The 72,089-nt window shown below is 43.7% G+C and overlaps 2 protein-coding genes across 3 annotated transcripts in view; one reads left to right on the forward strand and one right to left on the reverse strand.

The window, feature by feature from the left end:
* Window positions 1-2,162: 2,162 nt before the first annotated feature.
* bms1 (BMS1 ribosome biogenesis factor) lies at window positions 2,163-27,070 on the reverse strand. 2 transcript variants are annotated; one of them, XM_079756417.1, is made up of 23 exons: window positions 27,009-27,070; window positions 25,851-26,048; window positions 25,579-25,769; window positions 24,490-24,569; window positions 21,691-21,879; window positions 21,074-21,216; window positions 20,813-20,934; window positions 19,455-19,648; window positions 18,032-18,177; window positions 17,216-17,955; window positions 17,031-17,132; window positions 16,227-16,378; window positions 15,859-15,940; window positions 14,111-14,193; window positions 8,796-8,981; window positions 6,978-7,166; window positions 6,431-6,611; window positions 5,286-5,344; window positions 5,065-5,187; window positions 4,775-4,922; window positions 4,483-4,658; window positions 3,509-3,670; window positions 2,163-2,606 (listed from the first exon to the last, which is right to left on the reverse strand). In XM_079756417.1, exons 2-23 carry the CDS (start codon window positions 26,039-26,041, stop codon window positions 2,379-2,381), a joined length of 3,867 nt encoding a protein of 1,288 aa, XP_079612543.1. In that variant the 5' UTR covers window positions 26,042-26,048; window positions 27,009-27,070; the 3' UTR covers window positions 2,163-2,378. The 2 variants fall into 2 exon arrangements, with proteins under 2 accessions (XP_079612543.1, XP_079612542.1); XM_079756416.1 differs by having other exon boundaries at window positions 25,851-26,045; window positions 27,009-27,068.
* Window positions 27,071-40,507: 13,437 nt separating this feature from the next.
* Window positions 40,508-72,089, forward strand: part of mtr (5-methyltetrahydrofolate-homocysteine methyltransferase) — a 46,037-nt gene continuing 14,455 nt past the window's right edge. Inside the window, exons 1-24 of the mRNA XM_079756369.1 lie at window positions 40,508-40,614; window positions 41,829-42,040; window positions 44,859-44,948; window positions 45,176-45,245; window positions 46,648-46,740; window positions 46,827-46,933; window positions 48,057-48,116; window positions 48,507-48,601; window positions 50,333-50,433; window positions 51,865-51,926; window positions 52,069-52,136; window positions 52,609-52,688; window positions 53,669-53,781; window positions 53,878-54,018; window positions 57,063-57,248; window positions 61,336-61,515; window positions 61,626-61,742; window positions 62,109-62,249; window positions 62,395-62,484; window positions 63,768-63,920; window positions 65,194-65,301; window positions 65,994-66,094; window positions 67,351-67,418; window positions 68,428-68,548. Coding sequence (XP_079612495.1) covers window positions 40,578-40,614; window positions 41,829-42,040; window positions 44,859-44,948; window positions 45,176-45,245; window positions 46,648-46,740; window positions 46,827-46,933; window positions 48,057-48,116; window positions 48,507-48,601; window positions 50,333-50,433; window positions 51,865-51,926; window positions 52,069-52,136; window positions 52,609-52,688; window positions 53,669-53,781; window positions 53,878-54,018; window positions 57,063-57,248; window positions 61,336-61,515; window positions 61,626-61,742; window positions 62,109-62,249; window positions 62,395-62,484; window positions 63,768-63,920; window positions 65,194-65,301; window positions 65,994-66,094; window positions 67,351-67,418; window positions 68,428-68,548 — 2,594 coding nt within the window. The 5' untranslated portion in view covers window positions 40,508-40,577. The remainder of the gene's footprint in view (window positions 40,615-41,828; window positions 42,041-44,858; window positions 44,949-45,175; window positions 45,246-46,647; window positions 46,741-46,826; window positions 46,934-48,056; window positions 48,117-48,506; window positions 48,602-50,332; window positions 50,434-51,864; window positions 51,927-52,068; window positions 52,137-52,608; window positions 52,689-53,668; window positions 53,782-53,877; window positions 54,019-57,062; window positions 57,249-61,335; window positions 61,516-61,625; window positions 61,743-62,108; window positions 62,250-62,394; window positions 62,485-63,767; window positions 63,921-65,193; window positions 65,302-65,993; window positions 66,095-67,350; window positions 67,419-68,427; window positions 68,549-72,089) is intronic.

Genomic DNA, 72,089 nt, shown 5'->3' on the forward strand with positions numbered 1-72,089 from the left:
GTACCTAAAAAACATAAAAAATAAAAACATTGTCCCCACAACCACCAAACGCGACCGCCCCCTCCCTCCTGGAGACCGGAGGCCTTGGATGCTGCTGCCTTGCCTGGCAGAGGTGTCAGTGGACATGGGAGGGCTGTCTGGACGGGCTGGACGGAGGCCCTACCGTGTGGCTGCAGCCCCATGGAGGGCTAAGAACAGCCTATGGTGAGGTAACCCTCCCCCAGTACAACAGGGCTTCCCTGGGCTCCTGAGCTGGCTGGCCGGGCCAGGCTGCAGACTGGTTTCTGTGCTGCCTCCCCCAGACTGTTGGGGGAGGACAGGGTGGCTGGCTGTCCCGTGGCATCTGCTGCTGGCCGGAGCGTCCTCAGACAGCCCTTCCCTGATGTTTCATTCACATCATTTCCTTGCTTGATATTAGTGTGTGGACAAGCGTGGACAGCCACTCCTGTGCGTTGTTTTTCAGTGTCATTGACCGAACCTCTCCATGAATGTGTGACTGCCTTGATTCAAGGTGCCTCATTGGTCACAACCAGAAAATGCACGTTCACGTCCAAATATTACATGTTAACATGCAAAGTTTGGTCATGTTAACGCAACATTTCCGAGACGATATTTGCGCTTATGACTTTCCGTACAAAACGCCAATGTTTTTTCACTTGATACCTGAAGTTCAGATGATGACAATATATTATTGCACATTGATTTAGCTACTTTGAGCGACTATATGGTGACATCTGGAAATGTTTATTAAGAGTAAAAAATTACAGACTTCTTACAAGTAGTAGGGCTTATAAAGGCTATAGGCAAACCAAGTGCTTGAACAGGAGACGCAGACAAAAGAGGACTTTGATACTTTAACCTGCACTAATTGAATGGCTCCTGCGCCATTGATACCGTCGCTTTCAGTCAGTAAAATTTCCTTTACATAGTTTAAAACATGTTTGATATTTCTAGATGTGCAAAACTTTGTTCATAAGATCAAGGTGTGATTTATGAGGTGGGTGCATAAGGCCACGTCAACACGGATACGATTTTTGTAAAAACGTGTCTTGCACGTTTCGGCCGACTGTCCAGACTGACCCGGCATTTTCGGTGCCTTCAAACACACCTTTTTGAAACCAGGCCCCAGGGCGGAAAAGAGTAAATCGGCCCCCTGCCTTTTCGTGTTAGGATTCATGTGAACCCCAGACACGCAAACGTCATCGCCCCACCCACTAGTGGGCAACGTTAGATTTCCGTCTAATTTTTTTGTTTCATTTTATTTGTATTATTTTTGTAGCTTTAAATACAGCCCCTTGGTAAATTTAATTACTAACGTTACGTTAAAAAGTATTATCTGATCAATCTACAAGGTTTAACAACTGCTGCTGTTCTTCGGTTTCTCCTCCTCGACTGTATGTTTGTATACAGCGCGAAGGCTTGATGCACATGCTCCGTCTCGTCTTATTTTTTGGGTTGAGAAACAGCGCCACATATAGGCCTGGAATATGCACTACAGCTTTTCTTTCCATCATTACGGTGAAATTCCCAATAGTATCCAGCTACAGCCGGAGAACAACAACCCAGGCGTGACAGAAGTACTCTGGTGTGACGGACGTGATTTATTTGTGAGTCTGTCAATATGCTTAATATATTGAGTAATATTCATGTTAACTCTCACTTACTTCGAAGTGAACGAACGAAGTGCAGCTAATTTTTCAAAAAGGGCACGGTATTATTTTATTCGAATTTAGCGAAAAATAAGTAAACCACAGCACGGCTTTAACATGAATATTACTCAATATTTTAAGCATATTGACAGTCTCACTTTCAATGGTTGATCTTTGGTTTCTGATAGCGGTGTGTAAAAAAGTTTAAAAAATAAACCACTTCCGTCACACCAGAGTACTTCCGTCGCGCCTGGGTTGTTGTTGTCATGACAGGGTGTTGTTCCCGGGGCTGCAGCTGGACGCTACTCGGAATTCCTGAAATGCTAAAAAGGAAAACGGGGGGGGGAGATTGTTTTCGTCCATGTGGAACGGGGCATAGTCGCCCTTCAAGAATTCCAACTACAAACAAAGGCATTAGTTTCCAAAAGTCTATTGTGGCAAATTTAAAAGGATCCATTCATCACACACCAAAAAAAAACACGCACGTTTGTTTTAAAAGGGGTTCATTTAAGATTTAAACATTTATAAAACTGCAAACTGCCCTCAGGACATATGGTATCTGGTATTTTCATTAGCATGCTAGAGTACACAGTTTTATAAATAAGTCAACAGTTGTTTTATATACAAAACAAAAAAGAAGCAATGACAACCAGCCATACCATAACATTTGTTGGGTGGCCATGTAATCAAGTCCATACCAAAGGAGAGAGAAAAGGCCGTCACGTGTTCTTATCCATCTTGTGACGCACCCTTCAGACTCGATCGCTGACTTTTGTTCTCCTGCTGGCCCATCATGCGGTAGAGTTTCTTCTTGGCCTCCTTCTGCCTCTGGACCTTCTCCCCCTCCTGCTTCTCCCTCTGCTGCAGGAAGCCCTTGTGCTTGAGCCGCTGAGCCCCGCGGGCCTTCCTGCTCTTGTAGCTGTGGACGGTGCTCAGCGCGTCCAGCAGAGCGGCCACCTGAAAGTACAACGCTGATGAAGGACCTGTGCTGCTACACGCCAAATTAGAAACAGGACCTGTGCTACTACACGCTACATTAGAAACAGGACCTGTGCTGCTACACGCTACATTAGAAACAGGACCTGTGCTACTACACGCCACATTAGAAACAGGACCTGTGCTGCTACACGCTACATTAGAAACAGGACCTGTGCTACTACACGCTACATTAGAAACAGGACCTGTGCTACTACACGCCACATTAGAAACAGGACCTGTGCTGCTACACGCTACATTAGAAACAGGACCTGTGCTACTACACGCTACATTAGAAACAGGACCTGTGCTGCTACACGCTACATTAGAAACAGGACCTGTGCTGCTACACGCTACATTAGAAACAGGACCTGTGCTACTACACGCTACATTAGAAACAGGACCTGTGCTACTACACGCTACATTAGAAACAGGACCTGTGTATTGAATCACCATTCTCCGCTATATAATAATACTTCGATTACTTGTCAGGTTTTTTATGCAGTTATTCTTCTGATCTTCCACTGTTATTTAAAGCTATTCAAAAGTAACATTTGCTGGAATTATGAATATGTCTAATGTCTAATGGATTTATTTTTCATTGCAAGTAAAAAACTCAAAGTTCTTAATAACTTCATAATCAAATAGTTACAGAATCCAACCGAAAATCTTTTGGGTGCTTATGCACCCTTTACTGGTTCCCAGCCGTTTTGGGTTAGGTCAATCAAACACTAGCAATCTGGTCTTAGCGAGTCCACCCGAAGACTTGGTCTCTGGGCAGGGACTAGTTAAAACGGGGTTTGGTTTTCCTGTAAAAACTCCACTTGTAAACCGCAGGTATTTTACAAAGTCTTAGTTTTCACACCAAACGATGAAAGGCCGACCTTTTTCTCGTGGGGCTCCCGGACCACGGTGGGCCGGAGCAGGTCGCGGGGAGTCTTGCCCTTGGCCTGGTCTTGCTTGGGCTTGCTCTTGAAGGGGAGGGCCTTCTGCAGCTGCTTGGGGATGTTCAGACGGTTGAAGTGTCTCGGGGCCCGGACGACAGGCTGCAACAACATGAAGGAGAGGACGCTTCAAAGATCAATACACCTTCTGTTTAATAGTGGCTCAATCCATAGAAAGCATTGGTGGTGCTAAAGTGAATGCTGGTAGTTTATATATCGTTTCATTTGATGCAAATTTATGATTTTATCAAACGGCAAAAGGCAAAGTATTTTTTCATTTTGCAGTATTAAATGAACTATTTATTTAATGTTTAGTACTGCCAAGACCAACAATCTAATTTCTATTCGAGACCTGACCAGAGAGATTAGCTAGGTCAATTAAACCCAAACATCTTCCGACTGGCAAGATACAAGATCATATATTGTCATATACACAATGGAAACATAGTTTGCACTGGGCAATGAAATTCTTAATTTGCAAGTTCCCTTCACACAAAATATACTTAAAATAAAGTAGATAAATAAACTAAACTACTAAAAAAATCTGTGCAAAGAGCAGAATTTACTTTAAATATAAGGTGCTGTAAACCTGAACCTTAGGTCAAGTGGGATAACGATTACGCAGTGTCAGCATGTCAGCGTCAGTGTGACGCAATACCACTAGCCACGAGGCCCAGAGATGTAGCAAGACGGCCGCAAAGCCGGGCCTACATGTCGAACATTGACATGTTGCCATGGTTTCCAGTATGGGTAGTTTCAGCTGGTGGTTGAGAGCTCTAAACGAAGCCAACCCAAATAAACACATTTAAAACGGTCTGGTCTGGCTTAAGTCCTGTCTATGTGCAGTACCAGATCACCATGAACTCGTTAACACGGTGCAGTGGGAATGGAGTGCACGTCCCAGACATCATCACCTTGTACACAGAATCGGGCTTTGGTTTGTAGTGGATGCCCAGGTCATGTTTGAGCTGTCCCACGGTCCTCATGCCGGACCAGTTCTCCTTCTGGCCCACCGGGAGGAGCAGGGAGGTGACCGGGTTGTAGAGCTGGGGGACGGCCACCGGATACCAGGTGCGCAGGAAGACGATATCTATGGGTTTCAACAACGAGAGAAAAGGGTCATTCTGTGTGCACAAGTATAAACTCGGTGTGCAAAACGAGTGATCTTTCTGTACAGTGGATTTAGGACGACGCAGGTTCCCTTACCGCTCATGAGCAGCCGGTCTTCGAACGTGGCACGGTAAGCACCTGCTGGAGTGGACAGGGCCTTCTTGATTTGACCTCTGACTCCCGACACTGTCCGCACGGAGGCCCCTTCGAACTTGGCCACTTCGAGTACGGTGTTGAACATGCCCTGGGGAGAACGCAGGCTCAGCTCAGCACACCCAGGGGTTAGGAAGAGGCTCCTTCGTGTTGTGCAGGGTACAAGGAACCCAGGAGGAAACCATTCCACAGATTGTAAAAGGACATTTTATAGCAAACAAATGGGTTCCTACTTTGATGAAGCTGGTGTTCTTGTAGATCTTGTACGGGTAGCCAATGAGCTTCAGTTTCTTCACTAAAGTCACAGACTTGTCCAGTTCTAGGACAACCCCAGTGGCAGCGATACGGAAATTGGCCTGAAAAAGGTAAGAAAGAAAAGACCATTTACCATAGTCTATCGTGTTTTTGGAGCTTCACTTAAAACCAAACGGTCAAAAGAGGGAGATGTTCTTACTTTAGTCTCTGAGACCGACTGCACAGCGAGGAAGCCTGTACCCTGGGGTGTGATGGGACCTTGAGCAGGAAGGGACAGATTGTATACTCAGGTCAGCGGATGCTTGATGCTTTTTGTGCGTTACATTTTGTCTGTGTATGTCTCTATAATAACACAAATACGTGTCCAAAAAGGGTTGTGTGTGCATCAAGGTCTGACAATTTTAAAATTCAATGGTACAGAACCGGAAGCCTACCCACCCAAAAGGCCTTCACACATTGCCTGACCGTGACCTCATGTTCAGGGGCACAATTCGGATCACACAGAAGGGTCCACCATTTACCCTAACTACTGGGGGTTTGATGTTCGATAGACAATGATACAAGTCATCAAATCCAGCAGCCTCCGGATGACGATCAACAACATTGGTACATTACAAGATGAATAATTAAGACCTGGATCTAGAACCTCGCCTGGGAGCTGACATTCTGGTTCTCTATGCAGTCTGGCCTCCAGCTCGTTTAAAATACTTTTAGTCACAAATAGCAGAAGAGAGTTTTGGTTCATAATGAAAGCAAGGAGCGAATCAATCTGAAGAATTTTAAAAACATTTGCAGAAGAAAGTAGCAATCAACAGAGCTGTCGTAAGTTTATCTGAATCACACCAAATAACGATGTTAAGAGGAATAAAAATGTGCTTTTCGTTGGAAAGATAGAAACGGAAATTGTATTTGTTGAATATGTGAACTAATCAATACTTGCATTTCTTCTGTTACATTAACACTGAGTGAAACTGGAATAGTAATTAAATCATCAAAAAGGCCCTTTTGTCCATTTCAGGCCCCGTAGAATCATGGACAAACAAGGTCCTGATACCATACAACTAAAAATATGGGTCATATTTGGAGCAAACTATAAATATGCCTTTTATTTTGTTCAGGACAAATCCTATCCATAGGAGGAAGCTGAGAAAGAAAGGCTGTTTGGCTTGGCCCCCTACATTTTTCCCAGTTCAATGACAAATTCTGCACAGTACATATTTTCCATAACATTTGCACATGTGTATGCATGCATGCATGTGTGTATTTGTATACCTTCAACACATCCCAAGGGTCTACAGCCTAGTGTGAGCCTTAGTAGCACCCGACCACTGAACCAGAACTCACCCCAGATGGAGGCGCCGCAGTGCATGTGTTGTGGCGTGTACTTGAGCATGCGGTGGCGTCCGTTGTGGTCCTCGATGTGGTACAGGGGCATGGCCTGGAAGCGGCGCCAGCCCAGCGACACGATAAGGGGGTCCCGGTTCTTCAGGATGCGGTGGTACCACCGGTGTTTCTTCAGCCGCAGCTGAACACACAACCACAGTCAGCTCCCCATTTCCTTTCATCTGTACATTCTTATTGAAATGTACACGACAGACGGCCAGGCTGAGATGTAACAAACCAAAAACTATAAAACAACACTTTCTAAGTAGAAGCATCCATTCCACGTGGCCTTAGTCCAGGACAAACATACATCTACCAAGGCACTGTGGGTACGTTGCACGACAGCATACAACAGCTTTATTGACTTTATGGCCTGCTCCTGCGCTTCCTATCTTTTGCAGAAAGCATCCCTGGTTCAGACTTCTATTTAACGTGAACATCCTTGGTTTCAGGGTTTCCAACCTAAAAGCACGTTGGGAATGATGGGTTCCTTTTCGGTTGTACCTACTTGCAAATAGCCTACGTTTCCTTCGCTGGATCCCAGGCCACCGAGAATCACGGGGTAGTGGGGGTCGAAGTTGGTCACAAACTCGCAGGGCAGAGCTGCGATCTCGAGGCGGACGTACATGCCTGGGCGGAAGCCCTCGTACTGCACGCGGGTGGCATCGTCCATGCTCTCAAACTCTGTCCGGTTCAACTGAACAACAAAACATGTTAGGAGAGAAACATTGGGGATGAATGTACAGTAAATCAGTACCCCAAACCATACCACAGATGACTGTTTAGATATAAAGTTATATACATATAGCTATTCACAGAACTATAGGGCTGTAACAAATCTCTCAGCTCACCATTCAGTTAGTATATTGGGTTGAGGATCAAAAACACTTAGCCATTAACAGGGGAAGAATTTTAGTTTCCCTCCCCGTGTTATTTTTGTGTGATTGTCCTAGTGTTTTGAATATGTTGGGCAGACTGTGGCACAATCTCCAAAAAAGCCCCACAAGATTGAGAAACGGCGTGTCCACGATGTAAGAGTAAAGGCCAATTTCAACCAGAACCGTCACGGAGGCGTCCCGGCAGTAAAACAGTCTAGATAATAAAAGAAACCATTATAGTAAATGAAGGCCAGGGGTTTTCAAATTGGGTGAATGCGAGCCTCCCCTTATATTAGATTAGGTAAGGACAGCCCTCCCCAAAAAACAAAAATCCTGTCCGCCTGACCTAACCCATACACGTCTCTGCAGTAAATGCCATCTTCTGTGTGTTCCAGGCAATGATGACTTTCAATAACTGATCAAATGTAAATATTTTTTTATATTGTATTTGAAGACATTTCATTTGCACAACTTTTCGAAAAGTGCATTCACAATTGATTCTTTGCAAAAGCAAATCATTTCCAACTTCATGCAGGCCTAATTGAGGCTACTTTTAAAAACACTGAACATCAGCAGGCCTATCCACGAGTCAACAAAACACACCCGACGGCTGTAATCGGCGCTGTGTGTCTGGGCCTTAAGCGCACATTTAAAGGAGGAAAAAAAATCAGCACAATGGAGAGCTCTCTGATCAATGAAGGACAACGGCATGTTATCAGATCGAACAGATTCACATATTTTCACCAAATTTTCTTAACGATTTCAGCCACATAAAACCTCAGATTTAAACAAACAAACTGCGCCAAATTCACGTCATTTGCGCTACGAGCGGCATGCCTCGTCTATTCTCTAATCGCAAGTCCAGTGTCGCGCGCGGACCGCGACGTTGCCAATTACATCTAGAAATCATACCTTATTTAATGGGTTATATTACTGTTGTATATATATTATGTAGGGGTTGATTATAACTCGTGAATAATATTTTATGAATCATTAATGAATCATAATTATGCACGTCTTGAGCCATCAGCCTGAACGTGTCCGATTCCAGTGGGGATGGCAGAACGGAACACAGCCGCTTCCCTGCCGTGACGCTTCTGGTGGAAATTAGCCTTAAAGCTGAGACTATCGATGCAATGGTCCTAGGCTCAAACTCTCATTACAGTGTCTAAGAACTCTATTGAAGAAATAGTAATGAACTCTCTCTACAAGTTGACGAGGCATCTGACAATAACTTTAACTTTAAGTAATTTATGTGGGAGAGATTATTTGTCAGAGGCTTTATTTTTATAATTCACTTTGCAAGGCTAGCTGTTCCTCCTGTGCCTATTGACTCATCAGTGAAGTATTTTGGTGGAATGCTTTGGGCCCAGTGTTAATGTCAACATCACCCTCTGCATCAATAGACCAGGGGTCTGACAGGAAGCAGTAGCTCTGACAGGAAGTACCTCCGCTTGTATCTGCATCTCCTCCTTCAGGTCGTCAAAGTAGGTGGCATCTCCGTCGTCGTACTCCGCGTCGAACCGCTCCTTCAGCCTGCGCTTCTTTTCCAAACGCTTGTTCTTCTTCTGCGTCTCATCGTCCACTTTGACGTCCTCCTTCGCATCATCCTCCTCCTCTTCCTCGCCATCGGCCTGACAAGTGAAAATAGACTTCTCAGGTTAATCGAGAAAATGTTAATCCAAGTTCTGCTGCATAGTTGGACAAATGTTTTTGCTTGACATATTCTAATGATGACAAACAATGAGCACGATGTGCACAGAAACAAAAGTTTTTTTAGGTAGTAGGTTTGAGGGGGTTGACAATTGCATTAAACATTATAAAGTCGGATTGTGTAAGTTTTTGAATAACTGGTAGCCAAAAATAACCTGAACCTATCAGAAGTCGATGCTTCTTGATAGTGATTAAATAATGTTGATAAAATAACATCCTCCTAACTGATAGGATACAAATCAAATGCTGGCCGGCCTGTTCCTCTTACCCCTCCCACACAGAGCTACGCTAGCTCTACTAAACTCCCATAACCCCTCCCACACAGAGCTACGCTAGCTCTACTAAACTCCCATAACCCCTCCCACACAGAGCTACGCTAGCTCTACTAAACTCCCATAACCCCTCCCACACAGAGCTACGCTAGCTCTACTAAACTCCCATAACCCCTCCCACACAGAGCTACGCTAGCTCTACTAAACTCCCATAACCCCTCCCACACAGAGCTACGCTAGCTCTACTAAACTCCCATAACCCCTCCCACACAGAGCTACGCTAGCTCTACTAAACTCCCATAACCCCTCCCACACAGAGCTACGCTAGCTCTACTAAACTCCCATAACCCCTCCCACACAGAGCTACGCTAGCTCTACTAAACTCCCATAACCCCTCACACAGAGCTACGCTAGCTCTACTAAACTCCCATAACCCCTCACACAGAGCTACGCTAGCTCTACTAAACTCCCATAACCCCTCACACAGAGCTACGCTAGCTCTACTAAACTCCCATAACCCCTCCCACACAGAGCTACGCTAGCTCTACTAAACTCCCATAACCCCTCCCTCACAGAGCTACGCTAGCTCTACTAAACTCCCATAACCCCTCCCACACAGAGCTACGCTAGCTCTACTAAACTCCCATAACCCCTCACACAGAGCTACGCTAGCTCTACTAAACTCCCATAACCCCTCACACAGAGCTACGCTAGCTCTACTAAACTCCCATAACCCCTCACACAGAGCTACGCTAGCTCTACTAAACTCCCATAACCCCTCCCTCACAGAGCTACGCTAGCTCTACTAAACTCCCATAACCCCTCCCACACAGAGCTACGCTAGCTCTACTAAACTCCCATAACCCCTCACACACAGAGCTACGCTAGCTCTACTAAACTCCCATAACCCCTCACACAGAGCTACGCTAGCTCTACTAAACTCCCATAACCCCTCACACACAGAGCTACGCTAGCTCTACTAAACTCCCATAACCCCTCCCACACAGAGCTACGCTAGCTCTACTAAACTCCCATAACCCCTCCCTCACAGAGCTACGCTAGCTCTACTAAACTCCCATAACCCCTCACACACAGAGCTACGCTAGCTCTACTAAACTCCCATAACCCCTCCCACACAGAGCTACGCTAGCTCTACTAAACTCCCATAACCCCTCCCACACAGAGCTACGCTAGCTCTACTAAACTCCCATAACCCCTCACACAGAGCTACGCTAGCTCTACTAAACTCCCATAACCCCTCCCACACAGAGCTACGCTAGCTCTACTAAACTCCCATAACCCCTCCCACACAGAGCTACGCTAGCTCTACTAAACTCCCATAACCCCTCCCACACAGAGCTACGCTAGCTCTACTAAACTCCCATAACCCCTCCCACACAGAGCTACGCTAGCTCTACTAAACTCCCATAACCCCTCCCACACAGAGCTACGCTAGCTCTACTAAACTCCCATAACCCCTCCCTCACAGAGCTACGCTAGCTCTACTAAACTCCCATAACCCCTCCCACACAGAGCTACGCTAGCTCTACTAAACTCCCATAACCCCTCACACAGAGCTACGCTAGCTCTACTAAACTCCCATAACCCCTCACACAGAGCTACGCTAGCTCTACTAAACTCCCATAACCCCTCACACAGAGCTACGCTAGCTCTACTAAACTCCCATAACCCCTCACACAGAGCTACGCTAGCTCTACTAAACTCCCATAACCCCTCACACAGAGCTACGCTAGCTCTACTAAACTCCCATAACCCCTCACACACAGAGCTACGCTAGCTCTACTAAACTCCCATAACCCCTCCCACACAGAGCTACGCTAGCTCTACTAAACTCCCATAACCCCTCACACAGAGCTACGCTAGCTCTACTAAACTCCCATAACCCCTCACACAGAGCTACGCTAGCTCTACTAAACTCCCATAACCCCTCACACAGAGCTACGCTAGCTCTACTAAACTCCCATAACCCCTCACACAGAGCTACGCTAGCTCTACTAAACTCCCATAACCCCTCACACACAGAGCTACGCTAGCTCTACTAAACTCCCATAACCCCTCCCACACAGAGCTACGCTAGCTCTACTAAACTCCCATAACCCCTCCCTCACAGAGCTACGCTAGCTCTACTAAACTCCCATAACCCCTCACACAGAGCTACGCTAGCTCTACTAAACTCCCATAACCCCTCCCTCACAGAGCTACGCTAGCTCTACTAAACTCCCATAACCCCTCCCACACAGAGCTACGCTAGCTCTACTAAACTCCCATAACCCCTCCCACACAGAGCTACGCTAGCTCTACTAAACTCCCATAACCCCTCCCACACAGAGCTACGCTAGCTCTACTAAACTCCCATAACCCCTCCCTCACAGAGCTACGCTAGCTCTACTAAACTCCCATAACCCCTCCCTCACAGAGCTACGCTAGCTCTACTAAACTCCCATAACCCCTCCCACACAGAGCTACGCTAGCTCTACTAAACTCCCATAACCCCTCCCACACAGAGCTACGCTAGCTCTACTAAACTCCCATAACCCCTCCCTCACAGAGCTACGCTAGCTCTACTAAACTCCCATAACCCCTCCCACACAGAGCTACGCTAGCTCTACTAAACTCCCATAACCCCTCCCACACAGAGCTACGCTAGCTCTACTAAACTCCCATAACCCCTCACACAGAGCTACGCTAGCTCTACTAAACTCCCATAACCCCTCACACAGAGCTACGCTAGCTCTACTAAACTCCCATAACCCCTCCCACACAGAGCTACGCTAGCTCTACTAAACTCCCATAACCCCTCCCACACAGAGCTACGCTAGCTCTACTAAACTCCCATAACCCCTCCCACACAGAGCTACGCTAGCTCTACTAAACTCCCATAACCCCTCACACAGAGCTACGCTAGCTCTACTAAACTCCCATAACCCCTCCCTCACAGAGCTACGCTAGCTCTACTAAACTCCCATAACCCCTCACACACAGAGCTACGCTAGCTCTACTAAACTCCCATAACCCCTCCCACAGAGCTACGCTAGCTCTACTAAACTCCCATAACCCCTCACACAGAGCTACGCTAGCTCTACTAAACTCCCATAACCCCTCCCACACAGAGCTACGCTAGCTCTACTAAACTCCCATAACCCCTCACACAGAGCTACGCTAGCTCTACTAAACTCCCATAACCCCTCACACAGAGCTACGCTAGCTCTACTAAACTCCCATAACCCCTCCCTCACAGAGCTACGCTAGCTCTACTAAACTCCCATAACCCCTCCCTCACAGAGCTACGCTAGCTCTACTAAACTCCCATAACCCCTCCCTCACAGAGCTACGCTAGCTCTACTAAACTCCCATAACCCCTCCCTCACAGAGCTACGCTAGCTCTACTAAACTCCCATAACCCCCCACACAGAGCTACGCTAGCTCTACTAAACTCCCATAACCCCTCCCACACAGAGCTACGCTAGCTCTACTAAACTCCCATAACCCCTCCCACAGAGCTACGCTAGCTCTACTAAACTCCCATAACCCCTCCCTCACAGAGCTACGCTAGCTCTACTAAACTCCCATAACCCCCCACACAGAGCTACGCTAGCTCTACTAAACTCCCATAACCCCTCCCTCACAGAGCTACGCTAGCTCTACTAAACTCCCATAACCCCTCCCACACAGAGCTACGCTAGCTCTACTAAACTCCCATAACCCCTCCCACACAGAGCTACGCTAGCTCTACTAAACTCCCATAACCCCTCCCACACAGAGCTACGCTAGCTCTACTAAACTCCCATAACCCCTCCCACACAGAGCTACGCTAGCTCTACTAAACTCCCATAACCCCTCCCACACAGAGCTACGCTAGCTCTACTAAACTCCCATAACCCCTCCCACACAGAGCTACGCTAGCTCTACTAAACTCCCATAACCCCTCACACAGAGCTACGCTAGCTCTACTAAACTCCCATAACCCCTCCCTCACAGAGCTACGCTAGCTCTACTAAACTCCCATAACCCCTCCCTCACAGAGCTACGCTAGCTCTACTAAACTCCCATAACCCCTCCCTCACAGAGCTACGCTAGCTCTACTAAACTCCCATAACCCCTCACACAGAGCTACGCTAGCTCTACTAAACTCCCATAACCCCTCCCACACAGAGCTACGCTAGCTCTACTAAACTCCCATAACCCCTCCCTCACAGAGCTACGCTAGCTCTACTAAACTCCCATAACCCCTCCCACACAGAGCTACGCTAGCTCTACTAAACTCCCATAACCCCTCCCACACAGAGCTACGCTAGCTCTACTAAACTCCCATAACCCCTCCCACACAGAGCTACGCTAGCTCTACTAAACTCCCATAACCCCTCCCACACAGAGCTACGCTAGCTCTACTAAACTCCCATAACCCCTCCCTCACAGAGCTACGCTAGCTCTACTAAACTCCCATAACCCCTCCCACACAGAGCTACGCTAGCTCTACTAAACTCCCATAACCCCTCCCACACAGAGCTACGCTAGCTCTACTAAACTGAAAATAGTCTAAACTTCCCACAACGCCTAAATCATGCCTTTTGAATGATCAAAAACAGGCCTGTATAAATGTATTAAATGAAAATGCTATGCTTCCAATACTTCTATGCTTAACAAATTACCCATTAACTGTTGAAACATTTAATTGACTGCATTTGAATGTATTTTGAGTGCTAATTATGTGAAACATCCTTGATATAAACATTATATATACATTGCATCAAGGGTACCTCTGGTTGAGTCTCCTGGTCTTTATCGTCTGCGTTATGGACCTCTCCTGTTTCCAAGTCTTCAAAGTCACCATAAAGATTTTCTAAAAAGAAAAGAAATAGAATGCAACATGCATGTCATTTTAACATGCTTTTTCCTTTAACACAATGAATCAAAGTCAGTGTGTCATTGATTCATCTCCTTTAATTAAATACTTTGGGTCCAGTTCTTAATAAAAAGGTTTATGTCTCTTTCATATCTAAGCAGTGGGTATTGTTAATATCCCTGATTGAATTGGACTCTAACGAGCGCCTCGTTAGACAACATGGCAGGTACTGCTAGCTAACGGGCGCCTCGTTAGACAACATGGCAGGTACTGCTAGCTAACGAGCGCCTCGTTAGACAACATGGCAGGTACTGCTAGCTAACGAGCGCCTCGTTAGACAACATGGCAGGTACTGCTAGCTAACGAGCGCCTCACTAGACAACATGGCAGGTACTGCTAGCTAACGACAGCCTCGTTAGACAACATGGCAGGTACTGCTAGCTAACGAGAGCCTCACTAGACAACATGGCAGGTACTGCTAGCTAACGAGCACCTCGTTAGACAACATGGCAGGTACTGCTAGCTAACGAGAGCCTCACTAGACAACATGGCAGGTACTGCTAGCTAACGAGCACCTCGTTAGACAACATGGCAGGTACTGCTAGCTAACGAGAGCCTCACTAGACAACATGGCAGGTACTGCTAGCTAACGAGCACCTCGTTAGACAACATGGCAGGTACTGCTAGCTAACGAGAGCCTCGTTAGACAACATGGCAGGTACTGCTAGCTAACGACAGCCTCGTTAGACAACATGGCAGGTACTGCTAGCTAACGAGAGCCTCACAAGACAACATGGCAGGTACTGTTAGCTAACGAGCGCCTCACTAGACAACATGGCAGGTACTGCTAGCTAACGAGCACCTCGTTAGACAACATGGCAGGTACTGCTAGCTAACGAGAGCCTCGTTAGACAACATGGCAGGTACTGCTAGCTAACGAGCGCCTCGTTAGACAACATGGCAGGTACTGCTAGCTAACGAGAGCCTCGTTAGACAACATGGCAGGTACTGCTAGCTAACGAGAGCCTCACAAGACAACATGGCAGGTACTGTTAGCTAACGAGCGCCTCACTAGACAACATGGCAGGTACTGCTAGCTAACGAGCACCTCTTTAGACAACATGGCAGGTACTGCCAGCTAACGAGCGCCTCGTTAGACAACATGGCAGGTACTGCTAGCTAACGGGCGCCTCGTTAGACAACATGGCAGGTACTGCTAGCTAACGAGCAGCTCGTTAGACAACATGGCAGGTACTGCTAGCTAACGAGCGCCTCACTAGACAACATGGCAGGTACTGCTAGCTAACGAGAGCCTCGTTAGACAACATGGCAGGTACTAGCATCTCGGTGTTTGTTGTTTTGAGATAATGGCTTGTACTCCAAGTTATCCATCCTCTAGCAACAACGTAGTTATGTGATGCAAAATGTGCAACGTGTTTGCATCCATTGTAAAAGGAATCTTGTGATTGGTTGATATTGGAAGGTACGCCTCAATGTGTTGAATCGGAAATCAGACCCCTTACATTTTAATCTGAATCTGCTTGATCTTAAAATGTAAAAACAACTCTAATCCTGTTAAGATGGCTTTTCCTCACCCTGACATTCACTGGCACAGTAATTGGTTTCCAGAGCATGAGTGTGGTTTCAGTGTTTGTTCCTCACCATCCTGCTTCAGCAGTGTGGCAGCATCTTGCCATTCCTCCCACTTCCCGGTCACAAAGCAGTCTGCTATGGAGTGCAGCATCTGGAAAAACGTTTAGAATGAAGAGCATTGGTTACAGTCCAATGTGCAATCTGTAGTGAACGCTGATCCCTAGCGATTTTAACGATCTTATCAATAAAATAGCATTTTAATTCTGAAGGTTTCCCGGCTTCTTACTGCGAGGGGCTAAATCCTACGCATTGCACATATACATATTTGAATGACTTGACTTTAGAACTGACCTGTGTGTCCTCTATTGTTATTTATTTTTAAAAATAAACAAAATAAGTAAGCTGGACCAGAATGTGAGTCATGAATCGACCCAAACCTCTTCCAGATCCCAGTTGTGGAGGCTGTCTGGGGGGAACCTGGAGCAGTCGACCGCCTCGGCCAGGTTGGTCTTCTTCTTCTCTGGGCGGCTGACCCTGAAGAGGCCTCCCAGCTCGGCCTCCTCTCCCTGACCCGCGCCCTGGCTGGAAACTGAACACAGACCAACTAGTTATTTTATTTCACGGGCTTCCCAACAAATGGGACTGACGTTAGCGTAGATCAATAAGCACACAAGGTTCATTGATTCAAGTATTTATGGTACACTTTTCAAAAACTGTATTTGCATTAATATATCCTTAATAATACAATTATAATTAAATTGCTATGGTATGTATTCATTAACAATTTCTCTGTCCTTTGTCATATGTTTGCTTGTGTTAAGCTCTTTAAAAGGATGTTGCAAGTCTGACACATTCAGAGAAAACATGTTTTGTTCCCCCAGACCAGTGTTGTCCTTCCGAGTGGTTAATAAAGCACCAACCTGGGGGGGCTGCTGTCCTATACTCATACCTAGTGAAGGTGACAAGTCTTATCTATATTCAATACTGCCCCAAGTGTTATCTTTCCATAGAACCTGAGACCATGCATCAGGCTAATGATGATGGTTGGTTTGTCGTTTTAGCACAGAATATAAAACATAGAAGTGGTCAAGGGTGAGGATTGGGTTTTTATCAGAAACAACTTAAATATATGTTCTACTATTATTGTTATGTTATATGTTATACACCAATGGCAAACATGGCCATGGTTGAAAAAGATAGCTTGTTCTCCCTGACCAGATCTTGACATTCAGACACCTTACCTGTTCCATACACATGTTTGCGGAGGTTGGGGGCTGCTTGTTGATGCTTGAGGAAGACTTCTGATGCCTTCTGTTGCAAGTCGTCCTTCCAGCGTAGAGCTCCTAAACAGGTAAAAAAATAATAATAATTAGCGTTGCTGAAAGGGAAATCGTTGACAACCACACAGAGCAGATGGAGTGTTTACCGTCGGTCTCGTACGCCTGGTCAGACCCCTTTATCTCCAACGCCTTGGCCTTCTTTGGACCTTTTTCAGTGGTTTTGGGTGGAGGGATTTCCATCTCTTCTGACTTCACCGTGGACCCCACGTCTGGTTCGTCGTCGGTCCACTCTTCGTCAGAGCAGAGCGCGGAGCCCGCTCCTCTTGTTTCGACCTGCTCCGACTCTGAGTCCTCCTCGTCACTGTCTCTTGCTGCGCTCTCGCCCTCCAACAGATCCTCCTTGCTGAGCTCCAGGTCGTCCTCACTGTCTGCGAAGGCCAGCGTCTCGGACACTTTGGGCTCCCCTTCGACAACTGCCAGCTTCAGCCTTTTCCCGCTTTGCACACGCTGAGGTCCGGTCAGTTTCCCCGGCTGCTCAGTAGACGCCCTCACCTGCTTGAGGAACATGGATACCTTGTTGCCTTCATTTGTGTCCATTCCTTCGTCAGACTCTGCCTCGTCCATATCACTGTTCCCTTCTCCATCTTCACCGTCGTCTCCATCTTCTCCATCAACTCCAACCTCTTCATCTTCTTCATCTTCGCTGTCGTCTCCATCTTCTCCAACCTCTTCATCTTCTTCATCTTCGCTGTCGTCTCCGTCTTCGCTGTCGTCTCCGTCTTCGCTGTCGTCTCCGTCTTCATTGCCCTCCACCTCGCCTGTGAATATCATCTTCCTTCTTTCCCTGTTGGAGGTGGGGTCTGGGGACTGGGGCCCGCTGTTCTCCCTGAGAGACCATGGAGGAAATAATGAGACCAAACACGACATAATGCAACACGACGTGAGAACAGAACTCGACTCACAGCTGTTGGTCCCCCTCAACGTCTGTGTCCGTTATGGTGGCAGACCCTCTGAAGAGCGAGACTTTGCTTGAAGCCATTTTGGCATCAAGTGTGGCGTGCGTGTCAATCAGAGAGCGGACCAGCTCTGTTGTGGGACGCGATTCCTCCTATCGCATTGGGAAAAGATGGACGTTGAAGCTCCTTCACACATGTATAACTACAGCCACACGTTGAACCTCCCAATCCATCTGACCATGTGGTGAAATCATCCTCAGGACAGAGTTAAGCTATTTAATGAGGCCAAGTCACCAAAAGTCGATTTTCCATCAATTGCCCTTCCCCACAACAAATACCCATTTCCAAATGGACTTTGTTGTTTATGATTGTTATAATTGTGCTTAATATGCAACCATCGTGAAGCATCTCAATCATCAGTAAACATAGCTGTAAAGGCCAGTGCAAACTAATGTTCTCATGAATGCAGAGGAATATTTTTCAACCTGTGGAACATTAGACTGAAGCGCTTGTGTGACTCAAGAACAAACGTCACTTCGCGTTTGTACAAAATTGACATAGGCTATGACCTGAATGAATAGGCCAATTGGTATATTATCACATTTCTAAATGTTGAGTTGATATAACACATACTAGATGTGGTGCGAACACACCTGGTTCAACATGCATATGATGACTAGACAAGAAATGCCAGTACCTGAAATCAACGTGTGTCAAAACTAGGGATGGATCAGGTTTTAAGACCACTGATCACAGAAATGTTTCATGAGCGAACAACCTGCGTAATGCTTAGGCTACGCCCTTTAGAGACCTATCACGTTGTAGATACTTCACTTAGTTTAACTGACACGGGGGAGTGTGAATAAAGACAAGCATAGGTCTACTATTTTACGAGAAAACCTACATATATAAACTAAACAAAAAACAGAGTGAGGCTTGGTAAGAGGCAGGCTTGTTAGTGCATCCTATAACCGAGATCAGAACAAAAAGCTATTTCTACGGTTAAGTGAAGCATGCCTTTAATGGAATTCAAAAGTTGAAATAAGTTCAAGCCGCATAGCATTATCTCATCTCCCATCTAACAAAATGGCGCATCAAATGTCACAACTTTTCACTACAATGCTTACTTTGTTTAATCTTATGGTGCTCCAGTTAAACATTAGCATGCTTTACGTTCTTAGTTTGCAATGGGTTAAAATAAAGGGCTAAATCCTGTTTATGGAGTAGTTTATAGGAGTAGGCGCTCCAAGAAACACAAATGTGAAGCCAAACCCCCCACTCGTGCAGTGTGAAGAGGCGAGCGATGTGGGGCAATGACGAGGGCTGTGGGGGATTCACAACATGTCAGCCGGTCACCGCTCAGTCCTACAGCGGTCCAGCACAAATACGGAGCACGCCTGTGAGGCCTAAACAACAGGAAGGCATTCACCTGCTCCCGGTCGACATGGCCTCGAGGGAGGTCGATGTACACGGCGTCTTTGTCGTAGACCACGCCGCCGACCCCGGACATCGGGGCGTAGAGTAGGCGCTCCTTCTCGTTCAGCGTCCTCTTCCTCTTGGTGTCCGGGAGAGGACACGGGTCAGGGAGGAAGCCCACGTCCGCAACACTGAAGTCCCCCACGCCTGGGGGAGGTAGAAGGCAAGACATGGGTGAGATCCTGTCGGGGGTGAATCAGTCCTCGTTTCAGATCAATTCAACACTATGAAAATCTAAAAAAATGTTTCTGCCCGAGAGAACTGCGGAGCGGGATGGTGTTAACGCAATGTTATGACCCACGGCATCAATGCACAACATATTTAAGCTAGTACATGTCGTTGAGTATGAACGTTAAATTGAAATAACACACATAATGCTATTCACACTACAAGTGGCCGAGAAGCTTCAACATTAACCGCTTCCAATGCTTTTGAATTTGTGCAAACAACATCCGTCAACTCTACCTGATTGGCTTACAATGACATTTGACTCGCCATTTGACCTCAGCCAATCGTCATCATTTATGCGATTGTCTCGTGCCCAAAACCAAGGAAGAACAGTAAAAAGATATATTTTCCACTCCGCTTAGAGATCTAGTTTGTCTGATGAAGAAACTGCTTTATTACAGTAACACGCTGCATCTTCTGGAAGTAACGGCATTACAAGTAATCAATTACATTGCTCGTTACTGAAAAAAGTAACGCCATTATTTATAACGCCGTTATTTTATTCCCATCACTGCATTTGACTAATGTTTAGACATGGCCCTGATTTTAGCAATATGTGGAGTTCAACAGCTTTCTTATTTCTGCTGCATATATTTTGTAGTCAGCAATGATACCATCAGCCAATGATCAACCAATGATCCCATCAGCCAATGATCAGCCAATGATCCCATCAGCCAATGACCAGCCAATGATCCCATCAGCCAATGACCAGCCAATGATCCCATCAGCCAATGATCAGCCAATGATCCCATCAGCCAATGACCAGGCAATGATCCCATCAGCCAATGACCAGCCAATGATCCCATCAGCCAATGACCAGCCAATGATCCCACCAGCCAATGATCAGCCAAAGATCGCATCGGGCTGCTCTGAAGTAAAAAAGTTTTAAAGAAATAAGAGGTAATTGTGAATATTAATGAGTTTTGGCCAAGACCACCCTCAATGATCCTAATATGATTTCAGTTGCTGCTCCGTAAAAGGAAATCCCCACCATCAAAAAGGTAATGTGTAATCTCGTGCGAATGGCTCCATGCAGCAGAGAGGATGGCTTGACACTACTACCAAGACCAACCCCTGCCTTACCTGGGATATGGACCTGGGTGTGTTTTTTCAGATAGGTCCCACGCAGATAGCCATACAGGGACACTGTTCGGTCACATTTCTGATCCAACCTCAATGTTTCAGGGTCAGTCAAATCCTCCATTCTGGGTGAAGAGAGACATATGCAATTAGATGAAAAGCCATATTGCAGCATCAGAAGACTTTAAACATTGTGGGTTAATACAGATGTGCTTTATATGTTCTTGACAAACCCTTGAGGGGTTTTCTCATCCCTACACTCACCGGTCTGCAAAAACGTAAGGGTGGGAAGTCTGCCAGGCAAGGGAGCGGAACTTGATGACCGAGATGAAGCGCCCGAGGTTCTTGACTTCCTGGGCTTGGTACTCGCCGTAGACCATCCCCGACAGGTAGAACAGCTTGGCCCCCTACCGGAGGAACGACGACACAACACTGAGCAGGGCTCTGAACCGGCTCGTGAAACAAAACCTTAAGCTGACTATACTTAGCAGGAACCAAAACTTCATATTTACTATTCAAGAGCAGAACTTCATTTAACTGCTCTCAAATAAGTTAATCAGTTATTTTGTTCCATAGCCCCGTTGAACGTAGGTCAGGAGTCGATTGCACTGCAGTACAGGCAGACTATTACTAATACATTTGTTTAGTCTGATAGTACAAAACATTGAAAACAAGGCTAATGCTTACATACAGCCCCCGTTTAGAAGGCAACCAGTAAAAGATACAAATTATAAAAGTTTGACTGAACTAAGAGGTTAATGGTAAGCTAAACTTTCCGTTAAAGACTCACGAAACATTATGTAATTCTTGTCAAAATAATTACAGTGTTCCATATATCTAATATATTAAAACAATACTATTATTTTCATTTTGTTGCTCACCTGGTAGACTTCTGTCCAGAAGCGATGTTTGAGGACTTTCTTTGCCGTTCGCAGCTGTTTGTTGTTCTTGAAGGAGTCGAGGTGTGTGAGCACCCCCATTATCCGTGGGAAGCCATGTACCTGACAAATGTTGAGGAACTCAAAAGTCTCCATTTCAAAGCCAAAGCTTGCGTCAATCAACATCAGTACCTGCAAAAAATGGATACAAAATTTAGTAACAAACTAAAGCTATTAGCTATTTGTCAAATGTTAATAGAAGAAATGTAACAAGGGAAGAGTAAAATGCTGTTGAAAACCAACATCAGACAAGCTGGTACCAAGGCAGCGAGGAATGGTTGCATCCTTTCATAACAAGCCTACTCTGGCTGGTACCTCCAAATGCTTTGATGCTAGACTTTTTATTTATTTATACATGTATATTTAGTAATATACACACACACACACGATTGCACGCACACACACGCAAGCACGTGTGTTTATATATACACATATATATAGTCATATACCAGTGGAGGCTTCTCCAGTGAGGAGAGGGAGGAGGACCCTCCTTAACATTGTTGAGAATAAAAAATGCATATTGTCCAGACTACTGTAATGAATTAATGCCCTTAAATATGACTACTTTAATGCCTTTGTATATGTAATGTTCGTTTCCCTGGGTAAAGGGACATTAGCACCCCCTATCGCCTATTGACCATTGCTTCAGGGAGGACGTTCCTCCCTCAGCCTCCGTTGACTCCCATTCAGTTCCCTGAAAGTGTTGGCGGCCGGTGAATAACATGGGGTTCAATGGGAGAGAGGAGGAAAGTCCTCCTCTGAGTGGGTGTGACTAGCTAATGGATCTGGATCCCGCCTACGCCTATTCATAAATAGGCTGAAGCCCTGGCTGCGCTATGAACCAATAAGCAGGAGCCCTGGCTGTGGAGCAGCCCGGAGGGAGGGGTTATCCCCTCAAGTCTAGGCTACGAGAACCAACGAACCCGCCCAGTCGAATGCCTCGTTTCCACCGAGCGGTGCGCTACTGTTCGTTGCGGTACAGTGCGGCTCTGTTCGGTCATGTTGACGCTTCCGTAGCCCGGCCGCTGGCTATGGCCGATGCAAATAGTTGTGAAATAATGTTCTTCTTTTATCTTTGAATTGTTTGTTACTCTGACCATTCTGTTTGATATTGTGGAAAGGATGTTAGTGATTGATTCAGAGCATGATGCATTTTAAATTGCATCACTTTTGGTTTTGTTTCTTCATTTGTCTTAAAACAATTGTAGCTGAAAATAAACATAGCCAAATTACCACTAATAGCTTCAGTCATTGAGGGCAAAAATAGGCCCAATGATAGGCCCAGATTTTTTTTAATTTAGTTTTACAAATCAAGAGTAGTTTTACAAATCAAGAGTTGTACTTTCAAAGTAAAATGATGTCACTGGTGGATTTGTATCAATTCACATAATTATCCCTCCCTGCTATTTTTTAGTTCACCAAAACACCCTGAAACAACTAGAGTCTCGACTACTTATGCCACCATACGCCACTAACAGTGCAAGCAGGCCAATGGCAACCAAGCGCGCAGTCCATCCTCCCTCACTTTAAAAACACCAGCCGCCACTGTCATATGCATACACTCACATTAGTAATGCGCGATATAAACGATAAAAAATGGCCTACGATAGAGATTTTAATTCTATCGCTCTATCGCGATAATGCATGTTGATGACGCAAAATACAATGTTTAATTTTTGGTTTGGTGCGGTTCCTTTTCACATTGCAATTTTTGCATCAGTGCCAGAATTCCTCAACAAAACTGCATGTGTGCAAAGAACGTTAAATCATTGGACAAAAAGGTCTGGGGCGGGGTAAAGCGTTAAAGAAAAATGGGGGGGGGGGAAGCACCGGTGAAAGTAAACAATCATGGATATCCAGCGTGACATACATTGATCTGCGGACTGGTCCAACTCCTTCTCCCTCATCCTGACTCGGAATGTGTTAAATGCATCGGCATTTTTAAGTTATGTTTTCCAGCATACTTTTTACTTGCTTTTGTCGGACCGTCGGGTGGTGGCTCAACATGGAGCAAAGAGGAGACGGAATGTCTTTTGGATATCGGACCCAAATATCCAATAGATGTTCCGTCTCATCTTTGCTCCATGTTGAGCAACATCTCCGAGACCACCTCTCCGGCTGGGTCAACCTTCTTTTGATCGATAAAAAATATCACGTAATCGACAAAAATCGTAACAATCAATGATCGATCATCAATTAATCATGCCCATCCCTAATTGTCAGTACAGTGTCTGTTCCTTATCTAGAAAGACACCCGTTTTTCCTGTTCTCTGCAGACTTAAACTAAGTGTAGTGCCTTTTAGAATGGTTTGCACTAAAGGAAAGAAACCCAATACTAATTTTATTTATCTGTAACATTATGTTGTATGATTACAGTGTTTCACAATAAATGTTCTCGAAATGACACAATATATTTCTCTTTTTTTAAAATACATTTAGCAGTTTGGCTTTCCTTAGGGTCTATGTAACCTGTTCTGAATTTGTTCAGATTTTATATTGTGATATATATCGTTATCGCAAGAGGCTGCAATGTATATCGCAATATGGATTTTAGGCCATATCGCCCATCTCTAACTCACATACACACGTTTGTGTATATACAGTTGTTTTTCCTGCATAGGTGTGTTACCAACATTGACTTTTAATCTGTACAGAAAATGAAACTTGTTTATTTTGAACACCATCAATCTAAATGAATAACACTCATTGTGTCTTATCAAAAAGGTGAAACTCCTCACTCACCAGGTCGGCCACCTTGGCCAGATCAATCATGGTGTTGATGTCGTTGTTACACTCGATGAACGTCAGACGCCGCTTCTTACCTAGGAAAGAAAAAGTCTTAGTATCCATTTCCCCCACCCAATTTTCTTAAATTAAAAATTTCAATTTTATTTGTATAGCCCTTAAGAGTTAGTCTCAAAGGGCTTTCAATACCATATATTGGCGACAAATGTTTTGTATAATTGTTTCCAATGTTCCCCACTGTCGTCTGCAGATATAGAGCATTGAGAAAAAAGCAGGTCTCTTCAAAGATGTCTGATGTGGTTCATTAGAAGAAAATGACAAACAGGTGCATGAATAAAAGTATCACACATTTACTTGTCATATGAGATATTTTCACCAGCATGGAGGGTGAAGACATCTCCCATGATCTGTCACAACATCATCAAACTACATCATCTCTCAAACAAAAACAAACGCTGCTGCTGTGCATTTGACCTTTAGATTAATGTCGGGCCACTCTGGGTCACGATGGTTAACCTTGAGCGCAGGGGAACTCCACCAGCCAGATAACACCCGCGACTGAACCCCTCCCAGTTTACACAACAAGGAATAATGGGGAGAATGAAAGCATTTGCTTAGCATAAGAAAACATGAGACTTCTCGACTAACATCAACCTGAGTCGGCCATGAGTCGCTCGACTCGTAAGTGATCTGATCAACTCTGAGGGGATCAGCCTCAGTTACCATCTGTGTCCTAACGTCAATTGGCCACACGGTTCATCCACTGCTTCGACTGCTGTAGAGCAAGCGGCATACACTTCTAAACAGAGTTTAATCCATGGGAATGTTTTGTAAAAGATGTATCCGGTTTAATGGTTTTCTTTAGCCTTGTTTTTTATTTTATTGTTTGGGGCAGGGCATTTTCACTCCTGACCGAGCTTATACACAGTTAGACACATAGGACTCATGTCGCTGATTGCATCTTCCCCCGCGTCAGAATGAACACCTGTTCAATACCTCAAATCTTTCTTATTGAATGGATATTCACCAAATATTCCTGCTGAGCCTCCGCCAGAAGTAGAATCTAACCCAGGTGGAAACACTGACCAGAAACAATGGTGACCGGTCCACGGATGTCCCCCAGTTTCTGCCGGGTGAAGTTCTTGATCAGGCATCGTATCAGGGTGGTCTTCCCCACCTTGGGCGGCCCGACCACCACCACCACGATGGGCGGAGGGTCCAGGGGGCTGCGGTCCACGTGAGGAATATGGTGCTTCTTAGTCTTCAAGTCCTGGGTTCTGCACAGAGGAAAGGGGTTACGTTAAAATAAAATCATCTTAAAAATGGAAGGGGTCGATTCAAGTCGGATTACGTCTGACCTGTGAAATGACTTGGCCATGCGCACAGCAGACTGCACGGCGAAGGCTTTCGGGTTCTTCTTGTGTTCATTTTCCTCCACCGCTGCATCATCAAGCTTCCTGGACTTCTTCCTCTCTGACTTCGGGCCGCTGTTTTTCTGCTGGTGTTTCTTCTGCTCCTTCTTATGTTCTTTCACTTTCCCGTCCATCATGCAACTTCTGCATCATTGGATGAGATGAGATGAGAAGACAAAAGGTGTCGTAGTTTAATGATAAGAACGGCAACAATGACATTCTACCAGCGCCATTTGTATCTGAATATGGGTAGTGAATAAGGAAGTTAATTTGAACAATATCATAAAACCAACACTATATCGGGAACCGTGTAATATCTATATATCTAATATCACTTCACAGGTGGCTGCTGGTTTGTTGGATATGTGTTTGTCAATAGCGTATTCCTGCAATAGGAGGCTACAATCCTGGTTTTAAAAGTACTTCATAGATGTAAAGGTTCATTCCACCAAAGTAGTACTGAAACTGCAGCCTCCTCTTTTGCAGGAACACCCTACTCCTGTTGGTTGCGTCTCACAAGTCTGAGCCCGGTTTGAGTAACTTGACATAACTCACACCACTTTCAAATCAGAGATTGGTGATTTAGAGATGCTCAATTAGCCTTTTCCTAAGGTTACATAATGGTTCCTTGAATTCCACCAAGTGATTTTATACGTGTTGCATGAATAAAATATGTTGTCTCATACAAGACAAATAACCCAAAATTGTGGGTTCACTGGCTCTTAAAGCATTGAAGATACCTCTGTATAATAATTGATTACATTGCTCCCCAAGTGACAAGAGTTGCATATTGTTTTAACGAGGAAGGTCCTAGGTTTCTAGTTTGTGGTCATGGCTGTTTTTAACTTACATTGAGCCAACTTACAGCGTTTTCTCCCTCACAGATCTACGTTTCTGGAGTCGGATTTAACACATCTTCGAATCCAAATGCATGGCATTGTATTATACATAAACATGTGTGTGTGTTGTTTTTTCATAAAGAAGACCCCAGCCAGCATGGAGAGAGAGCAACACACTCCCAAACCCAGAGACAAGACCCATGGACAAACAGAAACACATACGTGGACATTAATCCTAGTACACTCAAAGTGATCAATACATTACCAGCGAAAACTTCTTCCGACTTAATATCCTCACGTGTGGAAATGTTGACCGGCAGTGAACACATGGATGGGGTTCAACACGACCCGGAACCGGAAACCAGGGTAGAGCGGCTCCGTCACCGAGGATGTGTGTTGTTGTCGCCCTCTGTTGGACTCGACTTAGAGAGTAATACGTTTTACTTTTATATATTTAGTATTTAATAGTAAGTCCCTCCAAAAAAATGCGGCGTTTTTTTGTGATTGTTGCGGCCAAAAATCCTTGATTATGCGGCACGTTTTCTTAAAAAAATGTATGCGGTGAAAGTGCGGCATATTTTAAAAAATGCGGCCCCCGCATGAATATGCGGACTTTGGCTGATTATGCGTTGAATTATGCGATCGCATAATCGCGTTTTTCTGGAGGGACTGAATAGTGTAATATCTGATATGTATATATATTTTCTATTTAGCGTTTTATATTTTGACTTCTTTATTGTTCACCCGCTTTGGTAACGTGAATGTTTGTTTCATGCCAAAAGACTTTAGTCAATTAATAATAATATAATGAGGGCACGTAACCTTAAAATTAATATTACAATTTGGTAAAGTTGGGTTAGAAAACTAATATTATATTTGCTCTTATATGTAACTCCAACTCTATAAATTAGTATTTAAATTAAATTCAGAAGTTATTATTATTTGATAATTTGACCAGTTTTCCCAAATGTATTTTTTGGGGACCCACACAAAAATAAAATCCTATAGTGACACTTTTAATAGGCATTATGAGGCATATGCTCCTCTTGCATATATTTAGGTTTCTGACCATCATCCCTCCCGTGCTGTTTCCTGATTACTTAACATAACTTAATGACATGCTACAATGTTATTTAAAACAGGTTTATTCATAATTCAATCACAAATAAATGCAATAAGGTGAATTACCAGGATTACACTTTACGTAATAAAATCTCAGTAAACCAATGTGGTCATGTTCCCAACCAATTTTAAAGGTCCCATGGCATGAAAATCTCACTTTATGAGGTTTTCTAACATTAATATGAGTTCCCCTAGCCTGCTTATCGTCTCCCAGTGGCTAAAACTTGTGTTCGGTGTAAAACGAGCACTAGGTATCCTGCTCGCCTTTGAAAAAATGGAAGCTCAGGCGTGCTGATTTGGAATGTGGCCCCATATGTCGTCATAAGGGGCCAAATTACCTCCACTTTCTCTGCCTTGCCCGCCTTAAGAATTTGGCCCGCCAATGAGACAATGAGCTACAACCGTGTGAGCGCCAAATTTGTGTCTGTGTGTGTGATTGCACACACTGTAACGCAAGTGTTGTACACTTCCTTGTTATTTGGATAACCGTTCTGCTGTTGGTGTTATGGTGCATAACAGGTCGGTCTCTCGTCTCTGGTATTTCCACAACGAGACTCGTATCTCAGCCATGGTAGAGAAGGTGTTGTAAATTCCCTGTTAGTTTGTTATATCGTATCGCATATAGATATATAATGTATATTGTTATTTCTATTCAGGCGCTTGGGACACCCCAGGTAGCGCCGTAGGGTCCTAGAGTTCTACGAAGTGCACGGGACTTTCGTTGCGCATCGATTGCATAAACCGCAACGACAGAGAATGCGTTCGTGAAGATTGAGTTAATACTGAACGACATATATTTATGTATATTTATGCATATTTATGCAGGATAAATGTTATATGCAGTCCGCAATTCTGTTCCATATAGTGGCCGTGATTTGTGTGTTTGAGCTGGTTTCTGCTATTGTGTTAGTTGATTCACTCTTTAATCGGGCAGCTAGTGTATAAGCCTGCACCACGTGTAGACATTGCATATGTGTACGTGTCACTGTGCCGCGCCGTTGTCGGCTGTTATGTTGCACTGTGTTAAAGGTCCCATGACATGCCACCAGGTGTGGGCTGATTAGCCGTTACAAGCCATTTTGGAAAGCTGTCCCTTATGACATCACAGGTGGGCGTGTCCACCTAGATGTGTGGCGGATAGATGAGCAACGTTTGCTAAAGTCCACTGGGTAGGCTGGTAGACTGATCTATCCAGCACACATGTAGGTGGACAAGCCCACCTGTGATGTCTAAGGGACAGATTTCCAAAACGTCTTGTAACGGCTAATCAGCCCACACCTGGTGGCATGTCATGGGACCTTTAACGTGTGTAAGTTGAAGCTATTTATGCCAGTTATGTTTATATAGCATTTATGGGGTATTGCTAGAACTGAAGCCCGGTGTTTTAGTATGTAAATCTTGTAATAATTATTTGTCTATTTTCTTATACTGTTTTTTACAGAAAACCATTCATACATTTATTCATTCATTCCTTCATTCATCTGATTATTCATTGAAGCCATCGTTGATGTCATTCGCCTATTCAAGATATATATAAACAACACAAACTGTTCCCTGTGTATGCGTCTACTTTCTGACCGGAGTTGCCGTCCTGGATAAAGTGGTCCCAGCACACACGCACATTCGTCAATCGAAGGAATTGGGGGAAAGAAACTTTGGCTTTGACTCCTGAAGTACATGAACCGCGACATGGAGAAGAAAGGGATTGTTGGCCGCGATTGTCTCCCGCTTGAGCCCCGCTTCCCGCTGCCGAGGGACCACCGCCTCGGCGCTGCAGGAGGCGGTGGTGCCTAAGCGCTGACCGCTGCCGAGGCGGTGGTCCCTCAGCAGCGAGGCTCCGGCGGGAGACAATCGCGGTCAACAATCCCTTTCTCCTCCATGTCGTGGTTCAGTCTACTTCAGATTGATGTGGACGTGGAAGAACCAGAGACGTCGGAGAACCCGACGCAGTCGTTTGAGATTCATAATATCGTCTGGAGGCTCACACAGCTTTTGGTCTTGATAATATATATTATATGATATAGATATCTATGTATAATATGATATTATTTAGATATAGACCTCCGGGACTCTGTGTGTTCTAGAATATTTACAGAACACCGCCAAAGGCTGTGTGCATCTTGCCATTGCGATATATCCACTGTAAACAGAGCGCATGGTACGGTGGCCGCAAGCTGCTCAGGGCCACACCCCCACCCTCCTCCTTGACCCGCCTCTCTCCTCCTCATTTGCATTAAAGCTACAGACACCGAAACGGTGCGTTTGGGGTAAGCTCAATGTGCGACTGGCTCGTAGTGGCTGTAATTCTGCACCACGGCTGAATCTCGGGAATGCCTTCAAATACTGTGTTAGGGGCCCACTAATATCAATATTAAAGCATCCATAAAGTAGCATGCCAAGGGACCTTTAAATACTTTATGATTTAATTAAATTACTTAATTTTTTTATCAGTAAAACCATATTTACTGATGGGGGGCGTAAAATAAATGATCCCTAAATCTGTTACGTTTTAAAATAAACAATCACAAATGGGTTGCAGCCATGGGGAAAACACATCCCCCGCCTTCCTACAACTCTTGGTCCAAAACACATTTTCTAAAAACAGGTTCTCCCGAGAGACGTTTGTCCGATCAGGGCTACTGTATAAACATGGCGCAGACAGATGCTGGCCCCCGATGGAAGAGGACCCTATGTAGATGAAAAGGGCTCATTCTAGGGGAACAAAACAATTCCTATTTTCAAACAATTATGCACTTAATAGAAATAATTATGTATTTAATATTCCTTTTGAGCAGAGTCTGTTTCGCTAGATGCCAGTTCCCTCAACTGATATATCAGCAACCTGAATGAATGAATGAATAACATGCATTAAAGGTATAATGTATCATTTCTGCTGCTAGGCGTTTTTCAATCAAAACAATAACAAAATATGTAGTTTGATGACGTCCTCAAGGAGCTTGGGGACATTCAAATTTGAATGTTTGTGAATGTTTTAAAGTTGTATTCACATTGTGCCAGATCCTTTTGCCTCAAGTAACGAAACATTTACTTATAATTAGATGAGTCAACTACCCAGATAATGTGATGTGGGGTAGTTTACAGCTGTAGTTAATATCATGTGGGATAGTTAACAGCTGTAGATAATGTCATGTGGGGTAGTTCACAGCTGTAGTTAATAACATGTGGGGTTGTTTACAGCTGTAGAATGCTGTGAATGTATGTTCTGTAGGTAACATGCTGCCATTCAGACATGCTGCCAGACCGACATGCCTCCATTCCGACATGCCGCCATTTCGACATGCCGCCATTTCGACACCTTTTAGTACCACCATTCCGACAGTCGATCAATCAGTGGCGCCGACTTCAGGTCAGATTGGGGGATCATAAACATTTCGATCAAATGTGTTCGACCAAAAAGTAGCCATATCAGTGTTATTTATCTGTAATTTATTTGATTAATTCCAAATTTTGGTTGGGATGATGTATGAAATAACCCATTCCATCAATTGACTACTGGATTTTACAAATGTGTTACTGCACTTATTTAACATGCCCTGGGAATGTATAAATATTCCATGAAACTTAGAACTGGACCATTTATTCGTTAGAGTTGGATTAAACTCAATGCAGGAACACTATTGGAGTGGATTGGACTAACATTGGAACGCAATTACTTGTTTGGAGTGCCGCAGCAGAGCGAATCAAGGAATAGGCGCAGTTAACTTCATATCGGCCCAAAGGCAATACAATGCGCTTTACAAAGGAGAAAGGCGAGTATAGCCCGCCCCAGACCCACCCCTTTCCACACAAATTCTCGAAGGGGATCAATAAAAATAAACCAACCCGTAGAAGTTTTTGCCCATAGAAGGGAAATCCGTTAAACACAGACTGTATGTGTGTGTGTGTATCTGTGTGTGTGTGTGTGTGTGTGTGTGTGTGCGTGTGTGTGTGTGTGTGTGTGTGTGTGTGTGTGTGTGTGTGTGTGTGTGTGTGTGTGATGTCAACCTCTTAGAGTTCTGAAAACTTGACCTTAACACAGAGACAAACGCTCTTCAAATTAGCCTACACATATTTGTAGGAGTGAATTTGCTCCAAAATCGATTTGTTTGCAGACAGCCTGCTGCTGTGGAATTGCGGACAGGTGTCATCAAAATTGGCCCGTGTGGTAAGCAACGCCTTTAAGGTGGGAACGGTGCGGTTCGTCTTGTCAGTTCAAGTATTGTTCATGATGGAATAAAGATCAGTTCAACGGGAGCATTAGTGTCAGGCAGCACACGGCAAATTATACATTTATTTTTGTTTTGTAATCTCCCTGCTTCTGATATGAGCGAACATCTCCGCCCAGCGCTTTCCACTGTGCAGATCAAATCGCACAGCATTCCATTGTGCGATTATCCCTGTTGCGTATGCCCTCTCACATTGTTGAAATCACATGCTGGATGCTTTAATCTTTCAATGTGTTTTTTAGTTAATGATCGGGCTATAATAAGACCACGTTGGCTATGTAATCGCGGACAAAAGGGGAACATTTCATAGTGGATGGTGGAAACCAGGACATTTAAGCGTCCCGACAGGCTTTTGCTGGGACTCGGGACACGCAACTCAAAATCGGGACTGTCCCAATCACCAATTATGAATGTCAGTGTAGGACACTACAGCGCATGCAACTAAGAAATAATCATATTTATTAATTAAAGTACAATGATAATAGTAATGCAATTTATATTAATGACCTCATGTCGCAATGGCGGGACGTTTGAAAAAAAGTAAAGTACCGCCACTCCGACCATGGGAACAGAAGTTGTCGGAGTGGTGGGACGTTTGAAAACTATGGAAGTGCCGCCACTACGACAATTAGACGTCAATGTTGGAGTGGCGTTATGTCTGAATGGAAGTAACTGGGCAGTCAGCAAGCCATTGACATCCATTCTCTAAATAATTCCTTTGCTCAGGATTCTACCTGCACCTTCATCACCTTCAACCAGCCACTGGTTCAGACTACACGATTTCAGCCCGATTTTGCCCCGATTCGTTCGTCGCAGACACATTTGCGAGTCATACACGATTTTGAAAGGTTGGCGACGAGACGAGGTCTTGTAATGTGACATGCTTGCGATCTGTGATGTTTTCGTCTGCGACGTTCGAAAACCCCACGATGAAAAGTTTGGCAAGTCTGAATTTTTGGGGCAATCGTATGACGTATCCATAACACACCCATACCCCGAGAAATGGTTGGGATATGTTATTCCTTCGGCGAAAAAGGCTCGTCGGATGCTTGTGAGGCTCCAAGGTAAGATAACATTTTAGCACTAACAGCTATCAATATCGCTAGTCGTTAGCCAGCTAGCGTCTAATGAGTATGAACAGCATTACAAGATACGATCAGGTCGAGGCTTTCTAATTTGATGTCCAGGATCGGTTATGTTGAAAGCCAGCAAAATGATTAACCTTATCGTTGATAACTTACTGATGTCTGATGCTGTTATTTCTACAGAACCCTCAACCAGCTCTGCAATCCAGGATACTGATCGGTTGACTGATGGGATGACACACTGTGATGCTTCTACACAGGGGAAGTATACATTCATGGAAGATCACATCGTTGCTGTCAGTGACTCAGTCCATTGTCCTCTCCTCCGTGACCAGGCAACACAGTTTCCTGAACAACATCTTGTACACACCGAACTTCTCCGGAATGATCGTCTGTGTCTACTCTACAAGTGGATGCCTTCGAGGCTTTATCCGACGACCTGAAAGAAGGATACAGCATCTCTCAGCTACATCTCAAGGATCAACTGTTGATGACCCTGATGGAGCTCCGGCTGAACCTATTTCAGGACGACATCGCAGAGAGGTTCAGAGTGTGTCAGTCTGTGGTCAGTAGGATAATCTCTCAGTGGCTGGACTTCATGGAGGAGAAGATGAGGTGCTATGTTCCATGGTTGTCCAGGGAGACGATCCAGGTAACGATGCCACAGAGCTTCAAGGAATATTATCCATTAACCACATGCGTAATCGACTGTTCTGAGACCCCTCTTCAGAAGGCTCACAATCTGGACTCAAGAGGCGAGTCTTACAGTCATTACTATGGACATAATACAATCAAGTTCCTCATAGCTATTGCACCATGTGGTTTGATTATGTTAATCTCTCCAGCATATGGTGGGAGATGCAGTGACAAGTTCATCACAGCCAACTCAGGGTTTCTGGAGTATCTGCGTCCAGGTGATGAGGTGATGGCTGACCTAGGAGTTGTTTTCCAAGATCTTCTGTTTGAGCGTAAAGTCAAGCTCGTCCTGCCAGCTTCCACCAGAAGAGGCCTTCCCTTGTCCGAAAAAGACACCACCAACACGAGGCGCATAGCCAACGTCCGAGTGCACGTTGAGAGGGTCATACGCCGCCTGAAGAACTACAGAATAGTCTCTCAAACAGTGCCCAGTAACCTTGCCGCGAAATTTGCAAGATTCTGAGAGTCTTTGCAGGTCTATGTAATCTTCGTGGGGACATTATGCAAGAAGATGAGGAATAAGATGTTCAATCAGTTATAAGTTCAATCAGTTGTAATGGTTACATGGTTAAAATGTTGTTTCTCTTGTTGTTTATATTGTTCATTTTTACAAATCTATAACAAACTTTAACTGATATCTGTATTTTTATACACAAACATAATGTCTTTGTCAGAGAGGGTCAATAAAATTAACTTTACACATTTGACGCATTTGCTAAATCCTTTAATTATTGAGTTAATGCTTTGACATAATACTAAAAACTAATTGCATTAAAAACAATAGCCAATAATATGTACAAATAGTAGTTAAAATATGTACAAGTAGCATAAAGTAATCATTTGCATAACTGCATATAACGCTCACAGAGCAACAGGCGACCTTCATTATACTCGTCTGAAACAAAAGGAAGCATATCTCTGAAATGGAATGCTCTTAGTCTAGCCACAGTCTTTGCACAGAAAGCCTCATCATATGGGATGTGAACCGTTACCTGTTTTGAATGAGACCAAATCAGTAACTTGCATGCCTTTAGCTTTGTGCAGAGAAAGCCAATTTGTACTTGAATGTAGAAGCCGCGGGTAATAATTAAAAATATCCCCATGTCACACCTGAGGTCACCGCCTCATGTCATCCACCCACTCGGCGGAGTTCATTAACCTCGGGTGGTGAAGTACAATCCCTCCATCCGAACTTTTGACATGTTTTTTGTCTCTACCCACGTTAGCCTCTCCATCTTAATTCGCCGGGTATTTTAATGTAGCTATCTAGCCATAACTAGCCGACCGGAAGGTGAATAGAAAGCGTCCTCCCACGTTACAGTATGTTTTTTTTGCTTTGCCCTTTGTTTTCACTATGGTAGCGCTATCTTCTCAGTTTGTGTTTATTGTTGGACTTTTATTGTGTTTTTGCTTATTGTTATTTTTTACTAATATTACCCTCGACAAAGACAAAGTTTTGCATTTATAGACAATGTGTTTGTCGTGACTGCAGGCCTAGCCTACCTGTGAACTGGTGGAAGCGTAGCGATGTTAGGGTTATTTCGGATTTGCTCCATAAATTGACATGAGACCTGTTTGTCTCTAGTGCTGTAGGTAGGCCTCTTGTTGTAATATGAGGGTGAGAATGAGAAAGAAGCATTATTATTAAACATTTTGATTTTTACCATTGAGGTTAGCTACAGTTTCCATATTTGGCAAGTAACTATTCTCAAACTTCTTCTGAATGTGTGTGAGTGTGTGCGTGTGCACGCGGGATACCTTTTTGGCGGTGGTCATACACAGTCCTCCCCTCTAGAGAAATCCCAGATACACCACTGTTTGAGTTGAACAAAAATCATGGCCGATTTACATCTCAACATCGACAGTAGCAAAAATTAACATGGGGTTTATGATTTTATGATTTTTTTTGAATCCCCATTAGCTGATGCAGAAGACACTCTTCCTGGGGTCCACACATAACATAACAAGACAAGAAATCAACATACAAGACAACAGATTAAAAAAACAGGAAAAGAATGGAAAACTAAACCATCAGCATGCATAGTAAATAGTAAATAAAAGTAAAATTTACTAATACATACTAGAATTCAGTGCAAACTTCACTTGTCGCTTCACTTGTTTTTTGAAGCTAGCTTTGTTCTGGATTTTTGAAATATGATCTGGAAAGGAGTTCCATTCAACCATAGCTCTACATACTACATAGTAGTTTGTTTTGATGGTTGGAATTGTGTAGTTACCACTGGTGGCATGTCTGGTGGGGTATGTGTGCACATTGGAGCTAAGTGTGAGCTGCCTAAACAAACAGTCTGGGTTATTTAATGAATGATTTTTATGAAAGTGATGCTTTCAACCTCACATTAACTTTCACCAGGAGAGTTGTTCATGCATGTTATTTATGTTGGCTCTCGTGTGCATTCAAGGGCAAGCCTAGCTGCTCTGTTTTGTACCCGTTGAAGCTTTCCTAGATTCATTCTTGTGGTACCTGACCAGACCAGCGAGCAATAATCTAGGTGTGGCAGTTCCAGGGTCTGTAGGACCTGTTTGGTCAGATGAGGTGTTAAAAAAGGAGAGCATCTTTTGACTACAGATATGTTCCTCCCCAAATTTTGCACCAGTAAATCTTTATGTCTTGAGCAAGATCATTTACAGTCTAAGGTTACCCCCAGAAGCTTTGTTTCCTGTACCTGCTCAACAGCAACATTGTTCAGTACCAGATTCAGCTGGGGTTTAGAGCCTAATGTGAGTGTTTTTTTCCAAATACAATGCTCTTGGTTTTAGATATGTTCAGGACAAGTTTGTTATCAGAGATCCATTTGAATACCATCTGCAACTCTTTGTTGAGGGCTGAGGTGATTTCCTCAATTTTTTGTGCAGACATATAGAGTGTGTAATCATCTGCATACATAGACACACAGGCTTTTTTACAAACAAGTGAGAGTTCATTTGAAAAAATTGAGAAGAGCAGTGGTCCTAGTGTAGAGCCCTGTGGAATCCCACACTGTATATGTCTTGCATTTGAGGGGCTTCCGTTAAAGAAAACCTTCTGTGTCCTATTGGTTAGGTAACTTTTGATCCATGCTATGGCAGATAGAGTAATATTTGTAAACTATAACCGCATTTCACATTAATCGCAATTAATACACGGGTCTTCTCAATGCCATGGAACGTTCCGTTCACTTGTATGGGCCCTTCACAACTTCCGGCTGTGAATTATATTAAAAAATTAAAAGTATAATCATGAGTATAATTGACCGCTGTCAAGGAAAACAAAGGATTTTTTGCCTCTAATGATGTCTTTGGTTTCACTCCTCAAGTAGTCCGGTAACTTCTCAACCCCAGCATCTTCGGTTGCTAAGCGACGTCAACGTCATTGGCGGACTATTTCTCTGCTGATCAACACTACGAATGCTGGTAACAAATAAATTGTATAAAGACACCATGTGAAGTTATTTTTTCGTTTTGGCAAGTAGCCGTGTAATAAGCGGGATATTGTATAGAACGTCGCCGGTCATTATCGGAAATAAGCCCCTTCAGGGCGAAGCAAGACACCTCCGCTGCGCGTCGATGTCCTGTTCGCCCTGTCTGGGCTTATTTTCCCGATAATGACCGGCGTTCGATACATTATCCCTTACTTATCCTGCTGCTTCGGGTTTTCCTTTGTAGGCGCATTGAGAGGAGGAGTGGGCGAATCCGCTGTCAGTGCATGTGCATGTACGATACGCGGGTTAATCCAATAAGTGGTAGTGTACCCGCGCAACATTGGCATGTATGCGCGCTTGTCTCTGTGTGTGTGTGTGAACGAGAATGACAAGGAGAAAGAGTGCTATGCGGAGATGAATGAACGGAATGATATTTATATTTAAAAATCGCTTTAAAAAAAAAGAAGCAGAATCAATTTGTGGCGCTCAGTGTTGATTCTGTGGCGCTGCGACACACATTGGTCTATGTATAGGAAACACTGATCCGTCATTTGCATGAGCGCTGTGGAGGTTGAATGTCCTTCCCTGTAAGCATGCTGGTAGTTGCTTGTCAAGTTGTTCAGAGAGAAATAGCATGGTATCTGATTATTATTTCTTTCCAACAGTTTGCTTATAACAGGTAACAAGCTGATTGGTCGGCTGTTTGAGCCAGTAAAGGCAGCACAAGTATTTTTAAGTAGAGAGATTACATTAGCCTCTTTCCAGATTTGAGGGCGCATATTACTGTCAAGAATACAGGTTATCAATAATAATAATCCCCTAAATTGGCTAGGGGAGTAACACAGACCAGACCCTTAAAAGAAAGTAGGAGACAGGTGGTCCAGTAATGGTGTGCATTGCCAGCTCCAGCACTTCTCTTCGGAGAGACCCATGGCCAACAAAACAAACAAAAGGTATCCCTGGTTGGAAACAAAAGATGGATCATTCTAAAAGGTAAATAAAAATACATGTGCTCCTCCTCCCTAGCCACAAGCAAAACAGGAGAAAAAAAAGGAACAAACAAAATGGCAGGTCTCCCCTACACGGCTCCTTGGCTCAACACAAAATAAGGGATAACAAAACAGAACTGCTAGGCAGTTCACGGCAGCCATACAAACGGGAGACAGGCGACGGGCGATAGCCGACAGCAGGCCGCAGCAAACAACGATTACCGGGGAGCAGAGAGCAGGTCATGGAGTCGAGAGCAGAGAGAGAGGCGACTGCCATGCAGCTCCTCTTTACACAAATACAGCCCCCCTTGATTAGGTCTCCAGGTGGTCCTGGTTCAGGTGAAGCCGAAACTCTGGAGCTAGAGGCAGCATACACAAGGACATTAGCAATGCAACACATGGGAATGTAACACAGTTCCTGTCTTGTTAGTGACCACCCTGGATTGTTGGTTAACAACTTGAACCAGATTACAGACACTGGTAATACTAAGAATTTTGATGCAAGAACAGCTTGATGCAAGAAAATATATGTTTAGGTCTCCCAGTACATAGATTTCTCTGTCTTCATCGCATGCTCTTTCAAACATTTCACACAGACTATCAAGATAATGGCTGCTAGAGCTTGGTGGCCTATAGCAGCATCCCAGCAGTTGATGGCCAAAATAACCTAACAAACACACCACATATACAGTACAGATATAGGCACACGTTAAGGCCCATGGTGAAGACATGTCCCAACGTTAGGGGCCTTCAGATGCTCACACAATGCACACACTCATTCAAATCTATCTGCTGATAACACTCGGCCACAGCCCGGGGTGCTCAAGGCCAGGCAGGTGTTCTCGAGAAACCCCCACACCAGCCTTGACACACATAACTCGCAACACACAATTCGCTAGAAGAAAACACATAAGACTGATACACTCTGAAGGACATGACGCTCATTTGAAGCAGAACCTCTACGGAGGCGAAGCTCCGGACGACCTCAGTGCTGTTAGGGACTTGGACATTTTCGCTCGATCGATCTCTTACGCTCTATAGCTCAGTATAACCTTTTTCACCTTACTAAATAAATCTGAGGCCCTCGTGCCGACAATTTTATCTCCTCTCCGTCTCAGTTTATCTGTTCAAGTAACTAGGCAGACTATTTTTCCCAACACAGTATAGGTTTTAGGTGGGGTAGGTGAATCTGTAACCATAGCATTTCAACATCACATGACATCAGATCCCTTCTGAGCTTAACTGGGATGTGGCTCTGAATGTACATTGCAACCCCTCCCCCATATATGTCCCTCACCTTTCTATAAATGCTTTATCCTTGTATCTCCACTGTAGCATCATCAATTTTTTTATCTAGATGAGTTTCAGAGATGGCTAGAATATGAATTTTGTCGTTACCAAAGTTAACAATGTCTTGAATTTGTTTCTTAAGCTACATATGTTCACAAGCTATTTTTAGCCCTTTCTTGGAAAGTGTTGACATCAACATAGTGAAGGAAGTTAATATTTTAGGAATTAATATACAGTCCAGAGCGTGTGCGTGTGCCCGCCAGAAATTACGATCCCGTAAATCCTTTTAGTTGAAAAGAGCCTCCGTAAACTCTTTGGGGCCCCCGTCCGAATATAGTAAGCAGCGGCCTTGCTCCTCGCCTCGGATCGCCCTGTACAGTTCTTAAAGATCTCCTATTATGCTACTTTTCTGGTCTTAATTTCTTATCAATGACCTATAGAGCAACCTGACACGAATCACAGCACAAAAAACTATGTCGATTTTCAGGAAACTCTTCCTCTCATCTGGTCGCTTTCAGCATTCTTTGTCAACGCTCGGCTTCGTCCTTCTCCGCCCCCTCGCCCCCCTCCTGCCAACCCCACTCCGTTGTGATTGGTTACCTTCCGGAAGAGCATGTTGCAGCATTACCATACATGGAAAATCCGGATTGTTCTACGTAGATAAATCCCGGAAATTTGAACAAGTGAATCGCGACCGGTAGCGCTTTGCACAGCCATCCCAGACGGTCAGCAGGGAACACGTCTAAATGCATGTACGTCATTATTTGACACTTTAGTATGGTTAAACATGACTATAAATCATTATAACAACGTTTACAGGTCATAAAAGTCGAAAAAGCATAATAGGTGCTCTTTAACGTTCCGAGTTGGGCTTGAACGCGTCAATTAAAAAACACCGCGCATGCGCCCTCCCCTCACTTATTCCTCCGCTACAATGTGCATGTACTGACGAAATCAATCGGAAATATTTTTAGTTTGTGGTAAAGGATCAGTGAAATTGTGCAACCATGACTCCAACGATTCCCGATCTCTCAGCAGAAACCGGTAAAGAACCATAAACGATGCATGACTACTGTAAGAGGACTGAACTATCAAACCACAGTCTCTGGCTGCTGGCTCAGAAAGTTTGGGCTCCACTGCCATGTGCAACATTGTGTACTCATACTTTGTACAGTATATAATTACTTATACTCTACTTACAGATGAGGGGGAACGCTGGGCCTTGAGAGTGGCCAAGCGTCCTATTTTATGAGTTAATGTGTTCATGTGTTAATATGTTCATGTTAATGAACGGAATATGATCATAAATATCGCTATTCATAAGTATCATGAGCCTCCTGGATCTGAACATCTGGGGACGTGACGTCAGACATGCAAGACAGTCGCTGATGTAACACATGTTTTCGAGGATCCTTGATTGTCAATATACATTTTAAAATATATATATTTTAATGAAGGGACTGTGCGGTGACTTCCACATGATGACATATATCTTAATGAGTAAGTCAGTCGGTGAACAACCCTGTTTTAGTTTTGCCAGACTACATATCAACATCATATAACATCAATCAAGATGTCTGAGTACATTATTTAGGTAATCGTTTATTGTTTGCCTGTACGAGTACTATTTTACTTGGGAACACCTTTGCCACCCTGTTGTTTAAAGGGATGATTCAATTGCTTTTACCTCAAGATTATTCAGTAAAATCCTTCAATGTTGATGTGATGGACACAAGACCTATGAATGAAAGGTTCTTATGGGCAGTTCAACATGAGAGGATTTAATAAGCACACTATGTTGCAGGAGTAGAGTGAACTTTTAATTTATGCCACAACCTTTTAAAGCTAGGGAAGACGATTTGGAGAAACCAGTCAGAGTAAGATAGATTCTGAAACTATTCCACCTCCCTTTACCCTCCCAGCTTTAAAGATGCTTCAAACGAAATGTTTAAATTGCCAAACAACAGTATCATGCAAGTAGTCCTATTAACCCTAGTAGATGGAGTGAGGTGCCAATCAAACCACTTGTTCATGACTTAATTTAAATTTTTATTTTAATGTTTCATAAACATTGCAGTGTCGTCAGGTTGAATGATTTTGCCACAATACGTATGCTAAAAAGCAATTTTAACAAAAAATATACTGTGAATACTGTGATCATTTGGCAGTCAATGTCAACGTTTATCCACTTGTTTAAAATGTGGGTCGAGAGGAATGCTGAAAAAGGAATCTTCTCATTCAAATATCTTTCTTAACAGAATGTAGATGCCCACTGGAAATGGAACTTCAAATGGTGCTGCAGGAAAGGATAATGGTCCTGGATGGCGGCATGGGAACAATGATTCAACAGCTGAACCTGAAGGAAGAAGATTTCCGGGGGATGGAATTCAAAGACCATCCTTGCTCTCTGAAAGGAAACAACGATATGCTGAGCGTCACAAAGCCAGATGCTATCTACCAAATACACAAGGTACACACATAGCCTGAGTTATCTGCCAAATACACAAGGTACACAGCCTGAGTTATGTACCAAATACACAAGGTACACACACAGCCTGAGTTCTCTACCAAATACACAAGGTACACAGCCTGAGTTATCTGCCAAATACACAAGGTACACAGCCTGAGTTATGTACCAAATACTCAAGGTACACACATAGCCTGAGTTATCTGCCAAATACACAAGGTACACACACTGCCAAATACACATAAAATTTACCTCATAATAGAGCCATAAGATAAACCTATCTAATAATTGGGATATCTCTTGAAATCAGGAGTGTCATTTCTATCGTTGAACCGTGTGGAATACCTGAAAAGGGGAATATTGAGTAAGGCAGCAACAGCTTGAAGAGATGTATTCAGATGTAATAAGTAGTCGCATGAGTAGTAGTAAAAAAGAAGTGCCCTCATTCTTTATCAGTCACGATAAGCAAAATAGAAGCAAGCTCAGCTTCCAGTAATACCTTAATTAAAGTCTGCATTGAGGTGTGGAGTTTATCTGAAATAGTGTTCTCTGGGAGTAGATTTTCAAATAAGAACCTCCAAACGAAGCAATTTGGATGGTACTGCAAACACGAGTTTCTGCTTACCTTTTGTCATAACGGCTAAAAGGTTTCACACTTGGGTTACATTGAGAAGTACTGAACTGTTACATGTTTATGCATTAATATAAATTAGGTTGTGGGACGTTCTCCTATATTTGCAAATCAAATCCCGAACAACCATCTTTTAAGTCTAACCTCTCGTTAACCTTGTGAAATAACCATCCTACAAGCTCAATCCTGTCACAACTTGCCACGGTATACATTTGTGTCTGAACCACCAGAGATTTGGACCAATCAGCCTCCTATTAAGACTTAAGGGCTGATAATGATTCCACGTTCACGCAACGCAATGACCACGCAGTCGCTTCAACGTAGTCCTGAACCTTTATGGTTCTGCGTGGTAAAGAGAGAACAAATAGTTGGTCTTTGTCTTTGCATGCTATTACTTTACAATTGGTCTGCTATTAGAAGTTTTGATTATGGTATGGTATGGATTCTAGCAACTTGAAAGCTGAATACGACATCAAACAATGTGCAACAAAAACAGAAGATAGGCTGCTAGTTGGTCATTGTTGTCCATTCTGGTCATTACATTCAAAGTCTATGATGACCGAATACAAAACGTCTCCACTTTTACCGATTACTAGTGAGTAAAAAAAAAGTTTACGGCTATGAAGGCAGAAGTTACATGTTTTCCCTTCGTTTTTTTACATACAAAGCATATTGCCGAAAATGATGTAGTGAGCGGACCAATCACTGCCCTTGTGGCTGCGTCGCCTCGACGTAAGGTTACAATTTATGAGAGGGGCGCGTCCGGCCCTTTGGGTGGACGCAAGGAGGGTCCGCAAGGACGTAAGGGGTCCGTAGCCCCCGTGCGATGCGCCAACTGCCTCCTCAGGTAACACTGGGTCTGGAGATAAGAAAAAGTGTGGAAATAGCCATAGGTTCAATCCCTATAATAAAAACAAAAAACTGTTATTGATCCAAGTTTTAAAATGGCGGATTCTCCAATCCGCCATTTTCTGTATGCACATAATCTGTATGCACTTTGATTTTCTTCAATATAGACACTAGGCTTTTCCATCATATACAGTAGGCTATAATATCCTATATTTTTAAATAGTATATGCAATAGTTAGGCTGTGCACGCCTTTTAAGGAATAACCTAACCTGGTAGTCCAAACAAATACCACAAAACAACATGAATACTTGTTGCAAAAAGTTATATAGAAATACTTTCTGATGTCTTGTGGATGTCCAACATATAAGGAAGCTTAGCAGTAGATAATATAGGCTGCTAGGGATGAGTCAGGAACATCTGTTCACTTTGATTTTCATGGGCATCAGCGGGCGCAGACCAGAACCCCTGGTGATCCCGTCTTGAGTGACATGTGCCAGATCGCTGTGACAAGCAGCGAGAATATCCATGAATATCCAAATCTAGAAAAACGACTTTCAAATGACATAAAGTGCTATTGAGATGTGTGGGTGTTCTACGACACCAGCACATTAGCTCCCTACTGCTTTACATTTCACTTTAATTCGTTCATGTCGGGATGCTCCTGGCGGGCAGTCAGTATAGTAAAAACCTGTCGAATGTGTGGGAGCTCCACCTACCCCACCTTTTGCGACTGCAAAAGCTTTATTTGCAGTATGTGCAGTATATCCTGCTTCAAACGTTGCCAAAAAACATATCGCATATCGACAAATGTTTCGGTTTTTTAGCCGGAAGCAGCAAACCCCTGGTGTGTTTCATACAATTTCTCAGTTCTTTTTTGTTTCTCTGTTTTTTTGTCAGAAATGTCTATAAAAAAACGTATTTTGGGTTTTAGTGACAGTAAAGGGCTGATTATGGTCCCACGTTCACGCATCGCAAGGGGGTTACGTTCCCCTTACGTCCTTGCCCAAAAATTGTAACCTTCCGTCGAGGCGACGCAGCAGCAAGGGCTGTGATTGGTCCGCTTACTAAGATCCGACGCAGAGCCATAAAGGTTCAGGACTGCGTCGAAGCGTCTGCGTGGTCATTGCGCTGCGGGAACGTGGGACCATAATCAGCCCTTAAGCGTTTGGACTACTCGTCATAGGGTCAACATTTCCGTAGCGTTGAAGAATGGTTCAGTCTTTCTTTTATACATGAATACATTGTTTAGGATACGTTAATGAAAAAGGGGATATAATAGTCAAGATGAAATTGCATACACAGGCAAAACTTTCTCTTCTCACCTTTGCATTTCTCTGCAGGAGTATCTTCTAGCCGGTGCAGACATCATCGAGACCAACACATTCAGCAGCACCAGCATCGCCCAGGCAGACTACCAGCTCAGTCATTTGGTCTGTATTCCATCTTCACGCACATCTTGAGGCTGGGTTGATTGTTTCTATATTGTGTCTTATTTGTAAATCGATTCACAGCCACCACAGATCACTTGGCCAGCTCCACCATTGTCTCTTTTAACTATAATCTCTTTGCATCACAGACGACATGGTGTTAACTTTTTGCAGCTGGTCAAATGAATATTGTTATGTTCAAATGTTCATTTAATCGTTCTGTTTTTCAGGCATACCGCCTCAATAAGTCATCTGCAGAACTTGCAAAACGAGCAGCCAGTGATGTCACCAAGCAAACAGGTATCTGCTAGGAGTGGTTCAGGACTATAAAAGAGCTAGCCTTGTGAAGCCAGCCTGGACCCGCTGCACACAACCTCCACGATAATGAACCACTTAACTTAGCAGGTTTTTCTTTAATGAAAATAGCAGCGCTATAACATTTGCTGATGTTTACTTTGAAAATATGACACAAGGGCAAACTTCCCTTTTTCTAGTTACACTGTTTAGTTGTTTTTGTCATCAAAGTTGTGTTTGGTCCCATAAAACTATCATAAACGGGTTATCTAAATAGGCTTTGTGCCACACAGTGTTTACACACAGGTTTTGACATGCAGTAGGTCAATCGGTTTTGGTCCGATCCTTCTGTTTGACATCTTGTGGCTGTATGGTAGGTTGGTGTCTTTCAATTGAAATAATAATTGATCCCAATCGATTTCCTTCTATTCCTTTCCACTGATGTAATAGGCTATTTTCCCTCATGGCTACGGAGCCAAGCGGCTGATCATTTACCTCCCTTACGGCAGGGGAATCTATTGATGGCTTAAGAAAGAGCAAACTACACCCGAAATGGAGGAGCCGGGGGAATTCAGCTCCACCTCATGAAGTCTGTCAAGACTACGTTTACTAGCTGATCAGATTTATATTCCACATAATTTAGTGTTAATTACTTATTTTAATGGATCCTATTCAGACCAATGCAACATTTCCTTTTCACTGCACACTTAATGAGTTAAGTGTGGATTGGTAGCGATGGTGGAAACCTTGGTCTGAATCCTACTCTCCATAGTCCCAGTGTGGAGTCAGCGAGCATCAGACCGCCTCGAGGCAGGGGCTGTTCTCCTCAGCCAAGCCCTCTCTGGTCTATAACATGATAATGATAAAGTGCATGGTGTTTCGTAGGCCTGCACGATTCGGGGAAAAATTAGAATCACGATTTTTTTAGCTTGAATGTAATTTTAATTGCAAACATGAACCATGTCCAAAAAAAAAATGGAAGTACCAAACATAGTTTTTTGGCACCTCTAGCACGTTGCGTTTCATATGGCCCTTTATAACTGATTAAAGTGCAGTATCAGAAAAGTAATGATTGATTTAGTTTGTACATATAGCAGCACATTGTCTTTAATTGCTGGCCTTTTAAAACTACTGAAGCAACTCCACACACCTGTAAATTAAGGCTTACAAAAAAAAAATCGAAGTAATTTAATACTTAAATCCACACAGGGGCGAATTGAGATCGCACATTTTGTAACGATTTATCGTGCAGGCCTAGTGTGGCGGGTTGAAGCGATGCCAAGATGTTTGACCAAGATAAACAGATGCAGAATAACATAAAAAGCCAATATCTGACACCGGAGGAAGAGATTGGCGGTTCCTTGTGACATGTTGTGATTGGTTGTACCTGCTTTCGTTATGTCCTCAGGAAGAAAGCGTTATGTGGCCGGAGCCGTCGGTCCAACCAATAAAACCCTCTCTGTGTCGCCGTCGGTAGAAAGACCTGACCTCAGAAATACTAGTGAGCCATTCAAAATAAATAAATAAATAATGCATGCAGTCTTCTATCCTAGTAAAGTGTGTAAGATCCAGTGCTTATCTCCCCAGCTTTCGATGAACTGGTAGAAGCCTACTCGGAGCAGGTCAGGGGTCTGTTGGATGGAGGGGTTGACATCCTGCTGGTGGAAACCATCTTCGACACAGCTAATGCCAAGGTGTGATCCCCTGCCATTGGTTAGAACTATGTCTACGGCCTTCTCTTCTCTTTGATATGTTTCTCCGTTTCCAGATTCAACACTGAGGACATATAAATACAAATATAATGCTACGTATTGTTATGTGCTTTGATAGACAGATCTTTGTTTAAAGGTAGAATATGTTGACTGAAATAAATCTTAAAATACCCAGGATATGTCAGAGAATAAGCAAACATGCCAAGTCGAAATACTGGCTGCACCGTCAACAATGCTTTCATACTGTCAACAATGACCGTATGTCCTCATTTGAAATCTCCATTCTCAGTCAGAACAAATCAGTATTCTCAGATTACACAGTTTCATTTGAGTCATGTGTTGACTCCATACAGACACTGATACAACTAACGCTATTGCTTCAATACATAGCACTGAATCATAACGGAAGTTCAATATGGAAATGTTTCAAACTTTTCTTAATAAGTCTTAAAATGGGTCTTGAATACCCCTGCCTTAGAATGAGCCTTTATGTCTACCAATGGAGCGTGTCCTTCCACCTACCCTGCTGGCCTGCCATGTTTCTACAGTAGCCCAGAGCAGACAAACAGCTCTTCTTGTGAGCTATGAGCTTTAGTTTTACAGACTATTTAACTAAACACAATTTATAAATCAAAACATAAATTGGAAGGGGGAGGTGAGAAGGGGTATTCAGTTTGTTGCAATCTGCAACATCACCGCTAGATACCACTAAATCCTACATACTGCACCTTAAACCTTTTCTTGAGGTACTTCATTCGTGATTTAAATGTATGCTTCTGTTCTTTGTCATGCTGGAATACCCAACCTCCCTTCATATTCAACGTCTGGCCCTTCCAACATCAACCTGTAGAATTACTTGATTCTCCCTTCCACCTGGGCGAGATTTGGCAAAGCAATGGGACTGGATACTGATTGATGAGGTTTAGATGCTTGTACCATATGGAGCTTATGTTTAGCTGTGTTAATAAATGGAGCACGGGCAAAAACTAAGGCAAGTTGGGCAGCCTTCAGTCAGCCATTCAGTTTGAAATACTAGCCTGTCTTGAGAAAAAAAATGATCTTGTGCGTTGACATTAACATATTCATGTTTTCCATCTCTTCCCAGGCGGCTTTGTTTGCCATCGACCTACTATGTGGAAAGACCTACGCACCAACACCTCTTTTTGTACGTTTGAATCAAATGATTTATTATAAATTCTGTCATCTAGACCAGGGTTCTCAACCATACACACCCAGTTCTCCCCAAACTCAGAAAGAGTTTAAGATATTGATATTGACAGAGCTGTGATGTTCACTATATTAGTCATCATCCTCAAACATGTCCCTCTCTCTTTTTCTGTATTCTCAATCAACTTGGAGCCCTGTTCATTTAATTAAAAAATGTGGAAAAAAATGTTAAGATCGATTATTTAGAAATAATTTAAATGAATTGTATTGTCTGACTGGACCCCAAAAGACCCTCTTAAAACAATAACAGAATTATCGTATAGGAAGAGTATGTTCTGATATATATATATCGTCTAGCCCTAATGTATCTATATATTATTAACTCTAGATTTCCGGGACGGTTGTGGACAGGAGTGGCCGCACATTGTCGGGACAGACGGGTGAGGCCTTTGTGGTCAGCGTGTCTCACACCAAACCACTCTGGTGAGTTCCTCTGGACCTGCTGCTGTGAACGTGTCACATGTTAACATGTTAACATGTTAGCATGTTAACGTGTGACATGTTAACATGTTAACGTGTGACATGTTAACATGTTAATTCCCAGACAAGCTTTGTTACCTTGACTTTCTGACTGGAGTCAATTTGTCTGCTAGTGAAATTCTACTCCTTTTTGATATTTATTCGCTTTCTCAATGACTTCTCCAGGGGAGGTTGACTGAGCAAAGCTACAACAATACGATTGTAATTTACACCAAATAAAAACAATCCACATAAAATATGTTATTTTTTTACAAAGTCTCAGGCTAAGGTGCTGTAATTGAAGAGCTGTTATTTGAGTGTAATTATTTCACAATCAGCAAGCTATCTGTAGGGTGAGTGAAATGGGAGGGGTCTTACTCAGTACGCACCCAGCTCCTCTCTGACCTATCAAGGCCTCTTCGCCCTGATTGGCCAGAGGAATCCATCTTGCCTGTCAACCACAGGAAAGGCAACTGTAGCTTTTTTTTTGGATGTTTTGTATTTAACCTACCTTTAACCTTTCAGGCTCTAATATGTGTGCCTTTTCAATATTGTCGTTGGGCGACTATGACAAGTTAATAGGATTAATAAATTATAAATAATTGTTTTGAGGACCGAATATTGTGGAGTTCAAAATCTCAGAATTCAAAGACAATGCTTGTCAGCATGTGTAAAATGGAAGGAAGCAGCGCTCATTTGAGTCTAATTTAACCAGGTTTTCTACTGCTTTGTGGGTAGTAATAATGTTAATATTACCAATGTTGCTAGTTTAATTCACTCAAAGGGCAAGCAGCTTGTACCAATGACAGAGAGGGGAAAACCTTGCTTCAAAACCTATTAGGAGATGGAGAAAGGTTTCCTTTGAGGCATGCAGGGTGTAACCATTTTGAAGTGTTATCTGAAATGAGACTATACAAATCTGGTTCAATATATAAGTTGTATACATTTTTCAATTTTCAGTTGAAAACACACTTTAACATTACTGAAAAACAGGCCTTAACAAAATTAAAATCCTTAACAAAGCATCACCTTCTCTGTTACCGCCTTGTTGCGTCGTTCTGTTTTGAGCGTTTGGTAGCTGCTACAAAGTTTCCTGTATGGGAACGCACGCCGAGGGGAACTCAATGAGCAGGCGTAGCCAAAACACTGAGCCTCTTCCCAAGACGGCCCTCAGTCGGATCGCGCCTCATGTGAGCGATGCACCATAAGTATAGGGGTGATCAGACACTTAAAGAAATTAGCCGCAACGAAGACACAATGTCTGATCAGAGATGATCGGCCACCTGGTTTTCATTTCGAAATACATGTTCCCAAAGTCTTTAACTTTCACCCGTACCCTTATCCCGATATAGAGAACACTATACGGTACGTTTAGAGGTCAAGTAAGGCAGGTTTAGGGCTTATTGGAAGACTGCCATCTGTCTGATTGTAACGTTGGAGCAAACAAGTCAACACACCAACCCTCTTCTGATTCAAAAGGTTGGGTGTTCTTTAGTATAAAATGGGCACTGCAGGGTCTTATTTGTATAATAAAATATATGACCGGGGTTTTAATGATTTACAGAAGTGTATATTAGTGTTGAATAAATATTTTAATTTTAATTTTTTTCTGTTGCCTTTTGTATGCATTTTGAATTGCAATATGAGAAAGAGGTATGTGAGTGATGATTGTGCTGTTCTTTCCCTTTTGTCCAGTATTGGTCTTAATTGTGCGTTGGGGGCAACAGAGATGCGGCCTTTCATCGAGGCCATTGGGAAAAGCACCACTGCCTTCATAATCACCTACCCAAACGCAGGTAGACAGATTCACCTGTGTCGTCATGTTTCTGAGGTCTGAGGGGTCAGGGGTCGGAGGGATCAGAGGTCTGAGGGTCTGAAGGGTCTGAGGGTGGTGGTAGAGGTGGATTCAGGGATTGGTACAGTTTGTACTTGACATTTTAAATAAGCTGGGAACCTGGTTTATAAAGTCTTTCACAAGAGACTAGGGATAGTGTTTACTTGGAGACTCTCCCTGAGGTAAGCAGATAATGTGCTGAGGTGACTGTGGACTGGCGGGTTGTTGAAATGATGGATCAGTGGTCCAGGGATTGGGTAGGTTTGGTCAGTGAGTGTTCACCGCCCGAAAAGGAAAGCCAGCTCAAAGTCATATCTCTACACTATCTCAAAGTCAGCATGAGAAACCACTGTCCCTCGACTTAAGCCTCTACTAACTTAACTAACTTTCTAAACTTGCTAACTTTCTGTCAAAATCATTGAGAGAGTTTGACAGAACTCTGTCAATGATGAGCTCTTTCAGTCAAAGTCATCCCTTAAAGTCTGTCTTAACGAAGATGTGTGCGCCTTTGGGCACAACTAATGTACGGCAGATTTTGTGACACTACCTGGGAGAGACGTCTATCCTTCTGGGCAGAATCTCTTCTAAGGTTTCAAAGAGTGTAGGGTCAAACTTACCGACTTTCTCCAGAAGGGAAAGCTCAGGGAGGACCAAGAGCTTGAAGAGCGCAAGGGGTCAAGACAATGGATACTTCTGACATTTGAATTTTCATTGCGATTTTATTATTTGGGGAGAGCATTTTCTCTTACGTCTTCATCTGATGGGGCCAGATAACTCCATGCAGCCTTTTGTTCATTTATTAGTAGCTGGATTAACTTCCACAACACCTATTCACCTTTTCCAGATGTCCCCAGATAATAAAGAATCTTGTCAGACATCTCAGGTACTAAACTATATCAAATATAAGGCAAATAAAGGATTTGATTCAACATTTATTGTCACCTTATTCACTCAAAGGACTTGGCCGGTTTATTAGGAACCCAGGGTTAATTGTTGACATGCCTGAGATGTTTGTAGAGGTATAGATCAGCTGTGGTTTTGGTTCATCTCACGTACCCTCTCTGTATAGACGCAAAGTCTACACCGCAATGGCAGTTGGCCATCACTAGACTAGACTTTTATTCCGAACAAGGGTTATAGCTGTATCTTCGTTTTGTCCAACCCAGGTATGTCATACAAACTGCCATGGCTGGGTAGCTGTGTCCAATAGAGCCAACAATCTCACAAATCCACAATTTTCCATTCTGTGTTTACCTGACACTTCCCCACTGAGGCAGCCCATGGCAACTGCTGGGTTGAAGAAATACAAAATCCAGTTGTATCCAAAATTCCCCTAGGTCAGGAACTAAAGCATCAGGATGTTCTCTGGGTAATGATCTGTCTTCTTGTGTAGGCCTTCCCAATACCTTCGGGGGCTACGATGAGACCCCTGAAGTCACCGCCTCACATTTAAAGGTGTGTGTGTGTGTGTGTGTGTGTGTGTGTGTGTGTGTGTGTGTGTGTGTGTGTGTGTGTGTGTGTGTGTGTGTGTGTGTGTGTGTGTGTGTGTGTGTAAAATGTTTGACTGTATATCTTCCGTCTCCCCACTCTGCTGTAGGACTTTGCAGTCTCTGGCCTGGTGAACATCGTTGGAGGCTGTTGTGGAACAACCCCAGAACACATCAGGTCACTCCTCTTTGTATTATGATGCCTATGTACCAATATTCTGACCCTAGAAGGTTGACAGCCCGATGTTACCCCTGATCGTCTCTAATGTCTTTTCAGGGATGTGTTCAGAAACATGAGGTCCCTCTAGCCAGTTGGCTGGTTAATCTTTGTGCTCTCCCCTGTTGTCGTCATAAACATCCACATGTTGGGAAATCTGACGGGCACCGTGACCTCTCTGACTGTAGTCCTGCGTTTGGGCTGGTTAGCGACAGCAATCTTTTCCCAGTTGGTGAGGGCTGTAAAGGTGTTGTTTTCCCAGGTGTATCAGTACAGTACTGTCCACGCTTCTTTAATTTAGTTGTCGTTCTTCCTATAGAAGCAGAAACAACCTTGAATGTTGTTGTTTCTGCAGACACTCTCGCTCTACAGCGATTACACAATACCTGTCTTTTGCCAATTCTAATTGTCTTTGTGATCCTCTTCTCTGTAGGGCCATAGCTAAAGCTGTGGAGCACTGCAAGCCCAGACTGCCACCTCATAACATACCTGAAGACTACCTGCTGCTCGCAGGTAGTGTGTGTGTGTGTGTGTGTGTGTGTGTGTGTGTGTGTGTGTGTGTGTGTGTGTGTGTGTGTGTGTGTGTGTGTGTGTGTGTGTGTGACCCCTTCCCTTCTGGCAAAATCTATTGTCTTATATCTTGAATTTAAAATGTATTGTATTTCCGTTTATGTCATTATGTACACACATCAACCCATGCTAACAACCTCATCCACATCACTCTCTGTTGTTAGCCCTACCAGTCAGCTATAGCTTGTAGTTAGCCGACCACATCACTCTCTGTTGTTAGCCCTACCAGTAAGCTATAGCTTGTAGTTAGCCGACCCCACCACTTTCTGTTGTTAGCCCTACCAGTAAGCTATAGCTTGTAGTTAGCCGACCACATCACTCTGTTGTTAGCCCTACCAGTAAGCTATAGCTTGTAGTTAGCCGACCACATCACTCTCTGTTGTTAGCCCTACCAGTAAGCTATAGGTTGTAGTTAGCCGACCACATCACTCTCTGTTGTTAGCCCTACCAGTAAGCTATAGCTTGTAGTTAGCCGACTTCACCACTTTCTGTTGTTAGCCCTAACAGTAAGCTATAGCTTGTAGTTAGCCGACCACATCACTCTCTGTTGTTAGCCCTAACAGTAAGCTATAGCTTGTAGTTAGCCGACCACATCACTCTCTGTTGTTAGCCCTACCAGTAAGCTATAACTTGTAGTTAGCCGACCACATCACTCTTTGCAGGGGGAAACGTGTCTTACTTAGTCCTCGGTTTGGTTCAGAACGGAGAAATTGGAGAGATATTAAATGTTTTTCGCTTGCATAATTTGTGGTTATTATATTCTTACCGAAGCCAATGTCTGTGTATATGCGTGTCTTGGTTTTTAGAATCCAACCGGTCTTGATAGTTTGACATTGACCTGGGTGCCCTGGTGGTTCATCCATGGGCACAGTTTCACACAATGTACCTCTTTTTACCTGGTGTGCCTCTTGGCCCTTCTCTAGGACTGGAGCCTTTCAAGATCGGCCCCTATACCAACTTCGTCAACATCGGTGAGCGCTGCAATGTGGCCGGCTCACGCAAGTTCTCCAAGCTCATCATGGCAGGAAACTACGAGGTGAGGAAAACAGCACTGTCTTGTTTCCTTTCAAAACATTGTTTTAGGAGGAAGTACCATCTATGTAGTTCTCGTTGTCTTCTGAATCCCCTCCAGGAAGCGGTGAGCATAGCCAAGGCCCAGGTGGAAATGGGAGCACAGATTCTTGACATCAACATGGATGAAGGAATGCTCGATGGCCCCAAAGCCATGGCTCGCTTCTGCAACCTGATCGCCTCTGAACCGGACATAGCGCGAGTAAGAGTTCTCATAATGTTCTTAACAATAAATAGAACCGCAAGAGGTGATTAACGGGGTCCGAGCAAAATTAAAAGTCAAGAACACACTAATGGAAGATATATAAATATGGCATATAATTATGAAGGAGAAATGTTCCACTTAATGCAATACTGTGCCTCGGCTTTCAGGTGAGCTGCAAAGCAATGGCCGAATGTCATTTTCAGCATGCTATAATCAGGATTCAAACTCTCAACCTAAGGATCACCTGTACAAGGCATTATCCCCTTGAGCCATTAGCATTGCCATACTGTGTCTTGGCAGTCCGATTCTTGGAAACGAGCCGGAATGTTGATTGCCTGATGAATTTCAGGTGCTGTTCAATGTTGTGTTTCTTAAATGAGTGGCAATGGCAGAATGTCATGTTCAGCTTGTTCATAATGCTCTAATCGGGATTTGAACTCTCAACCTAAGGATCACCAGTACAAGGCATTAACCCGTTGAGCCACTGAAGTTCCTGAACTGCGTGAAGCCTCATTCACATGGTGAAAATGTCGATTGATAAGCACACAACATCAAGAAAACTCCAAGCACACATTTCACAAGAGAATTAAGGGCTTTCTTAAAGTAGTACAGAGCGGAAAATTTGCACTGTTAATGGTATCCACCTAATGATAGCCGTATGGTAGCTATACAATAACAAAATGGTAATATAGGCAAAATGGGTTGAGACTGTGGACGTTTGGTTTTCTATGAAATTGTGGGAAAAGTAAACATTTTTAGAGCAGAAGACCAGGGTGATAAAGATGCATCTGATTTTAGAGATTAATATGATGAAAGAATTTTGAGTCCAGGTCAATCTGGTAAGGAGAAATAAGGCTAGTTCATAATTTTTTTAAATAGCGCCAGCTTTGGGTGCAGTACAACAATTTGGGTTTATGGGTAGTGGGGGGTAGTTATTAGTTGTTTTTTTATACAATAACAAAATGGTCATATAAGAAAAATGGGCTAACTGCTCCAACTTTATTGGCCAATATTTCTCAAATGGAACTAAATCAAACTTATTCTGTTTGATGATTTTTGTGAGGCTTGGTCTAAAGATTTTATTTGGCGATTTTGGTGATTTTTTATTATTTTTGTAGCCTGTGAATTTTTTTATCATGTTTAGCTTTAATATGAAATTGTGGGAAAAGTAAAAAAAAGTAGGGCATAAGACCCAGGTTTTATAGATGCATCTGATTCTAGAGATTAATATTATGAAAGAATTTTGAGTCCAGGTCAATCTGGTGAGGAGAAATAAGCCTAATTCATGATTTTTTACAATAGCGCCAGGTCTAGTACAGAAACTACGACAACATTAAAAAGTGTTTTGTGTTTCAGTTTGTGGAGTGAGGCTGTGAAACAGACTAGGTGTGGAGCTCAAGCGATGTCCAAGCATCATCCAGTTTAAAAAGCGGTACAAACACATGGTTTTCACCAGGAAGAAGGGATTTACTTATCAGGTGTTTTCATAAATGATAAATGTTTTATATATTTGTTTATTTAATCTATTTATTTCATATTTTTTGTAAATTTGTATTATGTAAATAAGTATGTTTAGGGAGAAAGATAAGTTAGTTAGTTAATTGAGTAGTGGAGAAGGGGTAGGTTTAAATAAGCATATGCTTTATCCTACTCCTTTTTGAACATGTTCAGTTCACATTATTACTTTTGTTTTGACTATTGTTATTGTTGTTTTGATGATTCTCATTGGTTTTGCTGGTTTGTCTTTTTATTTTGCTGTAAGCAGCTTCGCTGCTCTGACCCCTAATAATATTCTTAGGGTTTATTAGGTGAGTGCTGCAGGAACTCCTCCAACAATTCTTCACCTGGAGGTTCCATACCAAGTTTAAAATATCCATCTTTGCTTGGAATCACATGTAATCTTATTTGCAGTATTATGATTTTACAAGCTCGGTGTCTGTGGTGATATCATATATGCGCTAAAAGACCTTATGGACAAAAGTTTCGCCAAAGAGTATGGAACGGAAATCTTCAAGATTGCCACCTCAAACTATAAACTGTATACTTCAAACATCCAATAGCGAATGCTCAACTCTGCTTTCCTTTTTTGCTAAAAGTAACGCAAAAGTACCAAATAATGTTGGACAAGTAAAGGCTTTTCAGCGATGTATGGTTAACAACGATCGCTCACACAGAAGACTGTTAGACCTGTTGTCAGACCTAGTTTAGTTTAGCTTTTTTTTATTTCGAACATGTTCAAGTAATACAACAAAATAAACTGACAAACCAGTAAAACCAATGAGAATAGTCAAAACAAAAGTAATAATGTGAACCGAACATGTTCGAAAAGGAGTAGGATGAAGCATATGCTTATTTAAACCTACCCCTTCTCAATTACTCAATTAACTAACTAACTTATCTTTCTCCCTAAAAATACTTACTTTAAATTTACAAAAAATAGAAAATAAATAGATTAAATAAACAAATATATAAAACATTTATCATTTATGAAATCACCTGATTATTAAATCCCTTCTTCCTCCCTGAACCTCGTGAAAACCATGTGTTTGTACCGCTTTTTAAACTGGATCATGCTTGGACATCGCTTGAGCTCCACACCTAGTCTGTTTCACAGCCTCACTCCACAAACAGAAATACAAAAACTTTTTAATGTTGTAGTAGTTTCTGTACTAGACCTGGTTTCTGTACTAGACTTAGTTATGTAGGTTTTCATCCTGGAGACATGAGATCACGCATGACATGTTGTTGTATAAACCAGTTTGAAAATGTGTTTTGCTTGCCGCGTTTTGCCAACATTCTTTATAAACTTGGTCCAGAGATCTCTGGGCAGCAAAGTACAGGAAGTCAATATTATTAAAAAAAAGCTTTTTTTGCATGACTTTTAAAAGAACAAATGCAAGCACTGGAAAATGAGCCTATGGAATTTCCAGTACCTTCAGCATTTAATAAACTCAATTTCAGGCATTGTATTCCTTACCAGCGATTGGGACCCAGTAAAATAAACAAGTTTCTCTTCATCCACCTCTGGTGTTTGTGTGTAGGTTCCACTGTGCATCGACTCGTCCAACTTCTCTGTGATCGAGGCGGGGCTGAAGTGCTGCCAGGGGAAGTGCATCGTGAACAGCATCAGTCTGAAGGAGGGCGAGGAGGAGTTTCTGAGCAGGGCAGCCACGGTGAAGCGCTACGGGGCGGCCGTCGTGGTCATGGCCTTCGACGAAGAGGGCCAGGTGAGCTGGGGGAGGCGGGGGAACTTAAAGGGGTCTTCCTGAACCACTGGGAAATGCTGATGGGCACTGTGTGGTTGTATTTTCTGTAGCGAGGAACGCAGTGAATCCGATAGCATGCAGTCACCGAAGAGCAACAATGCAGCAAGCAACATAATACCTTGTGCATTATTACAGGACATTTTGCAACTCGAACGGACAAGTTCTTAAAGATGCTGTAGTTAAGGTTTAAAGCTGCTGTCTAACAAGCTGCTGTATCTAATTTGTATTCATTCTCATTAGGAATTGTTAACAATCCCAATATAAGTTACCTCTTCAGGGCTCCAGAATAACCTTTTTCACTAGGAGCACTGTGACCCCTAACTAAACATTTTAGGGCCAGAAATGTTACTGGTACTGGCACACACCGTAAACTAACATGCCAATTAGATTTTCTCATCTTCTTCACTGTATTACTAATATTTTGATAATAGATGCAGAAATTACAATGTGCGGTTTCAAATTGAGTGTCACATTTTATTGTGATTCTCACCTATACCAACGTGTGCGCGCATGCGTTCGACGAGCACGGAAGCGACAGTTTCACGGGAGTACGCCCGCTTGTCGTGCCGCTTGACAGGACGCTGGGCCTCCTCTCTTCCCGCTGGCCTCTCCATTGAGAACGCAGGAGGCGCGACAAACGCCTCCCGTGTGAAAAGCCCTTTATGGCACATGAAGTCCTGACCGGGTTCGGGTACCCGCGAGTACCCGACGGGTGACCCGCACAATTTGGATATAACGGGTGCAAAATAATGTACTGTGTCGGACATGGGTGCGGGTCGGAAGCAGGTTTTGCGATTGCGAGCGAGACTTCTCCGGTGCTGGAGATGTTATTCAGGAGTGGAGGAATCAACTAAAACAGTGGATGATGTGCTTTTTTTTGTTACCTAAAGCACCGGGCCAAACGCCACATAGTGTGATTCCCCGGCGTTCCATCTGTCTAATTTTTCTTCAGGTGCAGGTCGGGCGTCCATATCAATTTATAGCGGGTCGGGTGCGGAATGTAATTCTTGCTACTGTCGGAACACGGGTCGGATGCGGTTTTATGTTTTGCAGGTACGGGCGGGGGCGGGTTTGCAAAATAAGACCGGTGCAGGACTCTTTGTTCCGGCACTCTAGCCGCAGGTCGGAAGAACGAGTCAATAGTTAGCGAATTGTTCAAACACACGTAGCAGGTTTTGAAATCTTTCTCCTTCTCACAGAGACGTTAACGCACGCTTGATATTTAATCTCTAGGACCCCCCCCTCCACACATTAGCCACTATAAGTGGCCATTCCCTGACCTTCTCACACTCATTGGCCTGCTACAGATTCCGGATTCGTTGACGCACCCTTTCCACGTTTAACGTGTAAAAATACATCTTTGACAATGTTGGTTCACCTAACAAAGTGTGAATGAAACGGCCCCTTTAAAGGCTCGTAAATACGGTCGCAACGAATTAAAACTCTTGCCAAACAAAGGGATGAAAACAAGGTTTATTAAATTACAAACCTCTTTTCAAACAAACATAGCATACTGAGGTCGGGAGATCCAGGAAACGAAGCATGAGAGGGAGAGACCCAGAACCAACCTGCAGTGGGCCGTAGGATTCAGTGGAGCTCCTGAACTATCCACTACGAACAAACCGGACCTCCTTCCCTGAACAACCAAGACAGCCTGCAGCTCTGAGTCGACACCAGCTGTCAACACCATGTGCTTTCTCCGCCAAGATCGTGTGACCTCTTTGAAAAACATTTTAACTTTGGCATGCTTGTCAAACCAGCCCTTCAGTCTCTTCTGAGAACTCTCAACTCAACTCTCGCGCAGCCTAAAACGGAACTCAAACTTTCTGAGCAACTTCTCCTTGAGTGGCAAAGAAAAAAGCATAACCTCAAGCTGCTATAGCACCTCAGAAAAAGCTCTAGCCTCAAGCCTCAAGAATCTTGAGCAAAGCTCATACAACCATCATTGCTGTTATCTTACCTAGTGGAATGGTGTCTCGAAACAGTTTGGCAGAACAAATGACTGTTTGAAGGAACTTATTACCTGCCTTGGTACATGGAAGCGGACCCACACTATCTGTGATTACTCACTCAGAGATGTCCCCCAATGCTGGAACAGGGTGCAACAGCACAGGAGCGATGGTCTGGTTAGGTTTTACCGGTCCTACAGGGCTGTACAAAATTCTTCTTTACCCAGGAGACGGTAGAGAGAGACAAAGGGAACGCACAGCAGGAACGTGGAACAATGAACACTTACCAAATCAAAATGGAGAGGCACTGAACCAAAGACACATTTCTGAATGGGGCCCACTCCACTGAACCACAGACAGTTTCTGAATGGGGCCAAGTCCACTGAACCACAGACAGGTTCTGAATGGGGCCCAGTCCACTGAACCACAGACAGGTTCTGAATGGGGCCAAGTCCACTGAACCACAGACAGTTTCTGAATGGGGCCCAGTCCACTGAACCACAGACAGGTTCTGAATGGGGCCCAGTCCACTGAACCACAGACAGGTTTCTGAATGGGGCCCAGTCCACTGAACCACAGACAGGTTCTGAATGGGGCCAAGTCCACTTAACCACAGACAGTTTCTGAATGGGGCCCAGTCCACTGAACCACAGACAGGTTCTGAATGGGGCCCAGTCCACTGAACCACAGACAGTTTCTGAATGGAACCCACTCCACTGAACCACAGACAGGTTTCTGAATGGGGCCCAGTCCACTGAACCACAGACAGTTTCTGAATGGGGCCCAGTCCACTGAACCACAGACAGTTTCTGAATGGGGCCCAGTCCACTGAACCACAGACAGGTTCTGGGCCACGCCACAGCAGATTAGCCTGTGCAGCGAAGTGGCAGAGAGTTTAGCTGGACAGCTGAACACCGGAGATGGCAAGGCTTTGTTGAGCTGTTAACTTCGCTCATCCCAAAAGCCAGGGATAGACCTGGCTGTTATTGTCATTAAAAGGGCTGAGGCTTTGAGTCGCCATTATGATTTATATGCAAGTAGGTAATCTTCAGTAGACACCCCAGGCTCCTACCAGACGTGTGTTGGCTTTCATATCCTATCTTTCTGTAATTGCTGTAGAAGGATCCTTCCAATGGATGTGAAGTGACCTGCCAAATCTTGCCAAATGCTATCCCCTCCTATTATTATAATTATCGTTAATTTAAAGATTTAACGATTATAAAACAAGTAAAAAGTTTGTTAAAAATAATTGGAATGTTTAAAATAGGCTTTTAAACATTCCAATCCAAGATCATCGTTGATCTTGTTAAAAAGTGACAGGTTTAATAATGAACTGAACCACGAAAGCCAAGTTCATCAATCATAAAGTTTTTAGTAACTCAGTTAACTGAAGCAAGCCTCCTAACCTTTCTTAGAATTACAAGAGGGCCAATTCTGTCTTTTATTTATGCAGTCAAATCATAGTCAGTGATATTAGAACTAACAACTAACATTAGTAAGGTGACATTAATATCTAAATGATTAATGACACAAAACTCATTCACCTCTAGAAATATCAGTTCATCGCTACATCTTCAGACTAAATCAGGCAGTGCATTGCCGTTGATACATTGATAACACCGCTGTAGTCGCTATGGGACCGCAGTAGTTAAGTGTATGGCAGAAATGCGGTTAATTGCCTCCTGGCTGCGTGCACACAGCTAACCATGTTAGTAAATGGGATCCCTCCTATAGGTGTGAAAGCAACCTAAAACTGTCGCTGTAGAACTCTGTAGCAGAGCTGCCTTTGTCAGCGGTTGCTGACGGCAGACGCACCCTGAGAATGCGTTAGAAGTTGACCCCGTCTTCCTCACTATGAGATGTTAGACGGCTCCCCTTTCGTTACTGACTCATCAGGCCATCTACCCTGATTGGATCGGGGCATACACCTGGCCTGTGCATCACGTATGAGAGGCAGGAACGGGAGAGATCTGAGAGGGACTGGTTCTTTTTGGTTTGGTTTCAAAATCTCTAGACTCTACTGAAGGCATAACGGAGGAGATGGTGCATTAGGATGTGATAATGGGACGGGGGATTTGAAATGTTCCTCTCCCTTCCAGGCCACAGACACGGAGCGTAAGATCCAGATCTGCACTCGAGCATACAACCTTCTGGTCCACAAGGTTGGGTTCGACCCCAGTGACATCATCTTCGACCCCAACATCCTCACCATCGGCACAGGAATGGAAGAACACAACACCTTTGCCATCGACTTCATCAGGGCCACCAGAGCCATTAAGGTATGCACAGGCCAACAGGAAGCTGAACGGTGTCTGATATTAAATACATACATTTACCAACTCATTCTTTCGGTGTGTGTGTGTGTGTGTGTGTATGTGTGTGTGTTTAGGAGACCTTGCCAGGTGCCAGGGTGAGCGGGGGTCTGTCTAACCTGTCCTTCTCGTTCCGGGGCATGGAGGCGATCAGGGAGGCTATGCATGGAGTCTTCTTGTACCACGCCATCAAGGTGCGTGACCGGTTCGTTAGAGTTCCCTAGCGGAAAGATACCCGGACATCCAAACCTCGGTTACGTTTTTAGATGCTTTTCTACTGAAAAGGTCAGGGCAACATGTGATTTTTATTTTGAGTTTAAAGTCTGAATTCTGAGATTAAAGACTGAATTATTATGTTGAAGTCAGTATTCTCACTTTTTTTTGTTATTTTTTCAGAACTCAGAAGAAACAATAAAATCACAAGTGTCCCTAATCCTCTTCCGTACTTTTCAACGTTTTTATTAATATAATTGATACAGCAGCATTATGATTGGTGGAGCGCTGAATTAATTAAGTAACAAAGCCCATTATGTGCAAATATCAACTACGCCCCCTGGCAGGACGGGATGGACATGGGCATCGTCAACGCCGGGAACCTGCCTGTGTACGACGACATCGACAAGGAGCTGCTGTCGCTGTGCGAGAGCCTCATCTGGAACAAAGACGCAGACGCCACCGATAAACTACTGGCATACGCACAGGTACACACACACACACACACACACACACACACACACACACACACACACACACACACACACACACACACACACACACACACACACAGGCATTAATAAAGCCCATCTCTGTATGTTGCTACTCTTACAAGTTGTTTTTCTGCTGTAGAACTATACAGCGGGAGAGAAGAAAGTCATTGCGACTGATGAGTGGAGAGACAGAACGGTGGAGGAAAGGCTGGGGTACGCGCTGGTTAAGGTATGAAGGCCACAGCTCCATCCCATCAACCTCATTCATCTGCTTATGTTGTTATTTTCTGCTTCTCCTGGCCCCACGTTCACCAAGTTGGGCATCAGGACTCTGAGAAACGAGGCAGATCTTCCTGCGTTTCCATTTCCCCGTCTCAATCACATGGACGCCAGGGGGCAGTATTGTGTTTCCAAATGAGTAATCCAGAGAGGCCGAGTCTGCTCCAATAAATCCATGTGATAAAGATCTTTCAAATTCCTTGGGATGTTCTGCTGAACATCTGTGGACCATATGTCATGGCGTTTGCGTAGGTCATCGACTGACAGAGCGTGTTCCTCTGAGTAGTGGCAGGGGGCTTTGCATACTCACGCAACGTAGGAGTGTTATTTGGGCTTTAGATGCCCTTGACTTTGTGTCCTGACCTGCGGATACATGTAGCAGGATGTATCGTCAGGTCAGGACACGAAGCAGGATGGTGAAACTCACTTGAAGGGTTTTCCCCCATCCTTCAGCACGTCTCTCTGTTGTGTGTCCTTCTGTATCTTCACCACGCCTCTGTTGTGCGTTCCTCTGTATCTTCAGCACGTCTCTCTGTTGTGTGTTCCTCTGTATCTTCAGCACGTCTCTCTGTTGTGTGTTCCTCTGTATCTTCACCACGCCTCTGTTGTGTGTTCCTCTGTATCTTCACCACGCCTCTCTGTTGTGTGTTCCTCTGTATCTTCAGCACGTCTCTCTGTTGTGTGTTCCTCTGTATCTTCACCACGTCTCTCTGTTGTGTGTTCCTCTGTATCTTCAGCACGTCTCTCTGTTGTGTGTTCCTCTGTATCTTCACCACGTCTCTGTTGTGTGTTCCTCTGTATCTTCAGCACGTCTCTCTGTTGTGTGTTCCTCTGTATCTTCAGCACGTCTCTCTGTTGTGTGTTCCTCTGTATCTTCAGCACGTCTCTCTGTTGTGTGTTCCTCTGTATCTTCACCACGTCTCTCTGTTGTGTGTTCTTCTGTATCTTCACCACGCCTCTGTTGTGTGTTCCTCTGTATCTTCACCACGTCTCTCTGTTGTGTGTTCCTCTGTATCTTCACCACGTCTCTCTGTTGTGTGTCCTTCTGTATCTTCACCACGCCTCTGTTGTGCGTTCCTCTGTATCTTCAGCACGTCTCTCTGTTGTGTGTTCCTCTGTATCTTCACCACGTCTCTCTGTTGTGTGTTCTTCTGTATCTTCACCACGCCTCTGTTGTGTGTTCCTCTGTATCTTCACCACGTCTCTCTGTTGTGTGTTCCTCTGGGCATGTAGGGCATAGAGAAGTATGTGGTGGAAGACACAGAGAAGTGCTTGGCCCAAGCGCTCCGGTACACACGTCCGCTTCACGTCATTGAGGGGCCGTTGATGGATGGCATGAAGGTCGTGGGGGACCTGTTCGGCAGTGGGAAGATGTTTCTCCCACAGGTAGGTCATACAGATGCATCTCAATCGTAAGAATATTGTCAAGTTAACGAATTTCAATAATTCAATTTAAAAAGTCATACACATGTATTGTATAGATTCCTTCCATCAAAAGTGAAATATTTCAAGTCTTTGTTTGTATTAATCTTGATGAAACCCAAAATTCAGTATCTCAGAAAATTTTAATATTGTGAAAAGTGCAACATTGTAGACTCAAGATGTCACACTCAAACCAGCTAAGTACCTCAAAATACCAGCAAAGGTTTCCTGAGTCTTCTTTAATAGTCTCTCCAGGAGGATAGTTTTAATAGTGGACTTTAATAGTCCAGTTCAGGAGGATTCAAAATCATGGGAAAGACTAAGGACTTGACCGGTTTGTGTGTGTGTGTTTTACCTGTAGTGGTAAGTTTGTATTTGCTTCTGTAAAGTGAGGATTATTACCCTTCAGAGCATTTCCATATTACAGGCAGGCAATATATACTGTATTTTGTCTTTATAACGAGTGAAAAGTGACTCTTTTTTTTCCTGTTTGGTGCAGTAACACTCTACTGTAATAAAAGAGCTATGATTTAAACAAGCATTTTCAGGTGTAGTGCCTTAAAAGGAATGATTGTAAGCAAAAGCCCAATGAAGTGTGTGTAGAAGTACCCGAATATTCACACGTTCTCCGCACGTTAACTTCCCTATCTAGTTCCTTGCTACCAGAGCCTTTTCAGAACTTAAAATCTATATTCCATAGATACAGCTACAGGTTTTATGAGGTGAGTCGCAGAGGAATCTTCTAGATAGGCCCAGGTTGTTCACATTGTTCTGATGATGCTTGGGTCATAACAGTGATCTTCATTCAAACCATACCAAAGACCCTGGAGGGGTTGGAGGTTCAGGCGACACTCGAGCAGATGAAGATGTTGATTCACAAATGAGCTGTCCTACTAAAATAAATATTAGCAATATATATTGCAAAATAATATATCAACTATTATCTTTGATCAAACCACTAAGCCATGTTAAAGCTATCCGTTTAAATGTTATTTTGACATTCAATTTCAGAGTTCCTTGTTTTTACCAAGTGTGATTTTTAGGCTGTGTGTGCTGAACATGTCTCGATGGTTTAAAGGTTTTTGCACATTCCTCAGATGATTCTGATTCTGATTCTGATTGGTTGTAGAACTGCAGTACATTGTTTCATATTTGGTTGATTGGTTATCACCGATTTTACGGTTGGCATCTTATCAGCATCTGTTATTTTCCTCCATGTTGTTTTTCATTCCTGTAGGTGATTAAGTCAGCTCGTGTGATGAAGAAGGCTGTGAGCTACCTCATCCCCTTGATGGAGAAGGAGCGCCAGGAGAAGATGGCGTCTTCAGGGGCAACAGAAGAGACGGTGGGTTCCAGGGGCTCACGTGTGTCTCCGTAATCCTGTGGCCCTCGGCCCAGGTCTGCTGGCATGCCACTTGGAAGCATGCTAGTCACTTTGCACAACCCACTGCGTGCAATTAGAGGACTGTGGGATGTGTTACTTGTCCAAGTGTAAAAAAAACTGTTGGTAGCTGCAGATGTTGAAATGGCTGAAATAAAATGCTTTGAGTACTAGACCAATCTAATGGTATAATAATGTCCCCGAAACATAATTTAGACCCGGGTTCTTAATAATAATAATAATCATTTAATTGAAATAGCGCTTTTCATGTCCCCAAAGCGCTTGACAGTGAAGGGGGGACCTCATTAATCAGTGTGTAGCCCCCACTGGGTGCTGCACGGCAGAACGCTCACCACACACTGCGCCAGAACGCTCACCACACACCAGCTTGAGGTGGAGAGTGAGGGAATTAAGGAATCAGCCAATTATACAGGAGGATGATTAGGGTTCTTGCGGTGGAAACGCACTTTGGTATTAGTAATTTAATAGTTAGCAACACATTCCCATAGTTCCTGGGGGAGTTCCTTTGGTGGAAACACTGCTTATGAGGGGCCAGCCTTAATAAGCTCTACTAAATTATACGCAGGATTATGGTTATCATAGTTTTGTCATCTCATTCCATTCATTTCATTGGACGTCCGTCCCGATATCTTCAGGATCCATACCAGGGCACTATCGTCATCGCAACCGTGAAGGGTGATGTCCACGACATCGGCAAGAACATCGTAGGGGTGGTGCTGGGATGCAACAACTTCAGGTGTGTGTGTGTGTGTGTGTGTGTGTGTGTGTGTGTGTGTGTGTGTGTGTGTAAGTAAGTAATGCATTTAGTTAATGAAAGCAGATCACTCAGATAATTATTAGAATTTTCCTTTTACCTTTGAATTCATAACATTTCAATATTTTAATAAAACTTTGAAACAAAGGTATAGTTATTTACTAGTTTCGAATTCCTCTTTGAATTCCATTAGGGTATTTTAAGTTGTACGATTTTCAAAACCCAATTTCAATTTTTTTTCACCTTTTGCAGAAATTCAAAATACCATATTCCGTACTCATATTAAAGTGGTCAAAATTTGGATCAGATAATGTGAGTGTCAAAGTGAATCAAACCGCCGGCTGGCCTATCTGAACGTGGTCCGTTCATCATGAGATTAAGGCGGTTTCCCGCCAACTACTTGTTTGTTATAATGGTAATCATAATGTAAAGCGGGACCCTCCTATATTGTGTTTTATATTAAATTAGTTTGGTTTGGCTTTCATTTGTTTACAATTATTCAGTGTTTGTAGCTTTATTGGTAAATGATCCCGAACACCAAACCTTAGCCATGAAATGCTGATGTTGGCTGTGGTAATAACTTAAAATGATACATTTGCTACAATTGGGGATAATAACTTTCAATTTCTAGGGCTGTACCAAGACAAAAGTATCTGGTGCTATTTATTGGCAGTAGCGTATCACTGAGATGTAGCCGACTCTGATGTAAAAGCTTTCAGAGATGTTCAGGCCGATAGCAAATGCAAATACTACAGTTGAAACACAATACATGTTATGGCCAATGCTATCTGTGTGTGGATCCAACAACTAGTGGTGAGGAGGGAGACCGTTTGATCATATGACTCCGTCAGGCCGGCCTCGGTTTGTTTGACTCAGTCGCCATTGTTTGGCCCATTAGTTAGGGTACTTCAAGTGGAATCACCGACATTTCGTATCCACCTTTACCACATGAGTACTGAATCTTTTATTTAGAATATCTGAAACTTGAATTTAGGCGTCTGAATTTGTGAACATTGAAAACAAAATATTTTTAATTTGGTTCTCGAAATGTATTGGAATTTATAGACGTGAAATCAAAAAATATTTGATTCAGATACCTTGTTTTCAAAGTATAATATTTCAATGTTAAATGTGATGGCTTTTAAAATTCTAACTGTTAAGGTGTGTGTGTTAGTATGTTCCAGGGAAAAGTTAGCACAATAATAATGTCTTTTTTTTCTTCTTTCTTACGTCCTCAGAGTGATCGATCTGGGCGTGATGGTTTCCTGTGATAAGATCCTCAGAGAGGCCATTGAGCGTAAAGCAGGTAGGACGCGTGTCCCCGTTACAGGGACCGGGGTGGGGGTGGGGGTGTGTTCCCCATCTTCCAAGGAGGGGAACACTAAACATCACATACTTGGATATGCTCCACCTGAGCCAAGTCAATTCTAATCTAATAATACACTTAACCACCTCTAATCTTATACCTAAACTAACCATCCCTAAACCAATACCTAACTTAACTATCTCTAACCTAACACCTATACTAACCATCGCTAACCCAATACCTAACTTAACTATCTCTAACCTACTACCTATACTAACCATCCCTAAACCAATACCTAACTTAACCACCTCTAATCTTATACCTAAACTAACCATCCCTAAACCAATACCTAACTTAACCCTCTCTAACCTTATACCTAAACTTAACCACCTCTAACGTAATACCTAACTTAACTATCTCTAACCTTATACCTAAACTTAACCAGCTCTAACGTAATACCTAACTTAACTATCTCTAACCTTATACCTAAACTTAACCAGCTCTAACGTAATACCTAACTTAACTATCTCTAACCTTATACCTAAACTTAACCAGCTCTAACGTAATACCTAACTTAACTATCTCTAACCTTATACCTAAACGTAACCATCTGTAACCTAGCATCTTCTCAGCTGCATCCGTTCAGCCTTGCCCAACATCGCCATACACATAGAAACATCAAACCAATGGAACAAAACATAGGCTGAAGGACTGTGGAGGGAACTCGGCTAATCCACATGGTTCAGACCAGGAGATGAGGAACTAGATTTGTCCTTCCACTTAAGACTCCACCACTGATTTCAATGTTGAGTTCCTTTTGGATGCGTATTAGCCTTTAATATATACCCCTTTACACTGGTGAGCTGAAAGGCTATCTCTAGGTAGACAATGTATACCAATGCCTTTTGAACAGATGATGAAGCTGTGTTCGTCCATGATGTTCTTGTAGGTTATCCAAGGCTGTTCTTTTTCCAAGCCCTAGCTTAATAAGATCCTGGATGTCTTTTAGATTTCATTGGTCTCTCGGGGCTCATCACCCCGTCTCTGGACGAGATGATCCATGTGGCCAAGGAGATGGAGAGGCTTGGGCTGAAGATACCTCTGCTGATCGGTGGAGCCACCACCTCAAAGTGAGACCTGACAACACCAGTGGTGCCCCAATATGGACCGGATCACTACCTTTATATTTAGCTGTTCATAAGGTCATCATTCAGTACGTTTAAACGCAAAGCCTAATCCGATTAAAGCCATAGTTCGACTATGGTCCTCAATCGGACAACTGCAATTGTCCGAGTATACATGGCGGTGAGAAAATTGATTCATTGGCCGAAGCATTTCATACCCGGGTACAATAGGTGGCGCTGTGCCCATTTCAACTAGTGTAATAGAGCCACCGGTTGACCTCTTCACGTCACTATCAACAACAAACTCGCGTTTACATGACACTCAAGAAAGTCTAATTATTATACCTTAGTCGGACTAAAGTCCATTTTAATCAAGTTACTCATAGCCGAATTAAGACCCCTAGATTTTTCGATTGTTAGTCTAATTAAGCGTGCATGGATACGGTCAATCAGATTGGAATCGGATTATGCGTTCTGCGCTTGCTCAATATTTTTTTCCGGGGGCTGTGAGCCGGAAGTATAAGGAGACGAGGCGTGTTGTCGCCGTCGAAAAACGAGAAACTTTATTATTATTATTTAAAAAGGTGGCAAAGAAGATGGAGGAAGCCGGTGCCGTGCCGATGTAGTTACCCGCTATAAGAAGTGTATCATCATCAACATGCATTCAGTACACTACGCTTCTGTTACGAGATAGGCGTATGTGTGTGCACGAGAATGGCAGTGTGTGTGGACGAGCGAGGAGAGCGAGCGGTTGCGCATCTCAGTTTAGTGAATGAACGAGTCCGGTTGTGTCCGTGCAAACGTGAACTGTTAAGTCAGTGGAACTACGAATAAAGTGTTCTCAGTACGCTTACAATGAGATCCTCTTCCGGATGGATCAGTAGCACGTGGCTGATTCAGTCATTTAGTGGAGAGGCACCGCTGACACTCGGATTCTCCCCTGGGGGGATTGAAGCTGATCATATTAACCTTGGTCTGACAGACGAGACGATAAGCTGTGGTCACTAAAGATCACACGGTGGTCATCGCTGGGATCTGGGAGGCAGCTCTGGGCTCTGAGAGCCAGCTCTGGGCTCTGAGAGCCAGCTCTGGGGTCAGAAGTCAGCTTTTGGGTCCAGGGGCCAGCTCTCTTTATAAATGCATTGAATAATTATTATTGAAAGCAAAAAAGCTTCTTACACTCGCGGGTTGAGGCAATAGAACCCTTGCATCACCCATATACATGTTTGGTCACATCACATTGTTGAATTTAAATCTCCCAAATAGTATAATACTTAATGATAATAATACTACACTGGTTAGTAGGTCTTTCCCACAGTCAAGGTACGCAGTTGACTCAGATGCGTTTACATGGGACAGCTAGATCTGATTAAGCCTTATACCGATTTTGCTACTCGAACGGACCGTGTCAATTATCCGATCGTACATGGCCAAGGGCTATCACGCCTTGTTCACAGTGCATGCGTCCGTTGATGGACGGGGGCTTTTTGACGTATCCATGTGTTCTTCCGGGTTGTACTACAAAGGCGATTTCATTGGACAGTGTCCTTGCATATAGTTGCATAACGCAGTCTAATTGGCCGATGAATCCGTCGCTGCCTGAAAAGTTGAACATTTCTCAACTTTTTCACCCAGGCCACGGAGCCGACAGAACGGACGGACCCACAATGCATTTCGAGAGCGCCCCGTGCAAAGTCAATGAGATCCATCGACGGACGGCGGTAGTGTGAACAAGACGTAACGCCTTGTGCCCACTGCACCGTCCGTCAGAGGACGTGGGAAGGCGTGGCTGATGGACAGGGGAGCTTTCCAGGGTCGTCAGAGCCCGAGTAGTGTCACAGGGCTTAAATCCGATACGCGATCTGATTGGATGACGGATCCGTCGCTGCCGAAAAAGTTGAACATTTTTCAACTTTTTGACGGCGCCGACGGATCCAACGGAACGGAAGGATCCACAATGCATTGCGCGTCCGTCCCCATTCAAAGTCAATGGGGATCCGTCAACGGACGGTGCAGTGGGCACGAGGCCCATTCACACCCTACGGTAAATATGGATAGGAACCCTTTCATCTGGTCCCGGAGGTCGTTTCATCCGTCAGTGGGTCCGTCGCCTCTGAGCTTACGAATCCGGAGTGCTCCGGGAGAAACGGAGCAATAGCAACGGTAATCGAGGCGGCAGTATAGAGTCAGAAGTCAGACCATTCGCGAAAATAGAGATAGTAGTATAATATCTGATGTGTACATATTGTATTTAACGTTTTATACTTATATTATACTATATACCTGACCTTTTTAGTTTATTGTTCCCCTGCTTTGGCAATGAGTTGTAACTGGTCATTTAAAAATGGCGCATGATTTTGAGGAGATAATCTGAGGGTTGGTGAGGGGTGTCACATGCCACCGCCGCGTAGGCCTACACTTTTTGCCGATTTCGGATGACACAAAGCAAAACCATCTCCTCTGCAGATGCCATGTTTGCGATTGTCGATGCCGGTAATTTGTGACACGACAGTCACTGCCTTCTTGAGGATGTATTGTGTAACACCCATAACAACGCTGAAACCGGACGGAGGTATGAAGGGTAGTCCTGGAGACAACGCTTGGTACGGACGGACGAATTTCGTCCGGATCCGGAGGTATGAATTGGCCTTAAATCGGATAATGGCCGGAGCGTGGCTGAATCCGCTACCCTAGGTGACGCTGTAGCCCTTTCAACAAGTGGTAATAGAGCCACTTCCGGGTGACCTCTACGTCCCCGCAACAAGAAACACAGGCGGCATTCGAGAAAGATGTTTTCAGTAGACAGCTGTCAGTTCACGCTGTCAGTCCGCATACAACCAAGAGGTCGGAACAATGGAGCGTCGGAGAAATGACATGGACCCAAGGTGAACTGACAGCTGTCCCGCGTACAGCAACCATCCCTTTCTCCTCCATGTAGCGTTTCAATCTGGACTTCAGAGAGTCAAAGCCAAAATCCCATTCCCCGAATCCCTTCTCCACCATGGAGATAACCTAGCCTGGCTATACCCATGCTGCCTTGCGCGCGATTTCATTTCGCGCTCCCGGGCAGCCTGGATTCCATGGATCCGAAGTTCGCCTGAGATAGGGAACCAATCACAGAACGGGGAGGGGCGGCAAGACGAGGACGACGTCTATGCGACACACCCGTCGTCTTCTTCCTCATCGAATTTCTGTCGCTCTACATACGTCAGCTGGTATAATTGATACGATTGGCTATGAGCTACGTACAGACTCCTAAGTTATGTTAGTTTGTTGTTGCTGGGACGTAGAGGCCAACCGGAAGGGGCTCTATAACCACTTGGGCTACAGCGCCACCTAGGGTAGCGGATTCAGCCATGCTCCGGCCATTATCCGATCTAAGCAATCGTGTCTAGTAGAGGTGGATTCAATGATTCGTTTACGTGAACCAGTTCGCGTCAGTCAGTTCGCCAAGATGAGTCGTTCGCGAATCGTTCGTTCGTTCGTTCAGCCCAGTTTCCGGTTCAGTCCAGTTTCCGTTTCCGGTAGCGGTGAATCGCATCATGCA

This window comes from Pollachius pollachius, assembly GCF_949987615.1.
Source record: "Pollachius pollachius genome assembly, chromosome: 19".
Taxonomy (NCBI): domain Eukaryota; kingdom Metazoa; phylum Chordata; class Actinopteri; order Gadiformes; family Gadidae; genus Pollachius; species Pollachius pollachius.

Bases quoted from the DNA above. Each gene is read 5' to 3' on its own strand.
- bms1 (XM_079756417.1), bottom strand. From the start codon at position 26,041: ATGATGGACGGGAAAGTGAAAGAACATAAGAAGGAGCAGAAGAAACAC. The intron at 16,379-17,030 runs GTAAGGTGTCTG...GTCTGTGTTCAG, and splicing joins CAAACATGTGTATGGAACAG to TTTCCAGCCAGGGCGCGGGT. The intron at 3,671-4,482 runs GTGATGATGTCT...ATGTTGTTGCAG, and splicing joins AGCCCGATTCTGTGTACAAG to CCTGTCGTCCGGGCCCCGAG.